Source organism: Meriones unguiculatus, chromosome 14 (genome assembly GCF_030254825.1).
Source record: "Meriones unguiculatus strain TT.TT164.6M chromosome 14, Bangor_MerUng_6.1, whole genome shotgun sequence".
Lineage (NCBI taxonomy): Eukaryota > Metazoa > Chordata > Mammalia > Rodentia > Muridae > Meriones > Meriones unguiculatus.
The window spans coordinates 7,625,879-7,697,621 of NC_083361.1; the positions used below are offsets into that span (position 1 = coordinate 7,625,879).

General features: G+C 47.0%; 1 protein-coding gene and 1 long non-coding RNA gene across 2 annotated transcripts; one reads left to right on the top strand and one right to left on the bottom strand.

Moving 5' to 3' along the window:
- Nucleotides 1–2,152: 2,152 nt before the first annotated feature.
- Znf507 (zinc finger protein 507) lies at nt 2,153–32,087 on the bottom strand. Its single transcript, XM_021651519.2, has 7 exons — nt 31,949–32,087; nt 30,574–30,662; nt 23,267–25,371; nt 21,638–21,752; nt 17,234–17,348; nt 6,967–7,101; nt 2,153–6,857 (listed from the first exon to the last, which is right to left on the bottom strand). Exons 3-7 carry the CDS (start codon nt 25,367–25,369, stop codon nt 6,491–6,493), a joined length of 2,835 nt encoding a protein of 944 aa, XP_021507194.1. The 5' UTR covers nt 25,370–25,371; nt 30,574–30,662; nt 31,949–32,087; the 3' UTR covers nt 2,153–6,490.
- On the top strand, nt 32,002–58,781 carry LOC132647137 (uncharacterized). Its single transcript, XR_009585423.1, has 3 exons — nt 32,002–32,136; nt 53,617–56,354; nt 56,555–58,781. It is a non-coding gene; the product is annotated as an uncharacterized LOC132647137 (long non-coding RNA).
- Nucleotides 58,782–71,743: the final 12,962 nt, after the last annotated feature.

Genomic DNA, 71,743 nt, shown 5'->3' on the forward strand with positions numbered 1-71,743 from the left:
CTGCTCTCTGTCAGTGGGCCACCGGCTCAGATCCACTGGCTTCCTTTGCAATAGCTGAACCTGAGCACGCAAGGATTCCTTACTTACTGATCTGTGTAAATAAAACTATCTACTTAATATGAAGAGTCCGTGCCTCTGCGGGTTACTGGAGAGATGTCATATACTCAATTTTGCAAACTGTTACAGAATGGCACCGTTGCTATCTGGATTCAGTAACCCAGCTGGTACAGATTTGGTTAAGCGGGACACGAAAAGACCACATCTGAGGACTTCATTATGTGGCCTAACATTCCATTATGTCATTTATAATAGATGTCTAAAATCAGACTTTTAAATCTCAGTGCCTCCTGTAATCTTTAGCAAGGTAAATAGTTCAAAGTGATTACCTGTCATCGGAAAAACCTTAAGCTGGCATAATTCTACCTGTATTTTCTGAATCAAGAGATAAACCTAGAGAGTAAACATATTAAGGTACTGCCCAGAGAATGGGCCTACAGTCCCTAACAGCGTGTAAACCGAGGTCTGCTGCTCACGCTGAAGCCCAAGATCCACACCCTCTTTACCAGAGCAAGCGTTGCTTAGCGATGACTGAGAACACTAGTGAGGGCGGGAGAGGTGGCTCAGTGGTGAAGAACTGTCCCCTGCGCTTCCAGGGCACCCACCAGTGCTGCTCACAACCACCTGCAACTCCAGCTCTAGGAAATCTAACGCCCCCTTCTGGCCTCTGCGGGCACTGTAGCCACGTGGCAGAGACACACTCATGAATAAAAACAAATCCTTAAAATTGTAACAACAGCAACGATGACAAAAAACCCTTCAGACAGCAGACTCGTCTGAGGCCTCACTGAGCCAGAGGTGTTCCTCACTTTACATTTGCTGTTGGTTGATCTGAAGGAAAGCTCTGTGACTTTTCTTTAGACCGTTTGCCGGCAAGCCAAAGCCATGGAAGGCCCTCACCACCCAGTGAGCCCGGCTGCACAGTTCCGCATGCTCGTAGCTGCCACCCGTGTCAGGCTCCAGCCAGCGGTCAGCCTGCCCTCGTGACTTTACTGAGCTCACCTTGCAGCAGCCCGGCCACAGCAGGCTCCGTGAGCGAGTCAGTAGTGATGGGCCCACAGCACTGGATGAAGCCTGGAGGGCAATGCAGACATGGGGAGGTGACAAACTTTAGAGCAGCACAAATCGTGTGACTCGACGTACCCATCACCAAAGTGTGAAGCTTTGGAAGAGGCAGATGGACCACGAGATGGCTTTGTGGGTGAGGGCGTGCACTATGGCAATGTGGGCGACCTGAGTTTGGCCTCAGGAAAGGGTGTACAGGTGGAAGAAGAGAAGCCACTCCGAAGTTTTGTTCTGGCTTGCACAGACGCACTGTGCCACACACTCAGGTCTCACTCACACAGGACAGCTTCAATGGAAGAAACTCAGCCCAGCTCTGACCACCACTGTGAAGTAGCTTTCTTGGTAACTGTTTCACTCTGTTAGCTATGGAGCCCAGAGCTCAGTTGCTGTCTAAGACAGTAAATAATGTGGGCTTTGCGGGTCATCCTATCTGTCACTCAAACAAACACGGCTGTCCTTTCAGAGAGTAAGTTGATAAAAACAAGCTCAAAAAAGGGAAATGATGATGTGGCTGAGATTCAATGAAACTATTGATGAAAGCAAGTGGCAGGCTGGATTTGACATGGAGGCCGGTTTGCCAATCTCGCATGTATACCAGCACTACCTAAGGAAAACATAATGCAAACCATGTATGCGATTAAAAACTTTCTAGTAACCACATTAATGTGTGTTATGATTTAGAAATAAGGTGGCCAAAAAGGCGTGTCAGGTTTGGCTGTGAGCTTTGGGAAGTGACTGTAGCATTAGGGCTCCAACAAGCCAGGCATAGATTTGTCATTTGATGCCACAGTGGGTGGGGTCTGGCTGGAGGGAGCAGCTCCTGGCTCTGCCCTGGGTAAGTCTATCCTGTCTCTCACCTTTGCTTCCTGGGTCACATAATCCCAAAATGATGTCCTACTTCACTGTAGTGTGACAGCAAGAGACATGATCTTGGGGAGAAACCCCTGAAACCATGAGCCAAGTTAACCTAAGAAGGTTTTTTTTTTAAAGGCATTCTACTATAGCAACGAAAAGCTGTAACAAAGTGAAATTACTTTAACGTGTTTTATTGAACTCAATATACCCAAAATATTTTAACACAGTTAACATATAAAACTGCTGAGATAACTTTACATTTCTTTGTACTAAATCATTTCAACTGTTGTGTTTCCCACTTCGAACACAAATCCCATCTCAACTGCTCATGGTCACATGGCTATGGCTGTCACAGGGGACCCTGTGATCTGGATCTAAGTTCGCCAGGCTGTGAGTTCCACAACTAACTTGCATGGCACAGTGTTGAGATCTGGTCCTTGAGAGGTAAGAGACTGGACCACATCACCCTACAGGGACCAGTACAAGGGGTTACAACTATCGAGGAGAAATGCTTGGTTTTAGTCACTTCTGGCTGGGAGGGCCAGGGATTCTAGGGTACAAACTGCTGCCGTCAGGTGACAGCACCCTGACCTCTGCGGTGAATCCAGGGTCAAAGGATTATTTGGTAATAGATCACAAGAGGATCAAAGTATAAACCCAACCTTGTAGTCACCAGCCTTCAGAAGAGTTTTCTGTAAGGGAGCTAGCACCCACATAGCAGCACTGAAAACACTGCCATGGCTGCTGTGCAAGATAAAGAACTGTTTCATAAGGAAGAAGCCCAGAGCCTAACCATAAAGCCTAATCAGCTCTTGGGACACTTTCAATGATTTAAATGCAAGTTTCTAACTCAATAAACCCAATGGATGTGTGCTGCTAATAAAACTTAGAAACAAGTGTTTTTAACAAAAAAGTTTATTACCAAAATACAGTATTTAAGTCAATACATGACAAACTCCTATAAAGCAAAATAAATTATTCTAATTTTGCAGTTCTTCTGAAGGTTGAGGTGCCAGAGAGCTTTCTGCGCTCTTCTGAAGAGGTGGCCTGTTCTACCACAAAACAACTCTAGAGTGTTGGCTTTAAGGCTTGTAGCTGGATGCGCAATATAATGTGACCAAATGCCAATCATTTTAATGATACAGTATCAGAATCAGCTGTTGCTTTTTACGTGGTGTTCCAGAAGTTTCTCAACTTTGGCGACAGAAGCATGGCCATAGTGTTACACAATACTTAGTTCTTTTTAAAAAAAGACACATCTTTATGCCCATGAATGTCAAACTCAAGTTTCTATTAAATATATTTATAGCCTATTACTTTGAGCACCTCGCTGTACAATTTAATAAAGGATTAAATAAGTGTTTATGAAACTGAGAAACAGAGAAGCCTGTTGGTCTCTGTCAAGCCATGTACGCTGTGGAGATGTGATGTAAACACGATGCTCTCATTTGTTTTGTGAGGAAGGAAAGAGTAATTACAAAGCCACCAACGCTAACCTTAGACAGGACTGAAGGGTTCAGGGCAAAAGCTTCAGCTGGTATCATTGCGCTGTGTGGTTTAGCCACAGAGAAACTGAACAAGCATGTGGCTGTTAACAGGCCAGTGAGGGCAGCTGCCAGATCCCTATGCTCAACAGCAAAGGATAAAACGATAAGGTCCTAAAACAGTATTTAGAAGGCTCACGGCCACCACCTCTCTGCCTCATGTTTACTGAATCCAGTAACTGTTTTTAAAGCAGTATTTCCCAGTTGATCTTAGCAGCGCAGGCGGTCAGAGCAGAAGACAGAAGAGGGTTGCCCGCGCCCAGGCTCTCAGCAGTGGTCAGCGCGCTGCTCTGACTGCTGCCCGACTGTGTAAGCATCTCCCCAGCAATGACAAACCACACATACATGCCTCTGCTACTGCCTTTGGGTTAATTTTTTCCCATAGGGTACGGGAGTTTAGACTCATGATTGTAATCCTGTGCTCTCAAGAGACTAGGAAGCATTTCTGAGGAGCCACACTGCTGGAATGGTGGGATACTTTAGGTTATTATTATTTTTTAAACGATTCTGGAAAATTAAAGCCACAGAAAATTCACTGAAGGCTACTACTGTTTAGACTAACAGCAAAATGAACAGAGCTGGTGTGCACAACAGCAGAGGGTAATAAAAATGGAAACATGGAAATTATTTGTATTTGGCATTAAATATAAATGTTTTAATTGTGAAAATATGAGAAAATTTATCTAAATCCATACAGAGTAAATTTAGGGGAATCTATTTAGCATCTATAGATTCACTTTCTTTTTTAAATCTATGTATCTGAAATGAATTAACTTTCACAAATAAATTAAGCCTAGCTTGGCCAGGTGCAGGGGCATGCCTTTAGTCTCAGCACTTAGAGGAGGCCGAGGCAAGCGGGGTTTAGGACCAGCCTGTTCTTCATAGTGAGTTCCAAGTCAGCCAGGGCTATACAGAAAGACACTCCCCTCCCACCCCCCCCAAAAAAAAGGAAAAAAAAGAGAGGGGGGGGCTTCCCAAAACCAAAGAATGGCAAAATTTTAGTCAATTTTCTTTAAATAGTGTCATAAAAATGAGTGACGGACAAAGACAAAACCAATGGGACTGTGTTTCCACATGCCTGGCCCCATACAACAGCCCCAATGCCATGGGAAAGCTAGGAACTCATTTTCTGGACCACAGAACTTTGGGAACAAAAGCTGTAAGGCTTGTCAACACCCACGGACTCTCTCCTTCCATGAGCTGCGCCTAGACTCTGGGTGTGTGAAGATCACCTACATTAGCGGCACTGCAGATCTGCTTTAAGGGAACAGTTAAGTGATCAGAGCTATAAAAACACCACCCTGTTCGCCTCACCCTTTGAAATAATGGTACAAAGCATACAACTAATGAGGTCACATCTGTGTGATATATACTTTAGCACAAATGTACTGAGCTAGATTTCAGTATGTTTTCTTGCACACTAAACAAACGGATTCTTTTAGAAATATACTAGCCACTTGCCAAGTGGTGTTTCTGACAAGAAATCGCTTTTGTTGTGTTTTTTTTATTGTGGCTAGACACACAGTGGTGCTCAACTGCTAAGCCACATACCAGATCTCCAAATTTCTCATTAAAATTCCGCTGTTTAAGAGACTTTATTTTCTTTTAGTGTTTTGCCTGAATTCTGTCTGTGTACCACATGCGTGCTTGGTGCCTGAGGAGGCCAGAGGATACCAGACCCCAGAAATGGAGTTACAGATGGCTGTGAGCCACCATGTGTTTACTGGGAATCAAACGTGGGTCCTGTAGAAGAACGGTCAGTGCTCAAAACTGCTGAGCCATCTCTCTAGTCTTTTTTGAAATTATTTTGTTTAGTTTTGTTTAGAGCCAGGAGTTCAATTTGAAGCCTTGGCTAGCCTGGAACTTGTTATGTAGACCAGGCTAGCCTCAAATTCAGAAATCCACCTACTTCTACCTCCTGAATACACGAACCACCTGTCTCTGATTAAAAAATAGAATGAAGTTGTACTGTATTTTAGTCACCTGGGTTGTTCTGTTAAATGTAACTAAACTCCTAAACTCTGAGGGAAAGTCTCAATAGCTTTGCTAGTTTTGAGACACCTGACTTTCAGCCCTCACTTTCCTCACTTCTTTAATCTCACAAGGCCCAGTTCTGTTAGCCCCAGCTGGCCTCAAACCTGCTATCTCCGCTCAGAAGCACAGGTGTGGATTACAGCCTGTGCCACCACACCCAGCCTCCCCAAAGATTCTTACCTTGGCACTCAAACTATTGCTTAGGCTATGTGATGCAGTGCCAGGCTCTGTCTGTCCTCTGCTGCTTGAGTAGGCTGTCAGGTAACTGCTGGTGGTGGTGGTCGAGGTATGTGTGGCTGTTTAAATGTGGAGGAGTAGGCCTGGCTTGTTCACACTGACCTCTAAAAGGACCCATTTCTGTGATCCTGAGCTTTCATCTGGGAGTTGTGGGGAGTCACTATCAATTTGAAAGAATAATTTACTTCTCGAGTATTTATAATCCAGAGTGAATTGGTTATCTCTTCCTTCTTTCTCAGGGAGTCAAGGACCTACCCTATACTGAGTCTGCGATAAATTCCTATCAACACAGGGAAAAGATTTATGAAGCCCATCCCACAGCCCCACAGCCCTACTGCTCTCGAGAGAGCGGAAATCTCCGTGCTGCTTATTTCACAGCGCTCTAGCCGCTGGCAACAGCATAAACTAACCTTTTCCATATGCTGCTTTCCCCACGAGCCCCAGCCACTGCAGTGCTAGCCAGTGCAGCTCTGGGGGCCTTCTCAACTCATCTATTTGCAGATTCTGAACTAAGTAAGCTTTTAGTCAAACGCTTGACACTAAGAAGGGACGACAGAGGCTCACACAGGGTCACAGCTCAGTATCGTCACTCAAGCACCGAAGTACCAGCCATGCCGCCTGCCGCCTTGGTTTCCGTGAGCTAGTGATGGCACTGAGGCTGACCTGCGGTTCAGAGGGTCCCTCCCTGACCGTCGCGGCTAGCTGGCGTTCAGGGCTGTGCTGTGGTCCTTGTTCAGGATGATGCTGACGATCTCCCCCTCGTGCTCCTTCATGTGGTCGAGGAGGCTTTCCTTGCTGGTTGACTCGAAGCCGCAGATGCAGCAGCAGAAGAGCAACACGCAGTACTCGGTGCCCGGTGCCGTCAGGTTGCAGCTCCTTCCAGAGATGTCAGAGCTGCTGCCTGTGGGGCCCGGTTTCTCAAACTCACTGACATCTATGACTTCACCAGATGGCTGAGAAGGCAGGTCTGAGGACGATGCCAAGTTTTCTGGACTGCCTGTGGTAGGGTCAGTTCTCTCTTCACTGCTGGTTACGAGCGTTTTCCCAGGAGATTTCCCCAGAACTCTTATGAAAACAAAACATATCAGACTTTCAGGGGGTTGCGCTGTAGGGCTAGGAGATGGTCCCTACCTTGCTCTATATCTAGCAATGAAGTGAGGCTGGGATGACGTACCTGCCGCTTTGTGAGATTGCATCGTTGATGGCCTTGTTAACCTGCTCGTAGTTGTAGTTCTGGTCACTTGCATGTTTCCACATGTGTGACTTCAAGGAAGGGGGGTGACTGCACACATACCCACATAAGGAGCACCTGGAAGACAAGTACCAGGGAAGTCACAACCATTTTCACACTCACAGCTCACTCACTCATTGCCTCTGCCTCCCCAGTGCTGGGATTAAAGCTGTGTGCCACCACCTGGCTTATTCTGAATTCCTTAACCACAGAATTGTGCTTATCAAGAACTGGGAGCCAGAGAGATGCCTGGCAGCTAAGAGCACTGGCTGCTCTTATGGAGGACCCAGGATGGATTCCCATCACCCACACGGTGGCTCATAATCACCTTTCATTCCAGCTACAGGGCACCCGATGCCTATTTGGGCATACCCAGTGACCTTCATGAGCACTGCTTACATGTGGTTCATAAAAGTACATGCAGGCAAAACAGTCTTACACATCAATTAAATAAATCTATAGGGGGGGGGAACCTGAATTGGAGGGATGGTTCAGTCAGTAAGGTGCCTTCCACAAATGAATGAGCCACCACGTGGGCGCTAGAAACAGACCCCTGCTCCTCTGGAAGAGCAGCCGTGCTTTTAACTGCCGAGTCATCCCTCCAGACTCAAACTGTCTGAAGTAATCTAATATGTGGCATTACTGTGACTTGTCACAACTCTGAACAGTTGACGAGGTGCTCAGAGTTTGTCTAATTTCTGCTTAGAGTCAGAGAAATATACAGCCCTGCGCATCCCACTGCAGTGCTGTTCTGAGGAGCACCACTGTCATCCAGGTCCTCTGTGCTCTGCCCATTCACCCATGCCTCCTGCACCAACTCCAGGCAACCACCAACCCATCTTGTTTTCTGAGACAGGGTCTCTCACTGGCCCCGAGCTCACCAAGGACGGCCGCTAGGCTGGTTGGCCAGCTAGCTCTAGCCCCAGGAATCCACCAGTCTCTGCCCCACCAGTACCAGGATTACAAACACCACCATGTCATTTTAGCTTTCCTTCTGTGAGCGCTGGAGATGGAGCTCGATCATCAAGCCTGTGCAGAAGCTTCCTGGCTGAGCTATCTCACCAGCTTGCTTCCAGCTTTTGCTATTATGAATAAAGTTACTACAGACAACTGTATGCAGGTTTTCTGGGACAAAAGTTTTTATTATGTAGGAAAACATCTGTTTCTGATTTCCAGCTTGTGCTGTACAACTATGCTCTATTTGGAAACCACAAATATACTCACTGACATGCCTAACAAAACAGGCCAGGCAACTCTTGCCATGAGCCAGGGCACAGGCATGAATTAACTCTTATCCTAACTGATTCCAGCCTGCCTTTAAGACAGCAAGTGGCACTTTTTTCATTGCATGTCCTAAGGACTAAGTATAAGGCCAAGGGTCACTGACCTTCAAAAACACCAGTTCATCAAGAGCAATAAAAATATAATGTACTCTCCTAACCTGGCAACCTCTGGTAAACTGGGCTCAACCCCTGGAACTTGTAAGCTGGAAGGAGAAGTCAACTTTAGAAAGCTGTCCTGACCTCCACACTCATGGGGACTCAGGCTCCCATACACACATCTCACTCGCACACTCATAATAAATTTAAAAACCAGAATGAGTCACTGTCATGGTTTATTTTTAAAACACTTATTTATTTATTGGGGGCGGGAGGACTGGGAGAGAGGGAGAGAAGGGAGAGAGAGGAGGAGAGGGAGCTTGGAAGAAAGGATACGAAATGCAGGCAGGTATGCATCTGCTGTGGCCCGGGACACAGAACAAAGTGTGAGAGTTTGCTGTTTCCCATCATGTGGATTCTGGGGATCAGAGTCAGGTTATCAGCTTTACCTACCGTTATGTCTGAAGCCTGAGCTGCCTCTGCTGACAGCACTGCTGTGTGTACCAAAAGCAGGGCCATGGGTGGAGTGCAAGGGTTCCAACCTGGCCCGAGTTCTGGCAAACTCTCTGCTTCTTGGTTCACCGAGGTACGAACAAGCCAACTCCCGTTCCTGCCTTCATGGTCAAAAGCCACTCCTGTCACGATGCCATCACCCTACCCAATGAGAGCCAGCTAGTCCCTCTTCCCTAAGTTGGTTCTACCAGGTGTTTCATCACAGCAATGAGAAGAATAATGAACGAACACAATCACTGTCACAGCACTACCTGATTAAATCACTGTGCTCGCCTTCAGAGCCTTAGTGTTATCTTTTTCACCAACAAGTGCTACCTTCCAAGGTCACGTGCCCTGCTAAGCCAGATGGTGACACACTGACCCTACTTCAAACTGATGAAAATCCATCAAGTTCTAGCGAAGGGAGAAAGGACAAAGTGTGTTTTAACAGAGACTAACAGACCACATCTACTCAGCACGAGGGCAGCAATATCCTACCTCCATCTAGGGCAACATCCACTGAGATAACAGGGCGCAAGCACCCAGAGAGCAGTGGCCTGGGCACATTCACCCTGGCTTCAGCTGTCACCAATCTACTCTGCTCCTTTATTGAGCCATGGGCACATTAACTGTGCACATCTGTCCAGGCAAATAAATGAGAAGACAAGCAACATTCTAATAGTCGACAGCTAGCTGTGGGTCTCCTCTTCCCTTGGGGGCTGTTGGCCACCAGCCCACCAGGGCAGGAGGAGCAGAGGCAGGTGCACGCCTCAGAAGGCCATAAGCATGACACTATAGCATCCAGGACCAGCTGCAGGGTGGCAGAGCAACTTTACTCCAAGGGTGAGGAGAATATATAAGAAAAGGGAGACAGCCAGGAGGTCCTCTGACAGGTGCCCGCAATACACTTCATTTGCATTAAACAGCATGGTCCTACAGCCTGTCATTATTATATAGGAGAGGAGAACATTCTGCAGGAAGCTGTGTCAGAGGCTACCTCTAAGATACGCTCAGGGACATCCTCCAAATAAGGATAGGCAGATAGTAGGAAGCCCTGCTGGGGGAGGTCATGGAGGCTACAATCTTCAGCAGGAAGACCCTCCAATAGCTGGCCAGTCCTGACAACCTGTCAATACTCCACAACTGGCTCAAAGGCCTGGAATGAAATACCTGACCCGTTTCCATGCTGATTGTAACATCCCACCCACAGCTTTACACAACACCATTTCTTCCTGATGTAAGAACACAATGTTAGCATCAAAAGAAAGCCAATGTGGAGACCTAGGGCTTCTCCTGTCTTGGCTAAAAATAAGTAAGAATTATTTTACAGGCTTGTCATTACTTGATCACTAGTACAGAAATTAACAGAGTTCTAGAACCCCAGGCGGGACAGGCGCTGGTTGAAAAGTATTTCCCTGGCCTGGGGCCTTCCTTGCTTGGCCACCAAAATCTAGCTAAGTAAACAACTGTTGTGAGAGGGCCAGGTGGAGGACAGAAGCTGCATGTCTTCTGGTTTATTGGTGAGGCTTGAGTATGCTTTTAATGTGCAACTGAGTTTGTGTTATTATATACAATTCATTTTCTATGCATTTGTGGGTGTTTTTTTAGATAGGATCTTTCTATGTTGCTCTGGAATTCACTATGCAGATCAGACTAGCCTGAACTCACAGAGATTGGCCTGAGTGCTGGCTTAAAGCAATGTACCACTTTCTTGGTTTTTAGATGTATTTATTTTGTTGTTCTGTGTGTACGGGTGCACCAGTGCATGCTTGGGGTCCACAGAAGTCAGAAGAGGGCACAGAATCCTCTGGGGTTGGGCTCAGAGATAGCTGCGAGCCACCACATGTATGCTGGAGGTGGAGCTGTGTCCTCTCCAACAGCAGCAAAATCTCGTAACTGCTGAGTCCTGCCTCCAGCCCTCATTTTCTATGCTTTTAAGAAATAAGACCTGGAAAATGGTGATTCAAGTTACACAATAAGCCTGAGATGTCCTTAAAGGCTCTTTCCAGTTTGGGAACATGTTCAGATTAAAATTTCTGATAAACAGAGTTCTTTAAAACCAAACCATGCCTCTAAAATGTGAGCTCTCCTCTACGCTGATTCATGACTCAACATCTCTAGATTAAAGCAGACATACATCTAACTGTGGTGGTGGTGACAGACTGTGGCTTTCAAGTCACGAAAGGCAGCAGTCAGCACTCCACAGCCACAGGTGGAAGACATTTGGAAACACAACTTCATCTGCACTCAGTCTGCACATATCTCCCTCTGCTTTCCTCTAAACAATACACACTTAAGCAGCACTCACACTGTATGAGGTATTATAGTCTAGAGTTGACAGCCTCGTGAAAAAGCACGTGCACAGGCTGTGTGTAAACACTATGTCATGTGATATGAGGGATTTGATCTGCAGACTCGGGCACCTGTGCATGTATTCCAGCTGAGGTGCAGCCAACACAGTACCACCCACAGACTGGTAAGGGAATTTTGGGCAACTCAACCCCCAGCTGTCTGCTCCCCTCCAGTTCTGAACCTTCCTTGAAGAGGTTCCAGACCTGGCACATGGATTGCGCCCTTTCCCCATTCCTGACGCAGAGTCTCTGAGCATAGGGCTACTGTCTCACACTACCGGTATGGAGTGGCCTGGCAAGAAGCCTCCAGGGCACAGCATGGGCAGGCAGGCACACAGGAGCAAGGGTTCAAGCTGCGCCTCGTGTGTGGCTTGGGGAAAGCACTTCATGTATCCCAACCTACCACCTGCCTATGATAGCTGATACAAGACTGCTCATTTGGAGACCTCAGCACATGGCCTGGCCCAGGGCTCTCAAACACACCACTCATTGCTACTAACATGGACTACAGTGCCTGCCCCTGCCCCCACGGCCACTCTGTTATTTCCACTGCCAGAAACCTGGAAGGCTTTGTTTCTTTTTCCTTCCCATTGATGTTTTTAAGGCTTATTTATTCTAGTTATTATGCTGTATTTTAACTTCTGTACCATTACCACCTGGATTCCTGAGAAAAATCAAAGCCACTTTCACAGTTACATACACAAGCCCTAGATACAAATGAACAAACCTGTCCATATGAAAACTAGAAATTTCTGTACAATACAGAACTATCAGGGAAGCCACTATCCAAGACAGGGTGTCAGCAAAGGACTCCCATGCAGAATAAAGATGAAGCCCTGCACATGACCGATGACAGGCAAACAACCCACTATAGTAATGGGCAGCAGCTCACACCAGGGACCAGAGCACAGGCCACACCTGGACGACAGCGCCCAGCACTCGGGAGGGCAGGAGCTCACATTACCAACCCTGACAGCTGCTGACATTTGCCCATGCTAAACCGTCTCCACTTAAGGTCCAGAAATCCTATTCCTATGTATCGCTCCACCAGAAATGGAGATGAGCTTGTTTCTTACATGCACCCCAAACAAGCAAAATAATGTCCTAGATGGAATTATTCATAACAATGTAGAAAATCTGCTAACAATCCCAATGTCTATCAATAACAGAATGAATAAATAACTGTTTTTGGTAGCTCCAGGGATCAAACCCAGGGTTTTGCGCACATAGGGAAGCACCCTACCTCTGAGCTACCCATACTTCCAGCCATGAATTATGGTCGTATAGTAGAATGTAATATAGAAATAAAATTTATTAGTATTCACACACAGAGTAAAGAGTAAAATGACATAAAAGTCTACGTACCATATGGTTCTACTTCTATTAAGTTCAAAACACACAAAACTAATTTCTGATGCTACCAGTCAAGACGGTGCTTGTGAGAAAGGGGTTGAGGTGCTTAATAACAGGAAGACCAAGAAGGGCATGCTGTCAAAAGCTGGAGAAGAATCTGTGATTATTTATCAAGTGTGAACTTAGGATTTGGTTAGTTTCCAGGATGTAAGTATGTTACCTTCAATTACGAAGTTGATTTAAGACATTTGGAAGAGAGGAGAGAGGGGGAGGGGGAAGCAGGAAAGGAGGAGGGAGGAAGGGAGAAGGAGGGGAGGAGAGTAGACAGATAAGAAACTTAATCAAAAGGGCTAGAGAGATGGTTCATGGTTAAAAGCACTGGCTTTTAACCTCCACAGGACCTGAGTCCATCTCAGCACCCATGTGGCTACTTTAGCCTTCTGTAATTCTAGCCCCAGAGGGTCTGACTTCTCTTGTGGATTCCACAGATCCTGAACATGTAGTGTACAGAAATACATGCAGGCAAAACACCTAAGTATACATCAGAAACAACGGAAGGAGGAAAGAAGGAAGGAAGGAAATAAAGGAACCTAACAAGAACACTTAGTGTTTAGACCTTGTAAGGTTCCTGCTGTGAGCAAACTGGTGTTTATTGGAAAAATCTATCTTTTTTTTTTTTTTGATGGGGTAGTATACAAGTTAGCATATATATATCTGTGCAGTTAGTAATATTAACATGCATTTATTTTTAATAAAAATTGTACTGTTAAGCCAGAGCCATTTTACAAATGAGCTACACTGAGGCATAGCCATCAGTCAAGCATCTACTATGTTACATAGGGGAGGGGGCTCAGAATTCAGCCGAAACCCTGTTAAGTGGTAGGGTTCAGATGGAAGCCCTGGACTGACTGTCAGTACAGGCAGAGCTCTCACACAGGACAGTACCTGCCAGGGCACGCAGACAGGCTGGAATGGACTGGCAAACGGCTGAGAAAAACAAAGAGCAAGCAAAGAAGAGGTTGCCACTGCAGAAAAGCCTTTCCACCAGAGGCCACTCAGACACATGAAGAACCTCTGGTGCATTTGTACAAAGACCATCTCTCTGGACAAAAAAGCATTCTTGCTCTATGAGGATTTATTATATTGTTCTTAAAAAAGAAAACAAAATAATGACTGAAAATGTGCACAAGGTGGACTCTGAGGAGAGGCCCAAACACTGTAATTTTAACAGCAATAAAGAGAACTAGACTTTTTATGAACCAAGTCAGAAAGGACTACTGTGATCCTCAGATAAAAACCAGATACCAAGAAAATGTGTGCACCAGCTCAGTGAACTGTAGACCTACACCAATGGAGACAGAGTGCTGGCAGAGTGTTCCAGTACGTAAACCCATGCAGCAGGACAAGGCAAGCACTGAAACAAAGAACCGATGGCTCAAAGGACTGATGGCAAGGCAGGAAGCAAGGCAATTATGCTAGACGTGGTGGTGCATACCTTTAACCGCAGTACTCGGGGAGGCAGAGGCAGGCGGATCTCTATGATTTGAGGCCAGCCTGGTCTACAAAGAGTCGAGGTCAGCCAAGGCTGCATAGAGCAATCCTGTCTCGAAAAACCACCAAACAAAACAAAAACAAACAAAAAACAGAAAGAAAGAAAGAAAGAAAGAAAGAAAGAAAGAAAGAAAAGGTGGCACTGATGCGACATAAAACTGTGACTTTCCTCTAAGTAGCTGATGCACACAGAGCACCCTGAAGATGCTGACAGCAGTACCTTTGAGCCTGATCTACTCAGGAGAAAGCTTCCTCTACAGTCAGAGCTGAACTGCCTCGGAACTGTGTGTCCTGGAGTATCTGTGTCTGTATAATGAGACTTAAATCTAAACAAAACCTACCTACGTTTCATATACACCTTATATGCATGGCTGAGAGTGCTTTTGTACAGTATTTTTTTGAGTGTCCCTGCTTTGGCTGAGATGTAGTATATGAATACTCTACTTGTTCCAACATGCTGTGACTCAGTGAGTTTTAGGTCTTGCCCAGTCCTGTGGATCAGGTCCTAGAACCTGTGTCTGAGCCTGTAAGTTTATCCATATGCCCCATGATGACAAAGATGGTGTTTTTTCTGTTGGGAATACAGCCCAAGAACCTAGCAAAGGACCTGCGACATAGCATTTGCAGCATGTTTCTCAAAAAGTCAATGTACCTAATTCTGGACCCAGAGATGTTTCCTGCCCAAATCGTGTATTTGGTAGGCCTACTATTACATTCAACAGTAAAGATACTGAGGCTTAAAGGCAACACCTACTGCTGCCAGGAAAGCCAGCCCTGTGTCTACCATGCTCTTCCAGGTAGGGCCATGTGTGACCACTCCCTTAGAATGTACAGCCCTAAGGATCAGTAAAGGATAGCAATGACTATCAATAATGAATGGTCATCATGTTCTGATAAAAATCCCTCTCTATCTTGAAAATTGTTACTAAGGCAAAGCTGAAAGCCTCCCAGAGCTGCAATAGCAGTGGATGCCTGCGAGCCTGAGGCTAGCATCACTCACATGGACAGACAGACACGAGCACTGATACATGCACACAGATGCGTGCAAGAGTGACAAGCACATTACGTTTTAGAACCACATTAAAAATTACTGAATGTGAATGGGAGTTTTGTCTACAGGTATGTCTGTTCACCACGTGTGTGCCTGTTCCTCAATGAGGGTTCTAGATTTCTCAGAACTGGAGTTACTGATGGTTCCGAGCTGCCACATGGGTGCTATGTGGCACTTGGGTCCTGTGGAAGAGCAGGCAGAGTTAACCACTGAGCTAACGCCCCAGGCTAAGAAACCTGATTTATGAGGTAACCGTCTGTCGGGTTTCATTTTGATCTCAGTCTCTTAAGCTGGGTCATGATCCATATGGGGCCGGGTTACTGTGGCAGCAGCAAAGCATTTCCAAACATACGATAATTAAATATTAATCCAAGCATGTAAGGAACCTGAGATGCTCCTGTCAGGTGTCAGTGCAGTCTTCTCTCCCAACACACCATGAGCACACTTTGCCCTGGTGGAGTCAGGAGTGCAACGAATGCCGCCTGATGCCCCTCAGCTGAGACCCAAGACCGTGATGTTATCAATTACAGTGTTTTTTACTGTACCCGCAAAGCTTTCTGTGCTTGTAGACATACATAGCTTAATTAAGGAAATAATTACTTTTTTCTTTTTAAGACATGCTAGCCTCAAACTCCACATGGAACTGGGGATGACCTTGGCTTCTGATCCACCTGCCTCTCACTTCCCAGTGCTCTGTCCATGCCAGCACACCCAGTTTATACAACACTAATGACTGATGACAGGACTTCACACTGGCAAGGGAAGCACGCAACAAACTGAGCTACTTTCCCAGCCCCGGCGTGTAATTATCAAGTCCATGTATCTTTAGATTGTGCTGCACTGGGAAGCTTGATTTAAAAAATTGCTGCCTGTAACTCAGTATGACTTGAGTTACATTAAAAATTAAAAAAAAAAAAAAAATCCTGAATTTTGGCTTGGGATCAGGGCAGAATTTACCAAAGTTCCAGAAGTGGCCCCAAACATACTTGTGCTACTTTGCACTAGGTTTTCATGTGAAATGATGGTCTCAGCTTTGAGGATTACAGAATAGAAATATTGGTTAATTCTGAAAAACAATGAAGATGATCTCTATTTTTTAATTTTAATTGTTCGACCAAGGTATGGTTTTTTATGTAAAAAAACTAAGTACATATATCTATCTCATTAACCTTGCTTCCGTCTTTAGTACTTGGTAAAATATACAAATACCAAATAATGTTTAACATAAGTTTCCTTCTGATTATCAGTAAATGTTTGATTTGTATACCTATCTTATATACCTACATACCTGGAGCATGTGTAAAAATTTCTCAGGTAAAAGGGTCATAATTAGAAAAAGTTAAAACCATGATTTGGATTAATGGAGCAACCTGTCCAGACTCTTGTGTATCATACCTAAAATCCAAGAACAGTTATACTGGGGAAAAGCTGCTTTGCTAAGGGACTCTTATGCCTGTGGATAGTGCCTTGCCTGGCTCTGAAAATGCTCACACTTTTACTCTAAACATCACTTTACAACACCCCCATTCCCCCTGGAGGCAAAGTTTACTAAACAGTGGTCACTGCTCAGCAGCTGATTCTGTCTGGCCAAGAACACACCTTATTTTCTCTAAATGCATGTCAGACAGAAGTTGCTTTGTGACAAACCTCTATCAAACGACACTGTCCACACCACAGAAAACCAACTTCATAGCTATATTTATAGCCTTCATGCCTTGGCTGGGCTGTGCAAGTATCCAGCCCTTACAGGGTGGGAACAAGCTCCGTAGCTCTGGACACTGCTATAATAATTTACGCCAAGGGAAACAAGAGCATAAGACTGGTGGACACAGGAAACTTTCTAGTACTCCTACAACCCCCAAATGTCTGTTGTACTAAACTCATGTTTCACGTTTCTCAACAAACTAAAATGAGATTTAAGAAACCAGCATGTAACCATTTTTAACATGTGTTTCAACCACACATTTCCAACTATTTCTTTATCATAAAATATTCTAACACAAGCATTAGAATTCTAGAGTCATCATGCTTACCTGTATGGCTTATCTGAGTTATGGACTCGTCTGTGGTTTCTGACTCCGACATATGTTGTACTTGTGTAATCGCACGCATCACACCTATACTGTTTCTGGGTTGAAGACTTGCTCCCTTCAAGGAAAGAGGTTTAGAGGCATGATTTGGTAAGACGTACACAGAAGCATTTATAACCCATCATGAATCATGAATGAGTAATTATGACATAATGTACCAACATTTTTAAATTGTAAATTTAATATAAAGATAGCTTTTTATTTTTTAATAATTTTTATTTTATTTAAATTTATTTACTTTATATCTCAAGGATGGCCCTTCCTTCCTTTCCTCCCACCTCCCCCAGGGAAAAGGGGAGTCCCCTTCCCAACACATCAAGTCATATCAAGACTGAGCGTATCCTCATCCACTGAGACTAGGCAAAGCCGCCTTGCCAGAGGGAAGTGATCCAAAAGCAGGCAATACAGTCCATGTTAGAAACAGCCACTCCCCACACACACACTTGCCAGGTGACCCACATGAAGACCAAGCTGCCCATTGGCCACATATGTGCAGGGGGCCTAGGTTCAGACCATCCATGCTCCTTAGTTGATGTCTCAGTCTCTGTAAGACCCCATGGGTCTGGGTTAGTTGTCTCTCTTGGTCTTCTCGTGGGGTTCCTGTTCCCAACGTACCAATATCTTAATCAAAGCTCTCTCATAGTATAATTAACACCTTTTAAGCGGCTCCCTAGACTTTCTAACACCTAGACTGTCAGCAAGCATGAGCTGAACTTCGTATCACCTAACCTGTAAACATGGGCAGGTTGGGCTGGTTCTGTGTAACCATGTTCCAGGTTCTGCAGTAGAATGAACTTGGCTCCAGTGGTTGTGCTGACTGTTAATTTAGCAGCTAAACTAATCAAGACACACTGTGAACTTGAAAGGTTTTATCATAATCAATAATGGTCACAGTATCTTAAAGAAACATTTATTTGCCAACAAGCTAAAATAATTTAGCATATCATGTATGGCCAGAAACTGGAGAGATGGCTCAGTGGTCAAAAGGACTGGCTGGTTTTGCAGAGAACCCAGGTTTAGTTCCAAGCACCTCCTTGGTGCTTTCAACTGTCTGTTACTCATCCATGACCTGAGTTCCAGGGGATCCAGTATCTTTTTCTGGCTTCTGTGAGCACTGTACTAACATAGTACACATATGCAACATGGAGGAAAACAGTGATCCACATAAGACAAAAAGAAGTATGCCCATCAGCCATACATAGTGAGCTACATACAAAAAGTTTGAGGTTTTTACCCTATGGGCTGGTTTGCTACTAAATGTCGTATCAATTAAACTACAGAGAAAAAGCAACTGCCAATTCTGAAGCGGCCTGTAATTCAGCACAGCCACACCTCGGAGGCTGATATTTTGGGAACAAAGGCTGTGAATACACAGCTTCCTTCATGTACAGCAAACCTGGATTTAGCGACCCAGGCTCTATTACTAGCTCATTCCCTGAATGAGCAGTTCACACACGACAACATAGGCCAGAGGACTCCATCCTGAGCACTGCTTCCCGAAGACAGCTTGTGCTTTGTGTACTGATACCCCAAGCGTCCTCACCCTAACTGTGCTACTTTCAGACCGCAGGTAAGCATGGAAGCGCAAGGATTAGGCAGAGCGGGAAGAGCTGTGTGATCTCGGCAGGAAGCAAGCCTAGGTGGGAAGGAGTGCACACAGTGTCAAAGTAAAACCATAGAAGAAAAGAAAACCCACGCTGCAATTTCAACAAAGATATTCTTAAGTTAAATTTAAGCTTTCTAAAATTGAAATTTTCTTTGGCTAATAACTACTGCCAGGCAGAACAAAATGTCCCAATTTCCTGGTATAAATCTATAACATTAATACACTAATCATAATTACAATCTAAGTATTGCTCTTAATTGGTAGGTTAAAAACTTGGACTTGATTATAAATGGCATTGTTCCAAATATAGTTTAAAAAAACTGAAAAAATTGAAGTGTGAAATATTGGATAATGGTTTTTTGTGAGAAATATTACAGATCAATGACAACTAATAAAACTGACAGATGGAAAAGCCTAATATAGCACAAAATGAGAGCCCGTGCTACTTCAAGCAAATGTTTCCAATAGAATCAAGACTGGATTTAAAGTTCAGCGACTTGGGCCTAATCTCTGCTCTGCTACTGCTCTGAGAATGCGCACACCGTGCCAGGTCTCGAGGCCTCGCTTACCTTCTCTATAGAATGGGAAGCAGCGGCCACATCCACATGGCTGAAGAAGCCTGTGTTCTTCCTGCTCATGTCTAGGCACAGTCTCTGCAGTGCTGGCATTAAGCCCAGGGCTGCACAAATGATAGGTCTCTAAGAAAGAATAACTTAAACTTCCTAAGAGGCACTGTCCGCTACTCCGGAGGTGCCATGCCAGGATATTTGCCGACGTTGTACCCACTAGCCCAGTTTTGACTTCCTCAAGGGCACAGACACCCTTCACTGTCCTCCTACCACCTGTACTCCCAAGAGACCCGGCTCAAGACAGGCATGCCATGCCTTCTGCCTGAACGAGTTAGTTCTGTGTTCTGGAAGCACGCTGAATGGTGTCTGTGCCACAGCTATAGCACAGACCGGAGTGCGCTCATGCGCCTCCCAGCTTGTTTAATAAGAGTACAGATGGTTAAGAGAACTGTTAAGAAAACATGAATCACAACCACGCCAAATTAATCACGGGCCCATCCAGGTGTGAGTGTGCAGGAACACACTGGCTATGCCTGCTACACTACCATGACACAACAGCAAACACAGCCAAGTGGGGGTCAAAACTAAAAACATGGTAAGGGCTGGGACGAAGCTTGGTCGAAGAGTGCTCACTCGGCATGCACATACTCCCTGCACCAAAAAAAACCCTCCAGTAACAACAAAGAGAACGAGACCCCTAAACCAAATGAAAACAAGATGATCATGGTATGCACTTTGAACTCTACACATCTTCAACCCCAAGGAGCGAGCATATAAATCACATAGAAAAGCTGTGCAGAGCAGAGTAAGGTGCGGACACTGTGATTTTGGAGTGGCCATGCTCATGATGACACACTAAATCTAACAACACTGGGTGGTTTAAGCCCTTGCTTTCTCCACTGCTGCTGGAAAAAATGGTCCCAGCACCAGAGTCAACTGCAGGTGGCGCTACTGAGTCGCATGCACTTTATTCCCCCATTAGGATTTACGGGCCAATCATGTCTAATGCTTAATGTCTCCTTTAGAAAGGATATGGAAACATAATGAATTAAAATAAAAAGAGGCATTTAGGGCTATTCTGTAGAAAGGAAACAAAACTGTTTTCGCTCAGCCATCCACCTCGGAAGCAGATGCCATGTCGTAAACTCCTTTTGTTCGGGATGGTTTTACAGGGATGGCATCTGTTTGACAAGGGGATTCTGGTGCTACAGTGGTGTCAAAATCAGTTCTTTCAGAAACATTCTGGAATCAGTTATGCTTTCTGGGGTATAATTTAATGAGACATTATAGTAAAACATTTTACTCTGCAGTTGTTTCTAACTTTAATTCTTAGGAAATCTAAAAAGGAAAGTCACCCCAATATGTTTTATTTCCCATAAACACTATGTACCACACTGGAGACATTTAAAGCATATCAATTTACGTGAACCAAAGCCAGGAAGCACAGCTTATTACACTCGATCCCTCATTTTCTGGATGTGGCACCCGCCTTTTCATGGAACTCTAATTAAATCTTTTGATTCTAATATTCCTATTACCAGACACTCGGCCGACTAGTACCTAACTAGTACATAAAAGTTTCCTGTGTGTGTTTAAATAATGCAGATGAAGTCTGGAAATCATACTTGGAGAAGAATAAGATCACAGCAGGAGCCTCAGTTAAAGTTTGAGGTGGGGGTTGCCATCTACAAAAGCTTTGCCTCCTCCAAAGGCCATTTGGTGCTGGAGAGGGGCGGAGGCTTGCTTTCCACGCTCGCGCCCACATGCTGGCCCATTCCTTCCAAGGGTCTCTGCTGAGCCTGGCTCTTACAGACCCTGCAAATTTCAACCATAACATCTACTTGCCTGGTCACAACTGAGCCCTTACTGAATTCAGTACTTCTGACCCAGAACTAGGTATAACTTACTCTGGTCAGTTCTTGGAACTCCCTTAGAACAAAGGGAAGATTCACTCCCCCCACAGCATGAACCAGAGGAGAATGTGCACAGTGTTCCAACACAAGCTAGGGCGTTTTCACCTCATAAGCTCGTCAGTGCAGCCTGTACTTAACAGGCACAAGTGAGGATGACCGTGTGTGTGAACACGATCAAAGCACACTACATGCATTTACAATGTCCTGATGAAAGCCACCATCATGTACAGTTAATAGACGCTAATGAAAATGCAGATACCTTCCTGAACACACTTTCCACCAGCGGCATCACGGGAAATTCTTGGCTCATTCGAAGACACTGACAAGGTGTTGGGCAGGCAGTGCTGCTCTCTCTCATGATTCCTTAGTTGGCTCTAAAAAATATAAAATAAAATAAAGAAAGAAAATTAACCCATTACTTTCAGCAAATACAACTGCATGCTTACCAAGAGGCTATGTAAGGGGCTGACTGCTTTTGGAACCTTTGGCCTAGAATGTTTTACCAATTAGGTTCCAGGGTGTCCCCCCCACCAAAACAATCACGACATGGACCCCATCTATTTGCCCAACTGCGGCCAAATCCTTAATTTATTGTTTGCTTTTTAAAAAATTAGTATCTTAAAGCTAAATCTACTAAAAATTAGTATCTTAAAGTTTTATCTGTGAAATCATAGAAAGACAGACACTGGGTGATTGCAATCTCATCAAAAAGTCTAGTCTCTTTTCATGTTCTCTGAATGGAGGCCCCTGTTTCTGAGGTAAACATGCCTTAAACAGGCCTGGTTCTCACATGGTGAGCAGTAAGAGATGAAGGAGCAGACATTTAGGGGACAACTGACATACCTGCAAACAAGCTTAACCAGCAAGCACAGGCCTTGTGACTTGCCTGAAAGCAGCTAGACAGGTTAAGGAGCTAATGCCACCCTAGATCGGGAGGTCAGAGGTAGCAAAGGAAACTGTGGGTACTTTTGGAACTTGCTACTGGGGCCTCTCTGGATGTGCTCCTTGGAATTTCCTGAGTGTAATCTGAGTGCCAATGAAACCTAGATGTGAGGTTTTGTTCCTTTTTAAAAAAATCAGCATCTGGACACCAAGCATAAGTGATCTATGCAACAGTCTTATGCTCCACTTGGCCAGTAAAGCTTCATTTTCAACACTTGTCACACTGAGGGAGATATAACAACCCCAGGTTTGAACAGGTACCCTTTATATTTTATACTGGCCACTGCCTCAATGTGTAAGATAAACATCTATTTTGAATACCCATGAAAGTACAATCAATGACTATGTGTGGGGACACAGCCCTGTAATCTCAGCACACAGGAGGAAGCCTGAAAAAGACTTCAAATTCTGCTTGGGACATTTGGCAAGAATCTCTCAAAACCAGGGCCAGGAGCACACTTGCCGACAGGTGTGAGGTCCTAAGGCTGACCCCCAGCACAGTCCCTCCAACTGTCCCACAAGAGCAAACAATGGCTTCATTTCTATTGTGTTGCCTCTCATGAATCTTTTCTGCGGCAACACAAATCACCCTTTGCTGGTTGTGTAGCAGCTGATGTGACTGCAGGAAGTAATTATTTTTGTGCTGATCCTTTGTCAGTTGTGTGCCTGTCCGTCTAGTCCACGTTCCTTTATAAACGAAAACCAGCACCAAAAATACATACATGTGAAAATGCAAAAGTGACAGGTGCTGAGGCTACAAAGGAGGTGGGCAGAGAAGGGTCTGCAGAGCAACTATTAAGACTTACTTTTCAGACCTAATTTCAATGTCGGGTGTCTCTGGGCAAACTACCAAGCTCCCCTGGAACTCATTTTCACCTGAGAGAGAAAACGAGATGGCTGGGCTACAGCCATCAAGTCCCTGCCAACCCTGGAGCCCACCGCTCACCTTGTAATGGAAAGACTCTTTGCACTGCTTACACTGGTGTATTCTGGTCTTACAGTGGTTGATCATGTGGCTTTCCAAGTCTTTGCTGTTCTCGGCTATGTGCTCACAGATAGGACACTGGTAAGGCTGCCTCTGTCGATGGACACGCAGGTGCTGCTTGATGTAGCCCCTGTTGCCACTCGAGTAGTGGCACAGGCGGCATCGGTAGGGCCGCTCAGCATCTGGGATGTACTCCACCACACTGGACCCCAACAAACTCCCATCACTGTTGGGCTGGCACTGGGCATTGTCCTGCAACTCTTTCAAAATGTCATCATCTGTTGCATTTTGGTCTGTCCTTTCTCTCAGTTTTTCTATTACGGTAAGAAGGGACATACTGATGCCTGTCTTAACTTGACCGTCTGACAATTCCTGCCTTCCCTCTGGGAGCGCTACCACAGTGGAATTGCTTTGGTTAAAACTTGTTACTCCATCTGAAGAGTTCTTAAGAGGAGACATGATTTTTTTGGAGTATGCTGCCAAGGGCCCACTGACCTGCCTTTGTCCAGTGTCTGGATCTAAAAGGTTTATGTCCCCATAATGCCCAAGGCTGGCTCTCGTTAGTTCAGCAGCTCTTATCGGCATGGTGACAAGGGCTTCTGCAGCTAAGGAGTGCAGCCTGAGAGACTCCGAATTTGTCCTTCTCCGCCCTGGCGGCGCATTCTCATCAGTAGCCAGGCCCTTGCTCAGCTCAGTGTCCTTCTTCTCTGCACTGCTCCAGCCGATGATCACCCCCCCAATGTCAACAGTACACTTATCAGCATGGTAGATATCTCCTGGTCCTCCACACCCTGTCTGGGCTTCAGCAGGACTCAGGTCCTTGCCCTCTTCCATTTCAGCATTCATGAGGAAATGTTTTGGCGGGAGGGTTTCCTCAGCACTTGGCAACCGTTCCACAATGACATTCACGTGACCTTTTTTATTTGGGCTACTGCTAATGATTTTCTGTGCCGATGAGAGCAAACTATCAGCAAACAGATTCTCCTCGGAATCAGACATCACCTCCAGCATTTCCTCCTCGTTAGGCTCCAAGGTGACTGACTGGCTTAGGTGTACTCCCTCCTCTGTGCTCTGGTCTAAAGGAGATGAAGATGAGGGTGGCTCAGAGCTGCAAATCTGTACTTGTACAGATGGCCCATTGTGGATGCTTAGCTCACTGTCCCCAATAGCAATGACAACTGCATCGACCCCACCAGGTGCAGCAGACACAGAGGAAGCCAGAAGGCCGAGGGGCTCGTGTTCATTCTCAAAGATTGGATAGGAGCAGTTAACTTCCCCTGCATGTTTCCAAGCATGTGTCTTTAACATCCGCTGCTGGCCGCAGGTGTAGCTGCAGAACAAACACCGGTACATGCCATACTGCTCATAGGCATACCACTTCCTCCTGCCTGCCTCGGCCACAGCCGCACTTTGGACAGCATGGGTCTGTGGACTGCCCATGCTCACTGGGATGTCTACCACCGTCTCACCCTTTCTTTCAATGGCTCCCACATGGGAGCTAGACTGGGCATGACTGTTGGCACTGTTTTCGTGCTCATTCACCACATGAGCTTCGAGCTCCTCCTGGCTTCTGGAGGTGACGTGGCACTCTGAGCACATTAGCATCACATCGTTCTGCTGCCCGTGCTGTTTGATGTGCTCTTTCAACACAGAAAAGGATGATGACAGGAACTTACAAAGGCTACACTGGTAGGACATAGCCTTTCCATCAGCTGAGGCAAGAGAGTCTGGAGTGGAATTTGCTTGTGACATCTGAGCTTTCCTAACCTCAGCAGCAGGGGACTCTGCTGCTTTAGCTGGAATCTCACAGTTCTCTGGGGTTTCAAGAGACTGCGGCATCACACTTGGACGTGGGCGCTTTTTCCCAATCAGAAGACATTTTTGTGACTTTTCATGCCCTACTATCTTGCTTAACTTCTGGATAACATGGACCAATGGATCCGCTCTGGCTTTTCTTTGTTCGTCAACTTCCGAGGAAGGACTGAGGACTCCTTCAGCAGTTAACACAGACTCCTGCTCTCCAATCTCTGACACCAACATGGCAATGCTGCTGCTTTCTTCCATATCTGGGGACAGCGCACAGCAGAGAGCATGGGTTATGGGGTAATCACAGACATAAATGCAGAAAACCAATGTCAACTCTGGTGCCTGAAATGTTGAAATATTTTCTGAGTTGGGAGGTCTCTATCAAGGCACCTGATTGTTCCCAAATATAGACTTAAACAGCTCAAAATTCCATTTTGAAATACAATCTGCTGGAGACAAGTGAAGGAGACCTTGTTCTCTGGGAATGACTTTAACACTTCATCCTGCATCCCTACCCTGCCCAGCCTCTCTAGATTCTAGAACTAAAGGAGACATAGATTCTTTGTTTAAAGAAACAGCTATCCGCAGGACCTGCCGGGTCACCTCAAGCTACTGGCAAGCATCAGTGTGTGAAGCCAACATGATTTGATACAACTCTGGATAAACTATTTCTTATGCCAGATTTTAACTGTAGATAACAAAAATCACACTTTTCTGCTCAAACTTTGAAATTCTGAAAATATATTCATGTTCCACTATAAAGGGCACTGAATTTTGGGAAGTACTATGCAAATGAAACTAAAGAAGGGCAATGATCCACTTCCTCCTTTCCTTCCCTTTGGTTTATGGTCCACCAGATAAACCACAAACTATGTTGTGGCTTTTGAGAGGTCACATCAGTGGTCAACTGTTCCTCATTCCCATACACATCTCTCTCCTGAGCAGGGAATGGGGTCAGAGAAGGAAAACACTGCCACTACGATCTGGGTCAGCCCCAGAGAGAGGGTCAGTAAGGGGTTATCTTAGGTTTTGATAATGGAGCAAGGCACGGAAGTGTGTAATCACAACCTTCGAAGAAAGCATCCTCCCTCCAGGCTTCTGAATATTCTTTATGCTTCCTGGCAGCCCTTTCACTTCAGACATTTCCTTTGACTTAAAGTGAGATTATTTTGTTGACTTGGATCACATTTTTAAGTTTAGGCTCTTTTCCAGCAACAAGTTTTGTTTTTCCACATTTTAGGTACATTCTGGAACCTTACTCACAACATTCCATAAATGCCAACTAGATTTTCAGCGCCACAAGCTATAGACCAAAATCTAGGCATCATTCTTAAACTCCAATAACAGGCTTTGCACTCTTCTCCCCACACAACTGAAACTTGCACGAGGCCCTTGAGCTCCCAGCAAGGATCAAACCTCAACCCTCGGGCAGGCTCCATCCTAGCCAGGACCACACCCAATCCGTCAGGCAGGTCTTATGAACTCCTCACCTGCACTTGGCCTTGTCCCTTTCAGTTTCTGGCCACACTGTTGCCTTTCCTCTTATGTCCCACTCTTTCCAGCACACATTTTCTTTATCTAGGTCCATGTCAGGCAAAAATGCAAGTGTTTTATTCTTGGCTAACACCAGCTTTTCTTCTTCGGGCAGGCAGTCTGTAACAACCACCTCATGGAAGGGAATATTCCAGAGCCATAAAAACAGGCATCCCAGCTCTAAAAACCTCTCTATGAACATCTGTGTCTTTTTGTTGTCCTCAGAAAGAACAAGCCTTTTCAGATTTTTACAACAAACTTTTAGTTGCTACAGAAGAGACTGGTAGAGGACAATTCTCTTTCTCGGGGCAAAAACAACAACAAACCAAACCAACCAAACAAACCAACCCTTTCTGTGGATCTTAGAAACATCTTACGGTCTTATGATTCCAGTTAGGGGCTGGAGAGATGGCTCAGTGGATAAAGTGCTGCATGCATGAGGGCCTGAGTCTGCACACCCAGCACTCACGTAAAGGTTAGGCACTGCACAGCAGCACACATGGTAAAGCCCAGCAATGGGACAGGGAGCCAGGTGGATCCTGGAGATTTGGCTGCTGAGCTCCTTTACAGAAAACTGAGCCCCAAGCTCAGCAAGAACTCACTTTAAAAGATTAGGTGGAAAGCAAGAGGAAGATACTTGACATGGACATCTGACTGCACTCTTGCAAGTGTATGCACAGACCAGCTCCAAACAAAACAAGACCCAGTGTTTTTGCCAAAGGGAGCTGTGGCTCTTCATGTGACTGCTGATTTCCTGGTGGGGCCGTAACTGAGAGAATTTTGTTGTCAGTTCAACTGTTAAGGATATACTAGTTACACAGTAAGAGTAAGAGAGTTCACACACTCTTTCAGTTTCTTGTCCAGATACACCTCTATACCACTGTAACAGCAAGGCCTCCCTTACTCTGTGTGTGGCAACCATGCAGGCTAACTGATGACCTGGAGGAGGCCAGCTGAGGTTTGCTTAGCAGACCTTCCACCTAGTGTTACAGAGGGTCCTCCTGCTTCCTTTCTTCTACTCAGTGATCCAATGGAAGGAAGACAGAGAAGTGCAAACTGTTCCCCACGGCCAGACAGTTCAGTGTGTTCCTTAAAAGGAAGGTGAAGTCAAGAGGAGGAGTTCATCTTAGCTAAAGAAAAAGACAAATACAAAAGAATTTGACACAACACTCATTTTCAGAGCTGTGTGTGCTCAGGCATTAACAGCTAATGGCAACTTGCAGCAGATGCTCCAATTTCCCCAGAACGTTTATGTAAGTATCTCATTTTAGAGGCTGCATACGTTTGGGGATAAGTACAGTAAGGCAGCTATCAAACCGATATGACAACATAAAACGCATCAACAGACACCTGAAAAAACCAGTTTAAGTCTGCAGGCAAAACCAACAAAAAAGCAAAAACTCATTAAAAGGAAAGTCTGTTAAATAAAAGGTCACAAGTAGCCATAGTAAAATACACAAGAGGTCAGTAGAGCCAATCCTTCAATTTCAACCTTTTCCTTAGACCATTTATGCAGCCCATGTGTATTATAAACATAGTACATGTAAATATTTATATATACATTATTTATGTCAGGTGAGCTAAAGTTCATTTGAATTAGAGGTGAAAAGAGTCAATATACAATACTAGTGACCCAAACCAAACCACAGATCATGCTAATGTGAACACCATCTTTGGACTTAAGAGACCAATGCAAACACAGCTCAAAGAAATGACGATGGGCGTGGAGGTGGGTGGGGCTGGGGAAGGTGCTGACAGGCAGAACAGGACTGCTAGTGAAGGTGGGCATGACTGCCTGCTCATGCACTACTGCAAACGCCTGCAAAATAGAAATTCCTCCAAACATCACCTTGTGCAAGGCACAAGGCACAAGGGAGGCCAGGAGCATTCTCCACTCAGCCACTCACAGGGAGGAAACGACAAGCACACTGAGAGGCTGGGGACACTAAGCAGCGGCTTTCCTGGTACCAGTGTGGTAACAGCAAGGCTAAGAGCGCATGGCCTAGTCCTGCGAAAAGGCTCTTCTGGGCAGAGGCATATATCCACTGGTCCCTAGCATCTAGGGCCATGGCAGACATCACCACATGGGCTCTCTGGGTCCACGTACCATCTTCTCTATGGACTCTCTGTCTAAGGACTGATTTTATCACTATGCTTCCTGGTCCTCTGGCTGGGTACTGCCAATGGAGAGCCATGAGGATCAGAGGGACACAGGTGACAAAGAGCAGGACGGTCAATGTTCTGGTTCCCCACTAAAAGATCACCCTGGATTGGTTGCTCCTTAACAGAAGGCCAGTTCTTCCCAGACAGCTGCCCTTCACAAACCTATTTCTTGAGTTGGTACTTCCCTTCTCCTGATGCTCCTACTATCTCCATCACCCCTCTAGAAGCCCAATACCCATATTAATATTACCTTTGTAAACACAACCTCCCTGAGTTACCCTGATTTGGGAAGGTTGCTGTTCACTTCCCCACTGTTAATACAAGTAAGAGCGACAAGAAAGGTTGTGAGATGAGGAAGCCTGCTCTAATATGAACATCTTCCCACAAGCAGGAATAGGCATGCTCCCCAAGGTGAAGGTTCACGGGACACAAGTCTAGAAGCTGGGTCAAGTTGGCGCTTTTTGTTTGGAAGCACTGGATATATTAGATCAAAAGATCAAGTCAGAACAAGTTAATAAACTGCTCTCCCAAACCAGAGATGTTCTACGATCTTTCTCACCGAGTTTCTCACATTTGTTCCTGACAACAGTAATCCACAGGAAAAAGCTTGTAATTATTAATGTCTTTCCCAAGAAAAGTGAACAAGTTCAGTTGTCTTTATTTTCTTGTAATTTGCTATTTGGTGTATTTGTGTATCTAATTAGTTCTTTTTAGTTATAGCAGTATGATTACAAGTAGAACTGAGTGAAAAAAATTCATGTGGGCTTGGAGAAAAGGCTGTAATTTTCTGGGTCTATGTAAAGACAGAGTAAGATGATATAAAGAACATTCTCTTTCAGACTAAGGATTTGTTTTTTTCCCCAACTAAGCAAATTAAACAAAAACCCCACACCCAAACCCAAGAAGTGATAGCTACTGAATTCCGTGCTCTTTCAGAGTCTCTAAAATTTAATCTATCTGAGTTGTTTCAGCCAAAAAACGGTCAGGTCCCTCCCTCCTCTGAAGTGCCCTCAGCTGTGTGACCTAGGCAAGTTACTACCCGTTTTAGAGCCTTCTGATGTGAAATGTGAGAGTAAAGCTAGATAGACTTTTAGAGCATGGAGTTACAAACCGTCTCTTAAAAGTAACCTAAAAGCTACTTTTACTTTAGACCTTACTAAGGTCAGCTATAATTTCTTTAAAATCCTCTCAGCTCAATGTAATAATAGCTACTAAGAGAAAACCAAAGTATAAATATTAAAGTATATGGCTCTCATAGTCTAAAGTTTCTTACTTGGCACCTTGCCTGAGATAATATATTGACTTAGCAGCCAGAATTAAGACACAGCTTAACTAACAACAAGAAGTATTCAGCCTCGTTGCAATTTACACCCATGCTAAACACAGTGCTGAAGAGCATTTGTCCTTGAGCTGCAAACCCATAGGAGGGCCTGCATCCACTTCCTGTAATATTCCTATGACACCCAGTATCCAGTCCCTCTTTGGAGATGAGGTGTAGAGTACCAGATCTGAGGCTCAGAGATGTGAAGCAGTATCTGCTTTAAGAACTGGGATCCAAGCCAATCCTAGTTTAAAGCCATGCTTTCCCTAGAGTAACAGTTTCCCTTTCCATCCTCAAGGTGAACAAAGCGTCCACAGGGAGAGGGGGAACAACACATTAATCTGTTACTCATGGGCAGCAGCAAACAGCTTCCTCTGCTCAGAATTCTCTGGATGATGGTGCCAACATATAAATAAGGAAGCTCACTGAGGTGTGAGTGACTTACCCAAGGTTACATGGCTGTTAGTGGCAGAGCCAATCTTTCCAATCAGTTCCTGAAATCAATAGTCTTCTGGATCAATAGTCACAATCCCGCTGTGGCCAAGAAGGAAAGTAAACATCATCAAACACTTATCTTCCTTGGTGGGTGAAACAAACAAACTCTGGCAGTGAGGTGAAGAAACTTCCAATACTTAACATTAGAAAGAAATTTCAAAAGGCTGTTCATGCAATGTAATTCTGTGAGGCAGATTTACATAATTTACTTAACAAGTAGAAGACTTCACAGCAGCTAAAACAAATGAGTCTGGAAAACTTCTAACAATTGTATATTTTAAACTATCCCTCCCTCCCTTAAGTAATTCACTCAGCAAACTACTGGTTTTACTGACATAATTTTCTAACCAATACGGAATAATAAATGACATATTGCTATTTTAACTTTAACCGAAATTACAGCCTAAGGGGTGATTATGTAAATTAGTCAAACACAGTGGGCAGAATGGTACCATGAAAAGATATGACAGCGTGGCTTGACCTATATTATTTTCCAATGCTGTTTCCTGCCCTGAACCTCCATTTCTCTGCTACCTTTTCCCATAGCTGCTTTAAAGTATGCTGATTCGGTTTCCGAAGAAAGCAACTTAGCGATTGTAAGTTAAGTAAAATTAGTACACGGCTGGGGCGTCCTCCGGAGTTAATTTTCAAACGAGTTACCGTGGTAAAGAAATGAAGGGTCAAGCTTTCTTTTTAATCAATACAGCAATCCATACACGGAATCAGACCCGTACAGTAGAAAGTACAAACTGAGAAAAGGTGACAAATACAGTAATTGCCTTGAGCGATGTTAGACTGAGAGCAAATTCCAGTCCACTGTAGTCAGCAACCTAAAAAAACGCCGCCTCGGGTTGGGGGTTGGAGGCTGCCTGGGCCTAATTAATCAGCCAGGCCTCGCACTCCAAACAAACGATCGGGGTGTCCCAGGTCTGTACAGGTGGGCACTTTCCCCAGTGGGCTCGGCGATCTCGGGAAATATCAGTCATCCCAGAGGACGTGCAAGTGTGCGAGGCCAGGGCTGCTAGTTTTCTTTTGCCCTGGCTGCGTGGTTAAAGGGCCGGGGATTAGAGAAACTTAAGCTCCGTCCCGGCTGGCCTAAGCGATTTCACGTCTCCAGAAGGAGAAGCCGCCTCGGCGGGGCCTGAGGAGCAGCGGGACCCCCACCCCGGGAGGCCCGGCGGAGGAACGACGGTGCACACAGGGCCCTGGCGCTCGGGTGCGTGGCAGCGCCGCGGGCGTCACCGGCGAGGAGGAAGCGGGCGTCACCGGCGAGGCCGCACATGGCCGGCAGCGCTCGAGCGGAGGGCTGGCCCGGGGCGCGGTACCTGCGGTCGGGCGGCGGGCTGCCGCTCCTGCGAGCCTCCTTTGGCCGGCCGGGACCGCGCCGTCCCCTCGCCCTCGTCCGCCTCGCTCCCGGCTCTTTTCCCTCTCTTTTCCCCGCTTGGCCCCCTCCTCAGCCGTGGCTCCAAGATGGCGGCTCCGAGACGGATCACGTGAGCGGCGGGCAGGTCAGGTGAGCCTGGAGGCGCGCGGTGGGGGCGGAGCTTGCGGCGGGGGCGGAGACAGCGCAGGCCCCGCCCTCTGGCGGACAGGGCTGTGGCACCCGGGTGCTGTCCTCGCTGGTGGTAGGCCTAGAACTCGGCGAATATCCGCTGTGGCCTCAACGTGCTGGGCGTTCTTCACCTCCTCCTTTACCCCATCGTTCTTTTCACCTCTGTGCGTGTGACTCTGGCTGACCTGTTCTTTTTTAAAAAAGTGTAATGGGGGCTGGAGAGACGGATCGGCGGTTTAGAGCACTTGTTGGTCTTGTAAGGACCCACGTTTGGTTCCCGGCGCCCGTACAGTGGTTCACAACCGTGCGTAACCCCGGTTCCAGGGAATCCGAAGCTCTTACCCTCTTCTGACCTCCACAGACACCAGACACACACATGGTGCACAGATACACAGTAAACCACTCACCCACACAAAATAAATCTAAATGTTTTAAGATTTCTGTTATTTACTTATTTATTTATTGTGTTTGTGGAGACTCCGTGGTGGTCAGAGGAACACTTTCCAGAATCTGTGGTGTCCTTCCATGATATGGGTCCTGATACCGAACTCAGGCCTTCAGGCTTGGCTGCAAGCACCTTTACACATTGAACCGTATCTTTACCCCTCTTTTATTTTTTTGAGTTTTTTTCTTTCTTTTTTTTGAGACAGGTAGCTCAGTCTAGCTTCTAATTCATGATGTAGCCCAGCCAGATCTTGAAGTTATGATCCTCCTGCCTCAGCCGTCCAGAGTAGCTGGGAGAGTAGATGGACTGTCCGCACCGGATCAGACTCTAATTGGAACTAGTTTTTGAGGCATTGTTTGTGGGAAATGTAGAGGTCCTTACCACATGCAACTCAGGTGTCTGATGGGAGGGCAGTGCTGGCTCTGAGAAATCTCTTTGCTCCAAAATACTTTCTCTTTTAAAAAAAGGTTTAAAAATTTAAAACTTACTGCATTTATTTATTCGTGTGTGAGTGTGCCACAGCCTGTGTGCAGAAGCCAGAGGACAATTTTCTGGAGTTGGTTCTCTTCTTCTAACACATAGGTCCCAGGGACTGAACCCAAGGATTGTCAGCTTTGGCTGAAAGTTCTTTTACATGTGGTGCCACCTTGAGATCCTTGAAAGATTTTCAGTTTCCAAGGTCTGACCTGGTGAAGTTGACCACGTGACTGTGATGGGCTATCGTGTTTGTCATTTGGGTCTATTTCATGCAGTATATACTCTGCTGTAACAAACCCTGTTGGCTCCTGGGCTAATGCCGTGAAAAACAAGCAGAGAGAAGCAATCTCACTCAACTTTCAGCCCAGGAATAAGCAGGCAGTTAGGAGATCGCAGAAGGACAGAGCCAGCTGTTGCTGCCTGGGCTCAGTGGGTGGGCGTGGTCGGGAGGAAGGAAAGAGGATTCTGGTGATAGCATCAGACTTGACTCCTTAGGTGAGGGATGTTTCGGATGTTTCCTGATATATTTAGAAACCGCTTCAAAGAATTTGGGTTTGAGTTGTCAGTTACCAAATAAGAGAAAGACCAAAAAGTAAACACAAAAAATAGTGATGCACACTAGTGTTTAGATATGGTTGCCATTTTATTTACTGCACCTCTAGATAAAAATCTACAGCTGGAGGTTTCAGAGATGGCCAAGTGGTTAAGCGTGCCCGTGACACAAAAATTTCAGCAACTACATATGTGTGTGTATGCGCGTAGATATATACACACATAAATGTATAAAAGATATGCTCATGAACACGTGTATCCATCTGCGTACACACAAACACACACTTACTTTTGTAGTGCTGGGGCTGGAATCTAGGACTTTGTGCCCTGCTAGCCAAGTGGTCTTCTCCTGAGCTGTGTCCCCAGGCTTCCTTTTCACTTTTTAATTTTTAGATAGGGTCTCCCAGAGTTACCCAGGCTAGCCTTGAAGCCGGTTCCGCTTAATATGACTTTTTCTAAAACAATAATAATAATAATAACAATTCTGCAGAAAGATTGTGGCAAGAACCAGGCACCGTTCCACTGAACTTAAGGATGCCTCAATAAGCTCCCAGCACTTTGCGCCTTGCACCTGCCACATGATGCTTTTCTCACGATTTAATTAACCAGCCGTAGCAAGATCGCCTGTTCCAGATAGGAAACTTGCTTACTCAATTTTCTAGCTCTTGTTCGGGGAGATCTCATCCCTGTTATCAGAGATGACCCTGACAAACAAGCCCCCATCTTCGCGCACCGTTATTCTGCCCTGGGGGCCTTAAGCAGGTCATAAGTTAAAGGGCTCCCTTCCACAAGCACCGTGGGTCTGCAGTGTCTAGAGTGACCGCAGAGTCTGGTACACCTTAAACCAGCCCACTGGGAACACAAATGGAAACAGTGCAAGTCGGTAACTGGCAAGAAACTGAGTGAGGCACCGCAGTAGCTGAACTCCGAGGAAGTCTCTTTCTGGGTGGGTGAGGTAGCCGAAAGGTGCAGGCTGCCCACCCTGAAGACCTGAACTGTGCAGTGGAAGGACAGAGAACCCATTCCTGGAAGTTCTTCTCTGACCTTTACGCATGTACCATGACAGGTGTGTAATCTCTCTCTCTCTCTCTCTCTCTCTCACACACACACACACACACACACACACACACACAAAAGCATGCACATAGACACACACACACACACATGCAGTATATAAACAAAAGTCCTTCAAGCTATGATGGTTCTGAAGGACATTTTGTCTTTGGGAAAATAAGATTAGATTAGCTTTTTTGGAGAGGGATTAACCATGTAAGTCTTTTGAACAGCGCAGGGGATTGAATGAGGCAAGTTGCCTGTATTAAAAAAATACAGTAATTAAGATTTTATTTTCTTTTTCAGTCAGTGTCTGGCCAGGAACCACAGACTTTCCACTATAACCTCTCAAGTGCTGGGATCACAGACATTTGCCACTATGTCTGGCTGGTACTAATATAATCTTTTGCATTGTGACCATATATATATATATATATATATATTCTCAAAAATGGAAGATTGGTTCTGAAGAGATGTCTCTTGGTCAAGGGTACTTGCTGCTCTTCTAGAGGACCCAGGTTTGGTTCCCAGCACCCGTATGGTGGCTCATGATTGAATGTAAGTCTAGTTCTGAGGATTTGGTGCTCTTTTTAGCTTCTGAGAGCACCCGGCATGTCTGAGGTTCTCTTACATACATGCAGGCAAAATTCAAGCATATAAAAAAAATAAGTCAATCGCTAAAAATTGTTTTTAAAAAGAAAAGCTCATCGGAACCTCAGCTAATCAGGAGTCAGAGGCGGAGAGGATCATAATGCTTTCAAAGTCAGCCTGTCTCAAACAGTAAAAGAAGGGTTCAGATGGTAACTCTGGGGTAGAGCCCTTGCCTGCCATCCCCACGCTGGAAACAAAGAAAAGAGAGAGGGAGAGAGAGTCAGCAGTAGGGCCAGGAGGGAGAAGGACACAGTGTGGTCAGCAGTCACCGCTGGCTTTGCTCTTTCTCGTCTGGAGCACAGAGCAGGTGGGCTCCGTCTTTCTGACATTTTCCACCTCTCTTGTAAAGCCAGAAGTTCAATTTATCCTTTTTCTAAGCTTCAGATGTCTAGTCTGTGGAGGTTCAGAGTTTAATTACAGGAGGTCCTCTGGGTTCAAAATGGAACTTCATCATTAAGAGTAATGGCAAGTCTTGACTTTATTAATGAATTAAAAGTTTGCTCCATGTAAGTCAGAAGGAATGTACAATGAAAAGACATGATATATTATCATATATCTAGCTGTCAGTAATAAATTAACATTAGCTCTGGATTCTGTACACTTTGCATCCTGAATATATACCTAGAAATACCTCATAATTATAGTTCAGATCTCGAGACTATTGTAAATTACCCACCTGTCATTCATTCTCTGTGAGAGGCGCCGACCCTTGTTACTTCTGCAGTATGCTAGCATCTGACGTCACTCGTGCTGGAGCCAGGAAGCTGGCTCGGTGGGTGTTTTCTCTGCAAGTGCAAGGACCTGAGTTTGAATCCCCAGAACCCACAAAAAGCTGGACACCTAGTGTGAGTGTCTGCAATTCCCAGAACTCCTAGGAAAGCATGGGGACTAAAACAAGGGGAACTTTAGAATCTCACAGGCCAAGAGACCCTGTCTCAGACTAGGTGGAAGGCAGTGGCCCCTGTACCTGTATCCACATTAATGTTTACACACATAAGACACATACACATGGCATACATACATCAGTGTACAAAACACAAACAAATAAAAGTCATAAAATCTCTAGTGATGGGAGGCACCATAGGCACGCCCTTTTGTCCCTTTCTGCTTCTCTCTCTCTCTCTTTTTTTTTTTTTTTGAGACAGGATCTCCATGTTGCCCAAGCTGACCTTGAACTTTTTGATCCTCCTTCTTGTCTCTCCTGAGCTGGGATGAATGACAGGTGCATACCAGCATGTCTGACATTAATCTTTCTCTCTCTCTCTCTCTCTCTCTCTCTCTCTCTTTTAAGATTTACTTATTGTATTTCATGTGTGTATGTGTGTGTTTTTTCTGCTTGTGTGCCTATGTACCACATGCATGCCTGGTGCCTACAGAGGCCAGAGGCCAGAGGTCAGAGGTCTCTGATCCTCTGGAACTGGAGTTACAGATGGTTGTGAGCCTCCAGGTAGGTACTGGTGCTCTGCAAGAGCAGCCAGTGCTCTTGACCGCTGAGCCATCTCTCCAGCCCCTTAACTTATCTCCTATGAGGTTCTAAATAAAGCAAAAGAATGTGCGGCAATCATCTACGGCCAGGAAGACTGGGAGAAAGCAGAGAGGCCTATTTGTGACATCTGGTGTTTGCTCTGGCTGACGTGGGTCTGGCTTAATTTTCAGCTCAGCTGTCTCGATGATGCTAATTCATTTAGAAAAATTTCCCTGGAGAGGCCGTGCCATGGAGGCTGAGGTGGAATTTAGTCTAGATGGCTCCTTGCTGGAGGTTCTGTCCCAAGAAGCTGGGTATAAGGACATTAATTCAGGGTGAGAGCAGCCTCGCTGGACAATGCCCTGGGTTCTATTTCTAGTATGGGGTGGGGGGAAGAAAAAATTAGTTGCTGAGTATGGTGAAACACACTCTTGTAAGACCAGTACCAGGAGCTCCAGGCCAGCTTGGGTTAAAAAAAAAAAAAAAAATTCTATGGTAGTGACATCTAGTGGCCGATCTTGGCTGTGCAGTCATGCCACCAGGCACTCCAGGGGGAAGTGAGCCATTTCCCTTGTCCAGCTAGCCCAACCCAGGGTGTGACCTTGGGTCAGTCTAAGAGTTCCTTTCTGGTAGCGATTCCCCGAAAGCATGATGGTGTGTGGTAGGCATCCAGGAAACCGCAGCAGTAAGCTGGGGGTAGAGGAGGAGGGGGAGGCTTTTGAGGGGAGCAGAAGGCTGCATGTGCCATAGACTTGGGCTGCAGCAAAAGGAGGCGCAGGCAGCAGGACTGCACGCTTCAGCCAGACTGTCTCTCCACCTCAATGCAGACTGGTTATTGGCAATTTTTTAAGGAATTTTCAGTCGACTCTGTCAATAAAGCCACTCTCTTTTCTGCCAGGGGAATGAAAATGAGATTTTGAGGTCTGCAAAAGGACTGTCTCTTTTTGCCACTTTATCTGAGTAGGAGCCAGGTAGGAGCCCAGCTGAGCGGGGGTGGGAGCTATTTGCCATGCCCCCAATCCTGGTGACAGGTAATAGTACCTGCTTCTCTTGAGAGTTGTAATCGGATACTGCTAAATTCTTCTCGGAGACGGGGTGCTTTCCTTAGAGCAGAGACCTTTATTGATGAGAGCAGCAGAGGAAGAAAATGAAAAGCGGGAGATGAAGAGAGACGCTAACGGGAGAGGTAACTGCCTACCATTCCAAGGAAGTCTAGCTGAGGGGTAATCCTGGACTTCAAAAATATGTCATTTGTTATTTTGACAGCTCCTCTTGACGTGATAGACCAGGAGGAGCCAGCAGCAGCGGCAGCCACTGCCAGTGTGGAGTTCTGATTTTTGCTTCTTTCAGTGATCAGGAAAGCTGCTCTGGTGGAGGATGCTAGGATTCCTAGCTCTTAGAAAAAGCCGAAGCAGAGGATCGTAAGTTCAAGGCCAGCCTGGGCCCCTGGGCTACACACTGTCTCAAGATAGAGAAGACATCATCAAACGGATAACCAAACCACGTGGTACAGGCCTATAACCTCAGGTGCTAAGAGAGCTGAGGCAGGAGGGCCCTGCAGTTATCTTGAGCTGAGCATGGCATATTCAGTACCAGGCATGTGGATGGCTTTGGGCTTTTCTGGGGAGGTGATCAGGCCCCTGTGACATTCATCTCCTTCAGCTCCTGTCTCAAAGTCACCTGTAGGGATTGCCTTGTGATCAGCTCTTGGTAATAAGAAGCCTCAAAAATAGAACATCATCTCAGGGGCCAGAGAGATGGCTCAGCTGCTAAGGGCACCGGCTGCTCTTTCAGAGGACCACGGTTAGAGTCTCACCACCCCCGTGGCAGGTAATTCCATCTAATTCCATGTCACCTGTAACTCCAGCCCCAGGGGACTGCCTGCCTTCTTCTGGCCTCCATGGACATGGCATGTATGTGGAGTACAGACGATTTACATGCTGGGGTAAAACACCCATACACACAACAGAAGATTAAAAACGTGGGTCATCAGGGTGCACGCGAAGACAGGGGACCAGCATGGATGCAGGTGCAGTAAGCTGCAGAAAAAGTGCTGGCTACCGGAGAGCCCTCTGCCTGGTATGCAGGGCGTGGTGCAGGACAGTGAAGCGGCTGGAAAGGCATCTTGAAGCTGTGGCTGAACCAGGTGGAAAGCTTCTCCTGAGGGCTTTGCAGGCGGAGGCTCTGAGCCTGGGGCTTCGTCACACATTTGTACACGAGCCGTTCTGTCATTAGTCACGGGTGCCGATGCCGCCTCAGCCCTGGTGGGAATGAGCTCCCATTAGGTTCCAGGAGCCTACCAGTCTTGTTTATTGATACTTTCTCTGGCTGAGGACAGGGTCTTGAATGTAGGTACAGTCAGCAATCGAAAGAAACGGTGATTTCACTTAGCACACCCGTTCCTAGGCATGGATTTACCAAGAGCTGGGTATGGCGGTGCCTGCCTGTTAGGCTAGCAGTTGGGGGACTGAGGCAGGAGAATTGCAGAGTTTGAGGGCAGCCTAGGTTACCTAGTGAGGGCCTCTCACAATGAACTAACACACTCCAAAGAAAGTATTCGGGGAAGGGCTTGGCTTAGGAGAGAGAACAAAGGTGACATCCAGCTAGGGACGGAGGTGTCGCTCTTACTGAAGGCTTGGGAGTTGTAAGAGTCTAGCCCGTGAAATGGGTTTTACCCTTAGTTTCGAATCTTCTAGCACCTGCCAGCTGTGCCTTCTTTTATCATATCATGGGGACTGTGATGCTCAAACTGTTGATAAAACATTTAAAGCGGGACTGGAGAGGTGGCTCAGCAATTAAGAGCACTGGCTGCTTTTCCAGACAACTGGGGTTCAATTCCTAGTACCCACATGGCAGCTCATTACTGTCTATAACTCTTCTTCCATGGGACCAGAAACCCTCTCCTGGTCTCCTTGGGTGCTGCATGACATGTTGTTCCTCCATCTGGGCAGGCAGAATACCCAACACCCTAAAACAGTTTAAAGGATGTGGTGTATATGAGGTCCCGATGTGACATATTGATGGGGAGTGATCAGTAAGTAGTATACTTGGGAAAGATTCAGAGACGTGTGACCAGAAATGAAAGGCCACCGTAAGGGAGCTTCTGAGCTTTCGGAAGCTGGTTGGAAACAGGGAGTGGAGCTGAAAGATGGCCGGCCCTCTGCTCCTTCAGCATGTCCTTGCTGGGCTTCGTTAGTGCACACCACTGACAGACAATCGCAGACATCAAAGGACACACAGAGGAGGAGGTGGGTGTGGTCATGCGGCCACTCTGTCTTCAGCTTAGAGTTGGGGTGTGAGCCTTGGAGCGAAGTCATGGGCTCGGCCTATTTTTCCTAAGCATGGATTTCATCAGCGACCGAACCCCTCCTCCACCCCGCACCCTGCAATTTAGATACATTTTGGTTATGAAGTCCAGAAACCTTTGGACTTGGCTCTGACATGTTGAAAGTGAACAGAATTTACATGATTTAAGGGGCTCACCCAGCTCCACAGATCTAAACGTTTGACGGCTCCAAATTTGATATTTCAGCGGCAACAATGACATCTAGGGGCTGGTTTCTGCAGGTCTCGCCCGCCCGGGATGTTTGCTCTCTGTTTGGAAGAGTGAGCACACTCCCGCATGTACGGCACCGAGGATGTTGGCACAGAGTGCAGGAACTTGGTCTGTGGCCAGGGTGACACTCAGGGATCAAGGGAAGGAAAGTGGCAGTGGCCTCAACTGCCACCTAAGCACATGACTCACCTCCTACAGGGATAGCAGGCTCCACAATTTCTCATTTCCCTTTGACCTGTAAGTCAACACAGCACCCTTTGTATCCTGTTTGATCCAAGTACACGCTGCCAGATGGACAGGAGGAGACTCAGGTTCTAGACCCGACCCCTCCCCCCCTCCCCCGTGTGTGTGTGTGTGTGTGTGTGTGTGTGTGTGTGTGTGTGTGTGTGTGCACGTCCATCCTACTGTTTAGGTGCGAGTAAGGGAGGCCTGAGAGGCCATATACATAGGTCCAGTCCATGGAAAAACAGCTTATTTAAAGTGTCCCAAACATGGACTAGGGAGATGGCTCAGTGCTTAAGAGCACTGGCTGCTCTTCCGGAGGTCTCGGGTTAATTCCCGGCACCCACATGGTAGCTCACAACTGTCTGCAACTACAGTTCTAGGGGATCTGACTCCCCTCCTCTCCTCTGGCCTCCATGTACACTGTACACATAGAGAACATAAGTAGGAGAAACACTCATACACATAAAGGGAAAATAAGTAATATCGCAAAAAATTAAAAGGGTTCCAAACATGCATATTAGCAAGGAATAAAGTATTCATGAAAGCATCTGTGAGAATGCTGGAAAATGCACAAATATTCAGATGCTGTTTAAGGTTCCTCTCAGCAGGGGGAATTGTGTGATTTCTGTGCAGATTAAAATTAGCACCCTGCTATACTGATGCATAGTAATATTGGCGTCGGCATAAGAGGCACGGCTACCGTGTTGTCTCTCTGTGTGCTGCTCGAATGGGGCAGTGTGAAATGCAGTCCGGCTCCTCGGGCGACCGAACTGAACCTGGGTGTGAACATGCTGTGTCTCTCTCAGGATGTGTTTCCTGAACGCCACTTTTTCTGATTCCTTCATCTTGAAATTATGTGTGTGCCTGGGTGGGGGCATGTGTGTGTGTGTGTGTGTGTGTGTGTGTGTGTGAGTGCAGGTGTCTGTGGAGGCCAGAAGAGGGCGTCAGAGTCTCACCCGGCCCTGGAGTTACAGGCTGTCTGACGTGGGTGCTGGGAAATGAAGGTCCTCTGCAAGAGCTGTAAGTGTTCTTGTGAGCCATCTCTCCAGCTCCCTTTTTCTGAATGCTTTAAGAGGACCATGGAATCCTTTTCATTTTTAACCCTTGCTCTTGGCTTTCCTTTGTGATCTTCTTAATCTATTTTCCAGTTTCCTGCTATGGCCCATGGAATGTATGGATCTCACACCCAGCAAGCTGCTGCTTTAACCTATGCAATATATGTGTTAGCCTATTTTAAGCTCTCTGTTTCTGTCACAGACATGGGAGATCAACTCAAGGTTTGCTTTCCTGGTTCATGGTCACCTGGCCCTGTTGCTTTGGTCCCATGGCCGAATAGGACGTCATGGCAGGAACATGGGACAGGGTGCCTTGTGGTGACTGAGAAGTGGAAAGAAACAAGACAGGGGGCTTGTACCTATCTTGAGGACATGCTGATACCCCACTTCTTCCCACTGTCTCCCACCCCAGTTCTTAAAGTCTCCACTGCTTCCCCCATAGCACTAAGGTACTATGACCAAACCTTTGCTAAGTGGCCTGAGAATCTCCAAATGGCATCCTTCAAGGTCCAGCCTCAGCTCCATCACATCTGCCATCCTCACGGAAGTATTTTGCCTTTCCAGCTGCTTCGTGCTCCCCCCCGCCCAGTGTGCTCCTCTCAGTCTTTGGGTCTTGACAAAAAAACAAAAAACAAAAACAAAAAACAAAACAAAACAAAACAAAAAACAAAAACAATTTTTCAGAGGAGCCTTCCCTGACCTCTCTGGCCAGGTCCAGTTCCTCACTCTTCATGTCTTAGGCCTCATAGCTATAGTGTGTGTGTGACTTGTTAGATCAGTGTCAACTCCCTTTCACACACTGCCAATCTGAAGTTTTGGTTCATCGCATTGAGAGCAGCCCTCACTAAGACAGTGGGCCTCAGTGTTGTGTTTGGAAGATTACAGTTTCTTGAGTCGCTACATCCATCAAAGGTCCTCCTGCCCGTTAACACCAAGGGGCACTTGATACAGCCCCTTAGCATCTGTGAGATGTTCGTGTCTGTTACTTGAGTAATCTTGTAGTCCAGCCCCTCAGCAGGTAGTTCAAGAAGTGAGGTTTGCCTTCCCACAGCTTTGGATGGGAAAGCCACTTCCAGCCCTCTGTTGAGAGACTCTCAGCCTCACCAGGTTCACTGTAAGTGTCATCCTGATGCTTTGTCTGCAAAGAAGAAATTATCAAGTGATAGCCTCACTTGGTGTGTATTTGTGTGTCTCTGGGAATGCCACATGAGTGCAGTGCCTGAGGAGGAGAGGAGGGTGTCAGATCCCCTGGTTCCAGTGTTAAAGGTGGTGGCATGGGTCCTGGGAAGAAGCTCAGTTCATGCTCTTAACCTTTGGGCTCTGTCTGGACTCTCTCTTTATCCCCCAAATTGTATCTTTTCATATATTTAAAAAGTTTTTTTTTTTTTTTTTTTTTTTTTTTTTTTTTTTTGAGGCAGGGTTTCTCTGTGTAGGCATGGCTGTCGTGGACTCACTTTGTAGGCCAGGCCGGGCTTGAACACACAGAGATCTGCCTGCCTGTGCCTCCCTGAGTGCTGGGATTACAGGCATGTGCTACCACACCCAGCTTTAAAAAGTATTTTTATTAGATTTCTTCGTTTTTATTTTATGTGAGTGCACATTGCATGTATATTCACCATGGGCTTGAATACACGAGCCTTCTGCCTCAGGACCTCCTGAGTGCTGAGGCGTCAGTGTATGCCACCATACTTGGCCTTCAACAAATACTCACGTGTGTGTGTGTGTGTGTGTGTGTGTGTGTGTAGGTCAGAGGGCAACTGTCTGGAACAACTTCACTTCTTCCATTTTGGGGGATCTGGGAATTGAAGCCAGACCACCAGGGCCCTCATACTAACACTTCTGCCCACCGAGCCAGTCATTGGCCCTTAATAACTGTTTCTTGAGTGTGGACTGTGCAGTGGGCTCTGGGCCTGGCCCTCACAGTCCAGCAGCGGAAAGAACAGAGTGAATGTCTGTGCTCATGGACCCAAGAATCTTAGCAGGGTGATAGACAGGAGGCCAGAGAGCAGACGGAGCAATGCATAGTACAGCTTCAGTGCACTGTGGCATGTGCATGCCTACTTTCTTACACACACACACACACACACACACACACACACACACACGCACACACGCACACACGAATAAGTGAGTATTTGTGGAAAGCCAGAAGGGCTAAGTGTGGGGGCTCACACCTTTAAGTACTTGAGAGGCAGGGGCAGGCAGAGCTCTGTGAGGTTGGGGCCCGCCTGTCTACGTAATGACTGCTGGGATAGCCAGGGCTACACAGAGAGACCCTGTAAAGTCTAGGGGGAAGTGTCCTGGCCTGCCTCACCAGAAGGACGATATCCAGTGATAAGTTTTCTAGGCTGGGGATGAGCAGCCGACAGGGCCCGGGCTGAGTGTGCTGGGGAAAAGGGCCACCGTGGATTAGAAAGTGGGAGGTGTCTTATGGCGTCGGTGGGTTCCAGAGTGTGGGTCTGCTCTCGCCTCCCTTGCCATTGTAGGGACTACATGTAACTCTCAAGCGCCTGCTATCTTTTTCAGCGGGGGCCATGTCAAGCCCCTTTGTCTCCTCCCCACCCCCATCAGCTGCACCTTCAGGACTGGGAATCTGGGGCAGGCTCTGTGAGACCAGCAGAGAAGCCCAGGAGCAAATGGGATTTTAAAGTTGTTAGGGCATTTTGGCATTCAGTCCCCCACGATGAGCAAAGTGTCTTGTCTGGTAATTGCAATTAATGGCCCTGCTATTCAAGCATATCCGTCAATAAATCTCCTCTAATAACCGATTGGGCACAGTCGTTGCCATAGTTATGTCTCTAAATTGAGCCCAGGGTAGTTGGCCACGGCACTGACCTTACTGGGGTCAGGTCTGCTTCCTGACTGTGTGACTCCATATCCCAGGAATTAAAGCCACCCTTCCAAATGGCTGGCTTCCAGCCAGATGAAAGACAGTCTGAGCTCCCCAGCTTAACTGCCTGGAGATTTCCTGTAAATCTCTTAAATGTGGAATACAAATCTTTGAAACCCTGGCATACCAGTGACGGTTGTAGGATTGTCCAATCCACTTTGCCACTGTGCTGGGAGCACTGGAAGGGGGACCTCACATCAGATGGACGACAGCCAGTGGTAACATGGCGAATGTCCTGTCGGGGGCTTGCTAACCAGGCCAGTCTCTCACTGTCAAGTGTCCTTGGTCCTTTCCTTCCGGAGAATTCCTGCCCCATCCATAGGCAGTGTCTTAACTGTCCCTTTCGGCTCTCCCATGGGTGATCATTCTACAGCCATGCTTGCTTGCTGTGCTCAGGGCTCAGCTCTCTGAGGCTCCAGCCATGGCTTTAGAGACTGGGCTTGCCCTTCCGCACCTCTCTTGACGTACCTTCTATCTTCAGCAAGGCTCGGATGTCCAGAATGCCCTTTCAGAGCCGATTTTGGATGGCCTGCTTGAGTGGGAGTATTTTTAAATATATTCACTGGTATGCTGGGGATGACAGATAGTTATGACGAAGGAGAAGGGTGGATGGGGAGGCAAAAATGCTTTTGCAATAGTCTCTTAATTCATGCGTATGTAAAAATCCTAGAAAGGAAGAAAGTGGGAAAGTAAATCAGGACAAAGAAAGGAGGAAGAGAAGGAAGAAAAAGGAAGGAAGGGGGAAGGCAGACAATGGACATTAGTTTTCTCTTTAGCTGGGTGCAGGCTTGATTTCAACTTTGGAAATTTTCTCCATTGCTCTCCATGTTTGCTCTTCTAGTCGTTCTTCATTGTTAATTTTAGGATTTACATCCTAGAGTAAGAGCTATCTGTCCGTCCAGCGCCACTGGAGCACATAGTTTCACCTGGGTTCAGGAGGCCTGTTTTGGCCCAGTTTCTGCACCGCCTTCCTTTCTGGAAGTGTCCCTAACAGGGTGTTCTAGTTTCTCCTTTGTTGCTGTGATCAAGTGCTCTGACAACAGCGCCTCAGGCAAGGCAAACATTTGTCCCAGCTCACAGGTTACGGTCCATCGCTGAGTGAAGTTAGAACAGGCGTGCAAACAGGAATTTGAAGGCAGACCTTCTTGCTGTTCCAGTCAGCATGACCTCCTGTCAAGCAACTCATTTCACAAGGAAATACACCGGGGATCAAAGAGAACGCTGCTTGCTGACTTGCAGGGGATCATGGTTAGCTAGCTTTCTTTCATAGCCTGGATGCACCTGGCTAGGGCACAATGCTAAACACGGTGGGATGGGCCCACTAAATCAATGAAAAATCAAGACATGCCCCCACAGGCAAGGCCCCAGGCTGCTCTGCTCTGGGTGATGCTTCAGTTGAGACTCTTCTCAGGTGGCCCTAGGCTGTATCAAGTTGGCAGTTAAGGCTAGCTCAGGCACAGGGTGTAGCAGGGCTTAGCTTGTTCACCTTCTCTGGAGGGTGAAGACAAGTAACAGACTTCACCATGGGAGAAAAACCTCAAGAGGTATCTCTCTAAGGCAAAGAAAACACTTTAATAAAAAAATATTTAACTATTTTATGTGTATGTGTGTGTTTGTCTGAGTCTGTACCTGTGTATCATATGCATGCAGGTGCCCATGAAGGCCAGAAGAGGGCATCAGAGTGTCTGATGCTGGAGTTGTAGGTTAGCAGCCCAAAGTGAAGGCTGGGAACCAAACTTGGGACTATTGCCAAACTACTGGGCCATCTCTCCAGCCACTAGTCTGCTTCTAACTTTTAAAGACTTACCTTCATTTTATTTTTAGCGTTTGTGCATTTGTGTGTGTGTGTGTGTGTGTGTGTGTGTGTGTGTGTATGTACGTAAGAGTGCAGTACTTGTGTAGTCCAGAAGAGGGCATCGGATCCCCCTGGAGTTGGAGTTACAGATGGTTGTGAGTCACCTAACCTAGGTGATGGAAACCAAATTTGGGTCCTCTGCAAGAGCAAAACATGCTCTTAACCAATGATCCATCTCTCCAGCCTCTGCTTCTGGCTTTCCAAATAACCTCCAAGCGTAGTGAAAGTGACATGGCTCTTTTAAAAAGCACGCTGGGTTGGTGCAGGGGTAACTCCTAACTGTTTGGATTGTAGTATTTTGAATTAGTAACCAAAGAGAACCGGTTGGTGTGTGGGAGAGCTGGGTAGCAGAAGCATATGTGCCTGTGACATGCTGCACCCCCCTCCCCCCGTGGCTTCTGGAAGTGTTCTGATGGGCGTGTGGCGCACTTTGAGTTCTTACATAATACCAAAGAGAGCCTTGGCTTCCCTGTTAATGATGTGCCATTGAAAGGAGTTCGAGGCGGATCAAGAGATGTTTCATAAAAGAGGAAAAGATGAAGGAAATCCAATCAAGGCATGAGGCCAGGAGCTGGAGCCAGCCTGCTTTTTCACCTCCCTCCTCCCTCCTTCCTCCTCTCCTCCTCTCTGGCTGGCCTCAGCTCCTCTGTAGAGGTCTCCAACACAGACATCTCATCCCCGTGGCCCTTGGTCCGTTTGTGAGACTGTATGTACTAGTTCCCTTTGTGTCGCTATGACCAAATTGCCCGACAGAAACAAAGAAAGAAAGATTTATTTTGGCTCATGGTTTCAGACATTTCTGCTCATGGTTGCTTGGCTCTTTGCACCTGAGCACAGTACCATGGCTTGGGGAGGTTGTGGCAGAGAATAACTGTTTGAATAAAGGCTGACTGGAAGAGAAAGGAGACGGTAAGGGAGAGGAGGGAGAGGGAGAGGGAAGGGAGGAAAAGGGAGAGAGTGACAAAGACAGAGAGAGGAGGAGAGAGAGGAGGAAAGGGAAAGGAAGGGGGCATGGGAGGGAGGATGGGAAGGGCAGGGGAGGGGGAGATCGATGAATAGACCTCCCAAGGGTCTGCCCTCCTCCACCTAGGCTCCACCCACATCCTGATAGTTCCAGAACCTCCCGAAATAGCCCTGCCAGCTAGGGACCAAAACTTTAGAAACGTGGGAGACATTTCAGAATCCATGCATAACAGCGTGTGTCTCTTCGCTCTCTCCCAAGTCTGTGGCATTTCATCTCTCTAGATTTCTCAACCTCCCCGGTGCATCCTCCTGCAGGCTGGCCGGCACTGATCAACGGGAGGATAAGTTCGAGAAGAAGCGGAGCGCAGACAACTCCGCAGACTACTTCGAGTTCCAGTAGAGGGCGGATGGCAGATGGGGCTGTTAATCTCCGCGCCGCTTCTTCACACTCTTTGTGCGTCCAGGGTGCAGGAAGCGTGTACCTGGCAAGCTCGGCCATGTACTGGCACCGGGATCAGGAGGGCTGGCTCTGAGCCTGCTAGGGGAGAAGACGATAGAGGCTCCGTAGGGGCGGGCAGAACACAAGGAATCAGACAAGTTGAAACTCGAACAGATGACTAGGAGGAAAATGGATGGCAAATGGGAGGAGACGGGAGGAAGCGGGGAGAACTGGGAAGGAACTCGGCTTCCTTCGCTGGATCGGAGGAGCAAGACCCTGCCCCCGGCCAGCAGTCATTCCTTCCCTCTGTCCCCGTGGCCGTCTCCTCCTCTCTCCGCACTTCCAAGCCTCCTTTGTCTTTTCTTCACAGTTATTGACTTTCATGATGAATTGCAATCCAATACAGTTTTCAAAGGGTTTTATTTTATTTACACATTTTTAGCCATTAATAAGCACATGCAGAAAGGGACACACTGACAATGAGGTCTCCCGTATACCTACTACCAGTCCATCTGATAATGATTTATTGTATTTTTTCCAAAGAGACTCTATGCAAATACACACACAGTGTTTTGCACATTGCTTCGCTGCTTTATTCAGCCATATGATTCGGGAAATGGTGCCATATTGGTACGTTCAGAGCTGCCTTGCTAACTGCGAAGACCGTGCAGAATCCCATCTTATGGCTTCACCATCCTTTGCAAGTCTTGTGCTGAAGGACACTCCCACGGTTGGCAATCCCTTGCTGTAGTGAGCTGCCCTGTAGACGTGTTTTGGGACATAAGTGCATTGTGCCGGAGGAATACATTGCTAGGACGGGGGCTCCTGCTTAGAAGGTATATGCGTTTTAAAAACTGGGGAAGAATATTGACACATTTTCTTCATTTCTAATTTGCGCGTCGCTAAGCCGTGTTGCCCAGAGCTGATCTCTGGCAGTCTTCTGACAAAACCTCAGTCCTAGGGCTGGAGAGACGGCTCACACTGCTTGTGCAGAGGGCGAGGGCTTGGATTTGGCTCCCAGCATCCCTTTTCAGGTGGCTCAAAGCCACCTGTCCCTCCAGCTTGGGGGGTGGGGAATCTGCTGCCCTTTTGTAGCTCCCAAGGGCACTTGCACTTGTTGCCCAAGCCCACAGAGACAAATACAAATAAATCATAAATTAAAAAAAAAAGAAAATAAAATAGCCTTTCGTGAGGAAGTTAGTGTGTCGTGATTTTCTTCGCTGGTATGAGGAGTTCTTCCAAAAAACAAACAAACAAACAACAAAAGCAAAAACACCAGATGGGAAGTATCAGTTTCACGGAGGTCACCAACTGGGAAAGACTGGAGAAAAGGGAAGAGCCAAGAAAGCTTAGTAAGAGAGAAACACACTCGGGCACCGTTTCTGTCCTTGAAGAAGCCGCTGCGCCTGGACTGAGCCGCACTGTGGCTATGCACAGTGTGCTCCCTTTGCCGTATCGACGCTTCTCAGCCCAGACTGGCGGCCGACAGCCTTCTTCTTCTCAGGACCTGGCACCCACAGTGCGCACTGGCATTACAGGAATATGCTTTCACTGGAGACTGCACCTCATAACCCATGGTCTCGTTGCGAAGAAAAAGTTTAGATTTACTGTAACAGGACTGCAAAGCAGTGTTTCCATCCATAACGCTCTTGGTTACTTATGTCCGTGTGTGTGTGTGTGTGTGTGTGTGTGTGTGTGTGTGTGTGTTCGGGCTGCACGGAGCCATCTCATTTCCAGCGAGGGACCTTGAGGTGGCAGCAACGTCACACTCAATTCTGCCATGCTCCGAGTCCGTTACAAAGTGAAAGTAGAAATCGCAATAAATCAGAATAATACTGATTGTTATAATTTTATTATCAGAGCATTAAGTCAATAAAACTTATCTAAAACATCGTTTGAATTGTATACGGTTTTTACTAGTTGGCCAGCATGCCCTAAAAGCGCATCTAAAACAACAAAAGGAAGAAATCAGTGATAAATTGTGAGAAAGCTGGGATTTGTCTCATGCCATAGTAAAACTAGATCTTCTTTTCGAATTGTAAAATATTCCTTTTGAAGACATTAATGTACCCACAATGCCTTACGTCTGCCTGACTGTGTTTAGTGTCCTATTGTCTGCTTATGTGTTTTCCAGCTCTTTATCTATCATTTATGGCTTTATATAGGAAGGGTCATCTCATGTATGACATTCCTTCAGGTCATTTTTTAAAATGAGAAATAATGAAATGTATTTATGAAATGAGTCAGAGAAATTTATTGAAAAATGAGTATAATAGAAACATGGAAAAAAAAAAACTTCTTACTAGCATATTCATCACTGGGAGTCAGAGCCCAAGCAGTGGAGCAGTTTTGTAAACGCAGGTGTAAGGTGATAGCATACTGCTTGCATCAGGCACGATACGTGATTACTGTGCATTTTTACCTCGTCAGTTGCTGTCAGATTATCGCCGTAGAATTACTTAAGATACAAGACACTAAAATGTTTACACCCATAGTTCTCCATTTTTCCTCTTTAATTTTAAGAGCTAGGTTGCTGGAATGTCATTTATGGGATGTTGGGAAGGTAAGTTGAGAATGTGCTCCTGGCTTAATTTTTTTGTTTTGTTTTTCAATCTCTCTGTGGTGCAGGCCGACTTTGAACTAACTCCCCATGCTGGAATTACAGGCATGTCCCGTTATGCCAAGCTCATAATTCCAGCGTGAGGTGTTCAGATGCTATGGTAGACAGACACGGGACTAGATTTGGACTAGAGGTTGCATGGCTGGGGTTCTGTGGACTCAGAGCCCCTTTTCCCCTTGAACTCAACACACCTTGTTTGTACAGTATGTTGGGATGAGAGAGGGAGAGAGAAAGAGAGAACTTCCTGAGTTCATGTTCAGTTATGTGTGTCATGTACATTCAGGATCAAACCACTCTAGAGATATCCACCTCCCCCCCCAAGTGTGCCTCACCAGCCTCTTAGATGATTCTAAATCTAGTCAAGTTGACAGTGAGGATCTTACCATGACACAAGCAAGGCCCAGAGAACTTGCCTTCACTATGGACAACCCCAGGGTCTGTCGTGTTAGAAGCTGCTTGGTCCGTGTTTCCCTAACCGCCCTTCTGACTGACGGCCTTTTGCTCCCGGGGAACTGTCATAAATAGATATGTCATAGGCGATCCCAAACAGGATTCGATTAGGTGCTCGCATTTGGTCTGAGTGCAATTGATACAAAGATGGGAATAATGTAGGGTTAAATGTAAATAACTGAGAAATGCCTTTTGGTCACAGCAGCCGGCACTGCAAATCTCAAATAAGCTGGTTATTAGATGAAATACCTACTCCACTCTTGCAAAGGAGTATTGATTCAATTTGGGTGACAGTGTCAGTGTGAGGGGATTGACTGGCTATGTTGAGAAGTATTTGAATCAAACGGTCTAACAAGACAAATTCTTTGAATTGCGCTTACAGCAGAGTGTGCATATGGATTTCAGAGGGGACCTGCGCTGTCGCTGCAGCTTCATGAGCTGAAGGTACCGAGAGAGAGAGAGAGAGAGAGAGAGAGAGAGAGAGAGAGAGAGAGGCAGAGGGACAGAGGTAACGAGAAATTGGAAGCAGGTTCCCTAAGATGGCAGTTTCTTGTTCCCAGAACACATTCAAAGGAGTGATGGTGGGAAGAGGCAGGGGTGAATATCTAAGCAGAACCAATAGGGAAACGGGGAAGGCTCAGGGGCCTACGAAACATCTAACTCAGAGTCTGCTGTTATCTTTTAAAAATTCTCACGTATGTGGGTGTCTTCTCCAAATATAAGTCTGTGTGTTATATCCGTGCCTGGTACCCAGGATGGTCAGAAGAGGGCATTGGATCCCCTGGAACTGGATTTACAGCTGGTTGGGAGCCACCATGTGGTGCTGGGAACTGAACCTGGGTCCTCTGCAAGAGCAGCTAGTGCTCTTAACCACTGAGCATCCCTCCAGCCCCAACAAATTAATTTTTTAAAGTTATTTTGAATTGTGTGTGTGTGTGTGTGTGTGTGTGTGTGTGTGTGTGTGTGCGGGTATGTGCATGCACCTGAAGAGGCCTGAGGAGTCGGATCCCCCTGGAGCTGGAGTTACAGGTGGTTGTTAGCCACCTGATGTTGGTGGTGGGAATCAAACTCAGATCCTCTGCAAGAGCAGCCAGTGCTCTTCACCTCTGAGCCACTTCTCCAGCGCAAGGCTGCGTTACTAAGAGGTAGGACCTAGTTGGAGGCAGGCAGGGAGGGAGCTTAGAAGGTTGTGGCCTGGTCCTCTTCCCAAACCTCTCTCTCTGGTCTGCGGTGATGTGGGTGGCCTCTGCTATGTGGGTAGAGCCATTTTCTCCAAGATAGACTCAAATCACCAGGCCAGATACACCTCCCCTCTCTTCTATTGGTTATTTCTGGTGTTTTAGTTACAGTGATACGAAGTAACAAATAGAAGCCGTTAAGGAAATGGCATTCAAAAATTGACTGTATATGCTACAAATGTTAAGAGATTAGATGATAAAGTCCTCTGTGCTGCAACTTTCCCATCAGCAAATGTTGGCTGAAACCCAGTGAGCGCTGTGAAAGTACCCTGAAGTCCGCACAAGACGCCCCAAGACACAGTTCTCAGGATAAAGGAGATGTATTTGCCCCAGGGGAGACAAAAAGCAGGAAATAAGAGACAAAGACAAGAGATAGAGGACATGGGAGAAGGGCAAAGGAGCAAGGGAGAGGGGAAGGACTTTTGCCCAGGAGGGACAAAGGACTGCCTCTGGACAGAGAGCAGATAGATCCGGCTCATAGGAAAATGGCAGTTTATGAATCCCTGTGTTAGGATGAGTTGGTTAATTTTGATTGGGCATGTTAATTAGGGCAGCCAAAGGGGGAGTGTTGATTGCTGGACTTTGCTTTGCTGACTTTGGTGGTCAGTCTTAAGAGGAGGAAGTGGCCAAATAAGGAAATAGACCTTGGTGGCTAGTTTTAGGGACATAATTGAATGGTTTATCAAGGTGTAGAAGACTGGGGGAGAAGGGTAAAAGGCAAAACCTGTCAGCACCATGTTTGTCACGCTGGGGCCTGCGAGAGCCCTTGGCCTTCCAGCTTCTGGGCTCAGCCCAGGGGACAGTGCCTGGGGGACTGACTACCCTAGGAACAGACACTGTTGGGATCCATCATCGGCGTCAGGTCGAATCAAGCTCTCAGCTCTTGCGTGAGCTTCCAGAACTTCCATGACAGTATCCAACTGCTCATGGTCATCTTTCTGGTTTCAGTAGTTGAAAGGGACCATGAGGCTTGTCAGAAAATCAATGGATAATTGGGCTTCCATTTCACACACACACACACACACACACACACACACACACACACACACACACAGCATGTACGTTGAAATACATACCCCCTCGAATACGTGCTCCTCTGTGGGCGCATTTATTTTCATGACCTCTCCATGCTAAGAAAGCCTTTCTCTTTCACTGTAAGTCAAAGTCACTTGCTGACATCCCATCCAAGCCCTGGATAATTGGCATTTCAGTTTCACGTGTTGACGGAGAACAGCTTTCACTGTCTCATGGCCACAGCCTTGAGGGGTGGTGGTGGAGCTGATTAGCTCTGTGTAGTTCGCCATGGAGTAGAGGCTGAGGAAGATGAGGGATTTCAGTTCTGCAGAGCTGGAGCCTCTCTCTGCCTTCCTTCTGACTTGTGGGAAGGGTTTGCAGCAGCCATCCCTGCCCCTGGCCCTCCTCTGCTTGAGGGCTTCCAGCCTCCTACGCTTCCAACCTCCTACGCTTCCAACATCAAAGCTAAAAAGACCTTTTCCTTTCTCTTTAGGGTCTCTCTTGTTCCTGCCACTGATGCTCCAGGTTGTCTGGTCCGTGAGCTTCCAGGTAATTCTCATTTCCACTTCCCACTCGCCTTAGGAGTGCTGGGGTTACGATGCGTTGTATCTCATTTTTCGTGGGTTCTGGGAGCATTTGTGTTTGCCGAGGACGAAGGTGAGTGAGGTTGTATTTTGTGTTAGTGCCTTTTCCCCTGTTGTGACCAGGATATGGTAAGAGGCTAAGGCTGAGGTTGGCTCACAGTTTCCAAGGTCTGAGTCCATAGTAACTTGGTCGCATTTTCTTAAGCAGTGTATTGTGGTGGTGGGGACACTGGACGAATAGCTCATCTTAGAGCGGAGAAGAAGCAGAGAGAGAGAAGGATGCAGGAGAGAACCAGGGGAAGAGACAGCCGTAAGCATACGCCTACACTGACCTACATCCTGAACTCAGCCCCACCTCCTGCCCCCTACCACCTCCACTGTATTAGAAGCCCACCGCTGGACAATCCATTGCTGTAGGTCAGAGCCCTCATGGTCCAGCTGTCTCTGGAAATGGCGTCATAGTGTCACCCGGATCAAGCTGCAACCACGGTTAACTATATCACAGATGACTTTGTTTCTAAATTCTTACCCATTGGAGCTCATTTGCTCTGGACTAGAGTCCTGCTTACTAGTGAATAAAGTAATTCCAAATGACAGTTTAAAGAAAAAAAAAAAAAAAAAAAAAAAGAGTTCAAAGAGAAGCACAGGCATGGCTGGACAGTGCCTCCCCCGGAAGATGCGAGTTATTGGGTGAACTATGGCACGAGGGCACGGGACACCTCCACAGGAGGCACTGGTCCAGGAGGCCCCAGGGGTCTCCAAGACAACCAGGCTCTTACCATTGTTCTTAGCTACCCAATGCAACTCCCCTTTTGCTGGGTTCAAAATGTCAAGACAACAGCCTAATTGGAATCTTTTTTTCCCTCCCTTCCTCTTTCTTTCTGTCCTTCCCGTCCCATTCCCATCCCTCTCTCCCCTCCCCTTTCCTTCCCTCCCTTCCCTTGTATTCTGGTAGGGTCTTATGTTAGCCAGGCTGGCCTTAAATTGTGATCCTCCTGCCTCAGCCTCTTGACACATCATCAGAATCATGGGAGTGCATCGTCATGCCCACCTCTGAACTCACTGTCTTTATCCTCACCACCAACATCACTTTCTTTTTTTCTTTAAGAGAAGCAAAATCCCATGCAGGGTTCTGGCTGCCCACCCAGAAGTCTTACCCACCAGGTTAACAGGCTGAAGAGTTTGATTCAAAACAAATTGCCAAGCTGGCACCGAGCAGTGTGAAATCCAACTGGCTGGAAACTGTGTCTCATTAGACAGAGGCCATGCGCACAGCAAACCCAAAGCACTTGGAACTAGTCAGTGTGATTCCCTTGCAGGAGGCAAAGACGTGCTATTCACTGTTAGGCAGCCAGTCGCTTCTGCTAATCTGTTTGCAGTTTCTCTCTCTCAACGCTCCTGCCTTCTCAAGAACTCTTATCCCCTCCTAGCGCCTTCAGTTTGCTTTGGCCCACTCACATCCAGCACACACAGTGAGGTCCTCACCAAGGGACACTCTTGTCTCCATCTGCTTAGCTTCAAGACTCATGGGGTTGAGTTTGAGTTTGGATCCCCAACCCAACAGTTAGGTTAAGACCTTGTCTAACCTTTGCAGATGAGAGGAGGGGAAAAAATTGTTTTGGCAGCCAAAGAGCCTGCCTTTGCTTGAGTCTTCACGAAGTGGATGTTTACATTTATGCTAACATTTCTTTCTAACCTCTGCTTGGCATTTGTTCTGCTGAAGAAGTAGGTTAAAAAATTCATATGCAAACAAAATCCAAAATATTTTTTCATGTTGTAGAGTCAAGTGTTAACCACCCACTCACTTCTCATGTGAGTTAGCTCCTTGACTTCTAAAAACAAAAACAGCAGAACAAACAGAAATACCTAAGAATGGTAAAAAAAAAAAGGGGGGGGGAGGGCTTATTTATTTTCCTTCCACCTATATGAGTATTTTGTGTGTGTGCATGTATGTGTACCACAGGCATGCAGTGCCTAAGGAGTCCAGAAGAGGGCGTCAGATCCTGCAGTTATACATAGCCTTGGGCTGCCATGTGGGGTGCTGGAAACTGAACCTGGATCTTCTGCCTGAGCAGCCAGTGCACTTAACCTTTGAGCCATTCCCTCCAGACCCTAAAAAAGGGTTTATTGTTAACCTTCAAGCTCATCACTCATCTCCACCAAGTTGTGCACGATCTCCCCCAAACACCACAAACTCCCGATTTCTTTTTTTCACACCCGTTTCAGATGCTGCCTCTCCACAGGTTTGTACCCCATCATCCAGAGCCCTAGCCTTGCCAGCACTTCCTAAGAATTCAATCCTGTTCTGGTCCTCCTCGCATTTCCAACTTTTCTCTTTTCTTTCTTTCTTAGCGCTGGGGATTAAAGGAATGAACCACCAAGTAAGAAGCAAGATTTATTAATTATTTTTGTCTCATGTGTCTGAGCGTTTTGTCGGCATGGACGTGGTGCACGGATGGTTGCTGCCTGTGGAGGCCAGAGAAGGCGCTGGATTCCCTGGAACTGCAATTGGGGAAGACTGCGAGCCACCTGATGTGGGTGCTTGGTACCCCCAACCCCAGCCCTCTGCAAAAGAGCAGGAAGTGCTCTGAACTTCCGAGTCAGCCCTCCAGTCCACACCTCCAAGCTTTTGTAGTCCTGCTATCTGGTAAGTTTACAGCATGATTATCTACCCTCCCTAGCTGTTGAGTCCTGGAACTGTTCTGGACTGTTCTGAGCAGGGCAGGGTTCCGGCTCCCAGGCCAGAGGGATGACTGTGAATGAACACTCCGCCACCCCTACCCCACCCTCACCTCACCCCCACCCTGAAGCCATGCTGTCCTCTGTCTGTGATGTCTTCCTCTGCAGCCGTCTCCTGACTGAGTCTCTGCCCACTTGGAAGTTGTTGCCTGTGCAGCCCTCCCCGCTCCCCTGTGTGTGGCTTCATTTTTCCACCATCTTGGAGTTGTGTATCTTGCTGCTCTGTCACAGAAGTCATTCCACACAAAGCCATCTGTGATTGTCCCCCAATATCCGAGGCACAATGGTGTCCAATTTTAATATCTCGCTGCTCGTGTGCAGCGGCGATCTGTTCCTGGATGACAGTGAATCAGTGGAGAGATATGGCAAAGGCACCGGAGGGATCTCGGCCTCCCGGATGGCCCCTGCAACATCAAAAGAGGCCTCTGCTGGGAAATCACCATGCTTATTTTTGGAGGACTGGTTCTGCCTTGACGCTGTGTGTCCCAGTAGCTACAGAAAGCAATGCAGGAAGGGCAAATCGGGTGGGAACATGAGCCCTGGAAGAGCCAGCCCCATGCGGCAGGGCTGCCCAGTGCAACCCATAGACAGTCTATGGCTTTGTACCTCATGAGGGCATCTGAAAACCGGGGGAGTGTTTCTTCATCGCAGAAGATGCATTCATTATGGCAAAAGAAGACTGTCACAAACACACGACTGCTGATTCCATCATGGCACCTTGTTGTGTGACACTGTCCCTGGGGAGATGAGAAGGAACATCTACTCCTCCCAAATCGGGAACGGATGACAGACCAAAGTTAGGACACCACCAGAGTCTGACTAGCTAGGTGACCACAATGAACTCCACTGGGGTTACTTACAGGAGCAGAAATGATTCACAGACAGCAGCATCACCGACACCCACCCCAGCGTGGGTGACAGACAGCTTGCAAAGCTGGAAACCTGGAGCTCACTGCACAGCCTGCAGGCAGCTTGGTAGGTTGGAGAGCTTCCTCGGTCGCTCTTCAGGTGGCTCAGCTGGTGGGAGAGTCCTTACTGCTTATGTGTGCCTGGGGAGGGAGGTGCTTACTGTACCTGGTCAGTTTCAGGGACTTCCTGAAGCCTTTGAATTGTTTTCTTCCTGAGTTTATGGAACTCCCCACGCAGGACTGAGTGTTTCACCACTCCCCCACCTAGAACACTCTCAGTCTTAATGAGCTTCCTTCTAAGATGGAATGTTTTATCTGGGAGGAAAATGCTGCACAGCATACCAGCCGGGGACAGGAGACCAGAAACCACCAACCCCCTGGACAGACAAACTTGTATGTAAATCAGCTTCCTTCCCCAGACTCCCAAGGCCTGAGAGATTTTTATGAACTAATGACTAGAAAGGGAAGGTGGAGATTGTTCTGCCAGATAAAAACCAAGCTGGGGAACGGCTTCAAGGAACTCAGGGATGGAGAACACTAAAATAATGAAAACCAATAGTGCATCCGAAGTGATCTTACAGTTCAATCTGAGCAGGGCGCCGTGCGCGGAGTGGGTGAGAAATTTCATCGTACTGTGGCAGCAAGCACACTTTATGGCACCACAAGGCTCTCTTGCTAATCACTGCCGCCTCGCGCTGCGCCGTGTGGAACACCAGCACACAGTTCAAGCCCTAGAGTCCTAGGGCTGGAACAGCGCGGACTCCGCTGGGAAGGAAGTTCACGGGCGCCTCAGGAACTCCGCTGTAGAGCTGGGGCTGCACACGAGTGCAATCTCTGCCCTTATCCTCTGCCTCCTGGCTCCGAGTGTCCTGTGTGTGTTTGGCTCACATGACAACTTAGACATTGCTCTCCGACGGTCCTAAAGTCCTTCCCCACAAAACCTTAATGGTTGCTGTGATGGCAAAAGGGGTCTGTGACATAATAATAATAGAAAAAACTTCAAGTCCCAGGTGTGGTGGTGCACACTTGTGATATTGGCACCTGGGAGACTGAAGCAGGGGGCCGTGAGTTCAAGTTTAGCCTGGACGACGTGTCAAGTTCAAGATCAGACTGGGCCAAATTGTAAGATCCAGTCTCCCTCACTTTCCCAGAAGGGGAAAAACAAAGCAAAACAATTTGTTTAGTCTTAGTCAGAACCCCCAAATCTTTCTAGTTTTCCGAGTGATAGGATTATTTACAACCAGCTATATCTGAGTTTATGTTACCAAGGTGACCTGAGGCTGTACCTCTGAAGGGCTGGTTACCAGAAAGACCAAATAATTAGAGGGGCAGAATGTTCACCCAGCTGACCTCTGGAAAGACATGGAGTTCTCGGGATCCAATTACAGACCCTTTTACATTAAAGGAGTTTTGGACCACTGTCTGAAGTAGGAGCCTGAAGTCTCTCTGCTCAGCGTCAGAAATGGGGTGATGTATGGAGACAAATGGGTTGCTGCGGAAAATCCACACAAACAAGGTCAGGAGTGTTGTAGGTAATAGCATAAAGACCTTGCAGCACCCTCTACAAATGTTTCCAGCTTCTAGGGACTACTGTCATTCCTCCCCAGTGGCCTCCTAAATGATACCCAGATGTTCACCCAGGTCGTCATCACATCTGGATGCAGAAATCTTTTTCTTTTCTGCCACACATAGCTCGGGTGTTCCCTCCATCCTCTGTTCACACACACAGAAGACAGCGCCCTCCAGGAAGCACGCCATTCATCAGAGGGAGCTTGCTCACCTCTGTCACGTAACGGGCTCCTAGAGTGTCACCCCACATCACATGAAGCTTATCAAAGGCTTCCTCTAAGCACAGTTTTTATGTTGTCTTTTAAAGATAGTGTTTTGCTAAATAATATATTCCAGGCTAGTCCAGATGTCACTATCCTCCTGCCTCAGCTTCCTGAGTGCTGCAGTTAAAGCTGTGTGCCGCCATACCCAGAATGAAGTGGTTCCCCTCTACCCCCTCCAGCATGAACTCCCTTCCTCCCTTCCTTTTCTAGTGATGCTGGGGACTGAGCCCTGGGCCTTGTGCATGCTCAGGAAAGGCTGGCTATGCCACTGACCTACAGACATCTCTTCTTCCATGATGTAGGCTTTTCAGGGGCTTCTCACAGGCTTTTCAGTCCCTGCTCTGGGAAAGTGTCTGGCCACCTTCCATCAGCCCAGATCCAGAGCAGCACAGGCAACATCCTCGCTGTCTGAATGATGGGGTGTGTGCAGCCCACCAGGGGGTTCCGGAGCCCTCTCAGTTCACCCGCACTCCAGGGGAAGCTCCTGCCCCTCACCCCTGCCAAGGCGGAGTCTCCAGAAAGCATTGTTTTTTTTTGCAGCAAGTCTTAGATAATACAGCAGGGGAGGGTGCTGGCCGGTGAGCTGGGGAGGGAGGACCAATCTTCACTTCTGTCATAAGAGGGTGGGGCCTGGATGGGCTCATCTGCAGCTGAAGGTTCATCACGTGGGCATGCAGGGGCATGCAGGTGGGCACAGAGATCAGAGGAGGGGAGGTGAGGCACTAGCTACGAGGCTCCAGTAGCGTCGCCATGGAGTCAGGAGTCACCCGTTGTCTCCTCTGGCTGAGCACGTGGGGGAGCACGCTTAGCAAAGGGGTTCCTGTCGCTCTCAGTCCGGTCCTCTCCTGCCTTCTCGCTGCCCATGTTCTTTCTGTCCCTTCCCCTTGACTCCAGATGCTCTCCACTAGCCTTTTCCATAACTCGAAGCTGTACTCCTTTCTTACCTGCCTCTTACCTGTGCTTCTGCGTTAGTATTTGTGTGTGTGTGTGTGTGTGTGTGTGTGTGTGTGTCTGTATGTGTGTCGGGGCGTGCTGGCTTGAACGTGGGGCCTAATGCATGCAGAAGCTCCACTGAGCTGCATTCCAGCCCCCAATCCCTGCTTCCACAGCAGCAGGGCGGCCCTGCAGGAGGAGACTGAATTTTCTTGCTTAGTGGGTTGGCTGCTGCTGCTCCGCCCCCTCCACATGCCAGGCTTCCTTGGGGGTGGAAAGTTTGGCATACATATTGTCTTTAACCCCCACAACAAACGAAAGGACTGGTGGCTGTTGTCCGGAGTTTAACGATTAGGAATCAGTTGTTCAAAGTCATTTGATATTAATGGTGGAACCAGAGTCGCTATCGCCATGAGTTTTCGTGCTTGGGTGCCTGATGTTAGAGCCTGCAGGAGACACATTATTATCCCCAACTTACTCTTTCTCATCTACCTATTACCTAGCTACTCTCCATCTGCCCACCTATCTGTCTATAACCTACCTACGACTGATCTATCAATCAGCCACCTGTTCATCATCATTATCATTTTTGAGACAGGATCTCACTTTAGCACAGGCTGAGCTTGAACTCACTGTGTGTCCGAGTTAGCCTTGAACCGGAGATCTTCCTGCCTCGGCCTCCTGAGTGCTGAGATTAAAAATGTGTGCCTCCACGCCAAGCAAAGAAATTTAAAAAAGGTCAGTCTCCCCTTCCCCCACACTCTTTAAGATGGAGCACGGATGGCCTTGGATCTGTGACCTTGCTCAGCCTTCCCAGACCTGGGATTGTAAGTGTACACCACCATGGCTGGCTCTGCCCCTTCTTTCTTACACGGATGACATATTCGTTGGAACCTGGTTCTTCCCCTGCGGTCCCCTGTTAAGGTTTAACCACACTCAGTGGGAAATGAGTCAGGTAAGAAATGCAGATCCTATGGCGGGGGAAGTGCCTGCTTTGGGGTCCTGGGCATCAGTGTGTCATCCTCCCATGGTGCTTCACTGCTTCTTCGTAGGTGCAGACACTGGGGCGCATGCTCAGTTCCTGGGGCACACGCTCATATCCTGGGGTGCAGTTTCAGATCCTAGAATGCCTGTTCAGTTCCTGGGGAGCATGCTCAGAGCCTGTGGTATATGCTCAGATCCTGGGGTGCATATCCATTTCCTGAGGTGCATGCTCAGATCCTGGGGTGCATGTTCAGATCCTGGGGTACATGATCAGATCCTGGAGGACAGGCTCATATCCTGGGGTACATGCTCATTTCCTGGAGTACGTGCTTAGATAGTGGGGTACATGCTCAGAACCTGGGGTGCAGGCTCATATCCTGTAGGCCAAACACACCCCTTTCTTCCACAACTTGGTTTTGGTCGATGTTTATCCCAGGAGCAGCGTAGCAAACTAGGACACATGCCTTGCATCATTTAAAGGTAAAGAGTTGATGGTGAAGACGGACGTGTGATGGCTGTGTGTGTTGGCATGTGTATTTGTGGATTATGTGTGGCTGAACGTGTGTTGACAATGTTGGAACGAGGCAGATTCCAAAGCAACAGCATTGATCTGAGTGTTTGCATCGCTGAGGCGAGGGAGGAAGTGGCTATTGCTGGGCGTCCAGCCAGCTCTGCTGTCCCGGGTTCACACTCCCCGACAGCCTGTGAAGGCAGCGCTTATGGTAGGGATCACGCGTCTCTGTGCTGGGGCTCAGTCTGTGAGGAATCAGAGGCCTGGATGAGTTGCTGGAGTCCTCCTGGCACATCTCTGAGCTGCGCGATGCTGCCAGATCACTGCCTCCCAGGCGAATGTGCGAGCGAGCGAGTGCTCGAACTCCACCCAGACGAGCTCAAAAAAAAAAAAAAAAAAAAAAATCCAAGGCAAATCTTGAGAGAATAAGGGAAAATGCTTTTTGTGAATTATTATTATTTTACCTTCTGGAAGCTAGCAGAAATTTCCGTTTGAACTAAACCTAGCAGGGTGCCCTGCTCTGTCTGCCGCACCTTCCTGGGGTCTGGGGCTTTTGGGCTGAGCTGCCTCAGTGTCAGCACCTGAGCACCCACTGGCCGGTGGGTGTTAGGAATGCCATTCATTTATACCATCCCAAATCCACCAGGAGCACAGGTACTGCCACATTAATACCCAGGAAAGCCAAGGCTGGTGTTTATAGCTCAAAATAAACAGTACAAAATCCCAGCATCTTACGATCTTTAAGCGAAACCGAGGCAGATAATTTATGGTCTTAGGTGGCTGTGTGAAGATGCAGAACCCAGCGGAGCCTCGCGAGGCTGTGGGCTGTTTCTCAGAAACCTCCAGCATCCGTGCAAGTTTATTAAGTGCGGGAACCAGCCAGCAAGTCTACTCAGTGTGGATATTTGATTATCAGCTTTTCACTTTCCTGCATTTGAACCAATGCAATGTTTTCTTACAGAGCTGAGGCACTGGGAGAGTCTGATGGAATCCCACAGGGAGAGGCACAATTAAAAATCTCATGCAACAGAGCATCCCTTTGTCCTTGCGATTAGCCAAACTGAGGACGTTCACCCTGGGCAAAATAGTGCTGATGTAGGTTCTCTTGAGTTTGGCTTTTTTATGTTCATAGAACCATATTTGTAGATTTAAAAAAAAAAAAAAACAACTTGTCTCCTCACAAGCTGTAGTATTTATTACCTCAGCATTACGAACAGTAAGGCATTGACTTTAGGATAACAACGATTGTTTTAGCAGCAATCTGCTCTGGTGGATACCCTGAGACTATTTCGTACTTATCAGTTTTATTTTTTTAAACCTCTAAGGCTATGTCTACATAATTCCCAAACATACTCTCATTTCAGTAGAAAAGTTTAAAAGAAGAGAAAAAGCAATTAATGAGCCACCTCGTAGTGCATAGATAGAAATATCTAGATAATCACGCTCATGTTTGATTTGGCTTGATTGATTAATTAATTAAACATTTATTGAGCCCGGGCAGTGCTCGCTGCTGCTTTGCTGTGTCTGATAGTCAGGGACCTGAAAGGTAATTTGCAAACGTTGGTCCTTCCTGCAAAGAGCCCTGGGAGAGGTGATCACAATGACCAATCACCCTCATCAGTCCAGGTGAGAAGGGCCTCTCTCTCACTTACCCTGGTTTTAAACTCTGTGCCCCTGAATGGCTGAGTGCTTGCTCATGGTAGTGCTGGGCCATCAGGTCTCTTTGTGTGCCTGCATGGGGAGGACACTAAACACGGACGTGTGTGGACGTGTGCTCATGAATAGCCATGTGCACATATGAAGACTGTGTAGATCCGGGGGCGGAAGTCCCGCTTCTATCACCGGTGAGATGTTGGTGGGTATCAAGCTATAGGATGCACATGCCCTCTGATGCAGCTATCCCGCTTTCAGGGAATCATCTTCAACAACCTAACCCAATGCCCTCGATGCTAATGCTTCTTACTTCATTGTTCACTCATCAGCTGTCTAACGGGCTTCTGCTGCATTCCAGGCACTGCTCAGGGGCCTCAAGAAAGGGCCACGAACAAGACAGATGAGCAGCTGGCATTCTGACATGGGAGGCAGATAATGGACATGAGGGGACAGGGCAGCTAGCCCCTTCTTGCAGGTGAGGTCAGTGTGAAGATGTAATCTTTGAAGAAGCCAGGCCCGCACCGGATATCCTAGTTTGCTTTCTATAGCTGCAGTAAACACTGTGACCGAAAGCAGCTTTGGAAGCATAAGGCTTCTTCTGTTTTAAGCTGGGCCGGGAACTCAGGCAGGTCCCTGGAAGCAGTAACCCAAGCGGAAGCCATGGAAGGATGCTGCTTCCTAGCTTCCTCTCCATGGCTTGCTCAGTTTGCCTTTTTACACACCTTAGGACCACCTGCCATCTACCACAGTGGGCTGGGCCCTTCCTCAGCAATCCCTAATCAAGAAAAGCTCCACAGATTTGCCCTGAGGCATCTAATGGAGGCAATCCCTCAACCGAGGTTTCTTCTCAGATGTCTAAGTTACTCTCCCATTGCTGTGAGGGGACACCACATGCAAGGCAACTTCCGGAGGAGTTTATTGGGCGCTGCCAGATTTGGAGGGTGAGCTCCTGGCCCTCACAGCGGGGCTCTCGGCAACAGGGGTGGTGCCGGGCAGCAGCCGTGAGCTTACAGCCTCGCCTGCAAGCAGGAGGCAGAGACAGCTGGCTGGGGATGGCACCCGCGTCCACTCTCCAGGAACACTCCTCTTGTCAAGGCCACACTCCCTAATTCTTCGCAACAGTTCCACCAGTTGGGGTTCAAGTACTTAAATATTATGAGCTTATGGGGACCATTCTCATTCAAATCATCACACACTGTGTGTCTAGGTTTTTATCATGTTGACAAAAACCAAACCAAACCAACCAGCCAAACAAACCAAAAACCCCCACGGAAAACCCCAGCCTGGGCAGCAGGCAACAAACACCGTCATTGCTTTGCTCTTGAACTTCCAAGCCTCCAGGACTATGAGAAGCGAGTGTCAGTCTTTCATAAGCTGCCCAGTTCATGCTGTTCTGCTATAAAATCCCGGGGTGGACTTATATGTCCACGGGGACATGTTTCGTTGCCGAGTGCCTGCGGTTTTCTGGCCACACCAGGACCGTTGACTCGGAGAACAGTGTTACTGTACCCATAACCCCCCTTCCACCAGGTATCACACCTCAGTGTGAGACCCAGGCTTCCCACCCCCGGCATCCACAGGCAGGTGGGATGGTACCCAGGGCACTCACCTGCTTCTTGCCCCACTGAGAACACTTGTGAGATCAGCAGAGCGGCATGGCTGGGAGAGGCTGTCTCGGGGTAGAGGGGTGGGGGCCTTGGGCTCAGGACTCAACTGCACAACCTGGCCTGTGGGCTCCATCAGGATGCCTTCCCGTGAGCTGTTTGGGGTGTCACACCTGCACACCCTTACTTCTGCTGACCTATGGATATCCCGATGCTCTACCTCTCCTCTCCTTTCCTGCGTTATGTCCAGATTACTTGAGGGTCCCTGGACAGTGGTGTGAACCTAGAAAATGGTTAGCAGCATGTGTATTAAGCCAGACTAGGGGAAGGCACACAGACATGAGAGTAGGGAAAAGAAAACACAAAGGAGGTTCTCAGCATCTGGCCTGGGGGAGAGGGCTCCAGAATCCACAGCTAGGATGACGGGTAAGGCTGTTTCCTGACGCTGTGCTGTAAAACCTGGGGGCAGGGGTGTTCGATTCCAGAGGAAAGAGGAAATGAGAGATGTCACAGAGTGTGAACCATCTAGGAAGCATTATCAAAGGGAAATAATTATTACTTGGTAATTGACCTTTAAGTAATGGGTAAATAACTGCATGTTAGAGCTACATGTGGATTCAAATGCCAACGTCCTTAATACCATAATGGCGTTTGCCTGTAGCATACAGGTGAAAGACAGGCAAATGAAAACAACTATAGATAGCTACAGAAGTTTGTTAATAGATACCCAATATCAAAAAAGTAATTTGGCTTTGCCTTTAATCCCAGAACCGGAGAGACAGAGGCAGGTAGGTAGGTCTCTATGAATCCCAGGCCAGCCTGCTCCCTACATAGTGAGCTCCAGGCCAGCCTGCTCCCTACATAGTGAGCTCCAGGCCAGCCTGCTCCATACATAGTGAGCTCCAGGCCATTCTGATCTACATCATGGACAGTAGCCTACGGCCAGGGCTACGCAGTGAGACCCCGTCTCAAAACATTGCAGTGTCAAAAGCATAGAATGCTGCAAGAAGGATTAAAGTGTGGAGGTTTTATTTCAGAGAGAGGAGAGAAGGGGCAGCAGAGCAGCCAAACAATTAGACAGCCGGCAAAGTGGCAGTCATCCCATCTAGCAATAATTTTAAATGAAAACGGATTAAATTTTCCAATCAGAAGACGTGAAGTGGCTGAATGGATAAATTAAAACGAATTCAAATCACAGTGAATTTTGTGTTACCCGTAAGAGACTCAAGTTAGCATTAAAGGCATACAGGGTCTGTAAGTAAGGGGTGGAGCTGGGAATTGTGGGTATACCTACCCTCCCAGCACTTGGGAGTCAAGGCAGGAGGAGCAGGAATTTGAGGCCAGGCTGAACCATATGGTAAGTTGTAGGACAGTCAATGCTACATAAGTTGAAACTATTGCAAGAGGCAAAGAAAAATATTGTGGTATAATAGAGGAGCCAATCCATCAAGACTATTGCAAATATATATCATACCCAACAACAGCATGCCTAAACGTATAAAGACACATGCCAACAGATCTGATGGGAGAAGTGGACAGCAACATGATAATAGTAACAGACTCTAGTGGCCAGTTCAGGAGCACCAGGAGGAAGAATCAATAAAAGCCACACACTAGGCCAAGTGGGCCTAACAGACATAGCTGGAACTCTGCATCCTGTGGCAACTGGATATACATGCTTCTGACACGGCGTCCTCTTCAGGATGTTTGGGCCACAAAAGAAGTCCTAATCAGTATAAGAGGATGGAAGGTATTTGAAATATCCTTTTTGATTACAATGGTGTATGGTATAACTGGGAATTAGTCTCAGAAACAAAGCTGGAACTTGTCTCAGTCAGTCACTGGTCTATTGCTGCGAAGAGACACCATGAGCAAGGCAACTCTTACAAAAGAGTTAATCGGGGGCCGCTTACAGTTTTAGAGGGTTAGTTTACAGACGTGATGGTGGGAGGCAGACAGGCATAGAGCTGAAAAAGTAGCTGAGAGCTCCTGATCCACCGGCAGCAGGCAGAGGAAGTGACACTGGGCCTGGCGTGGGCTTTTGAAGCCTCAAAGATGACACCCGCAATGACACACCTCCTCCAAGGAGCCCACAGCAACTCCAACGAGGCCACACCTCCTAATGCTAACTGTGGCTCAAGCATTCAAGTGCAGGAGCTTGTGGGAGCCATTCTCTTTCAGACTATCACATCTGGGAATGAAACAATGTGACCTTAAACACCTGTCTTAAGTCCACCCAAGGCAAAGTAGCATAAACTGGGCAGCTCTTTGTTTTGGAGGCTTTTAAGTCCAAGATAAAACTGATGGGTCTTTTGGTTGCCTGATGAGGTCCCTATTCTTCAAACTCTGAGCCCTCACCTGGAGGAAGCAGCCCGCCGGTTCGGTGGTCTCTATCAGGGCCCTCATGACTTAATCAGCTGCCTAGGGCCCATCTCCTGATAGCGTCTCCTTGGGGGGTAGAATTTCTAGGGGGTTTATGTCATAGGCCTTCAGACCTTAGGAACTAACAATGGTTTTAAAGGAGAATCAAAGGAGAAGGTAAGTACTCAAAGCAGGGCTGCAGAGGTTGCGGCACAGTTAGAAGCAGGTACTGGTCTTCTGGAGGACGGGAGCTCAGTTCCCAGCACCCACACCGGCCAGCTTACAACTGCCTGTAGCGAAACTCCAGAGAGACCTGATGTCTCTGGTCTCCTTGGACATCTGGCCTCCTTGGATATCTGTACACACACACACACACACACACACACAAGCTGATTTTGATTCCCAGGATCCAGATGGTGGGAGAAGAGAACTGACCCCTGCAAGTTGTTCTATGTCGTCCATATACATGCTGTGGCACACGTGTGCCCCTCCAGCAGGCACGTCTAAATGCATACATACACACACACATACATTAATGTGATTTGTTTTTAAAGATTTCAAACAACCCAACTTTATACTTCATGGAACTAGAAGATGGACACTAACCAAGGAATAAAGATTAAAGCAGAAATAAATGAAATGACATCTAGAAAAAAAAAAAGGCAACAGAAAAGATCAATGAAATAAAAAAAAAACAACAACTTGCTTTTGGAAAAAAAAATAAATCAAGTAGATTGCCATTAGCTGGACTGAGAGGGGAAAAGACTTAAATCAGAAGTGTGAAAGGAGACATTAAACAGATTCCACAGAAACACAGAGGATTACAGGAGAGCACTGTGGAAGACCTGTCATGCACAAAAACTGGGTAACTCACAGTTTTTCTAATTTGTACAGTGTACTAAGATTGAGTTATGAAGAAATGGAAAATATAAACAGAGAAATAACAAATAAGAAAACTGAATCAAAAGTATAACAAACAAAACCAAACAATCCCAATAAAGAAAAGCCCGGGACCAGATGGCTTTACTGGTGAATTCTACTGAAGAGGACAGAGCACTCAGATGCTTTTTATGAGGCCAGCATTAGCTTGTTCTCAAAGCCAGACAATGACACTGTAAGGAAGGAAAAGGACTGGCCAATATGTTCGAAATTAGATGCCAGAATCCTCCACGAAATCCCAGCAAACTGGACTTCAGAACACGTTCAAGCATATGCTGTGATCAAATGCATCTGGCCTCTGTAATGCAAGGATGGGTCAATACAGCAAGTCAATAAACAGGCCAGACCACATGGACAGAACAAAGGATGAAAACTCGGTCATTCTCTCAGTTGATACAGAAAATTCAAAACCGAAAACATTTGCTGAGGCTTAACACTCAGACACTTCTGTGCAGAAGGGATTCAGCACAGTAAACCATAACGAACTCATGGCTAATTATATCACGGCCAACAGGAGAAGTTGAAGTTGGTCATTAAAGGCAAGGAACGAGACAAGAATGCCTGCTCTGGCCACATCCGTTCTGGGCAGAATAATGGCACCTTAAAAAGCTGTAAAAGGCGCACACACAGGCAAGAAGAAACTGTTGGTGTTTGCAGATGTCGTGGTCTTACCTACCCATGACACCGCCCAAAACTATTAGAACTGGTAAATAAACATGCTACAATTACAGGGTAGAAAACAAACACACAGAAATTAGTTTCCCATATACTGTTGAATGACTACCCCTCCCCCCAAAGTTAAAAAGTCCCATTTACAACGAACAGCATCAAAATGAACAAAGTAAGGCCAGGAGGGATGTGACACGCCTTCAAACCCTGCCCTGGGGAGGCAGAGGCAAGAGGGTTTTAATGAGTACCAGGCCAGCCAGGAGTACATCGTGAGATTCTGTCTCCAAACAAACAGAAGTAAAAAGCAAGAGGCCTGCTTACAGCGCCGTGGGCGGGTCGAGGGCAGCTGAATGGCTGAGAATCCCACTCTCAGATGGGTGGTGCCTGGAGAACTGAGGTGGGTTGTGACCATCTTGTGGGCCTCCCTCCCACTCTCCACATCTGACCTAGGAACATGAAGTTCTCTTTATTTCGTCATCATGACTGCATGCCTGGGTCTTCCGTACGTCATCGCAGGTGCTCTGCTCCACGGTGGTGATGGTCACAGTAAGCCCAGAGGGAAAAGGTGTTCTGTGTAAATGTATGCCCAAAGGCAATGAGGCGACCCACACATAGAGATATGGGCACCCTCCCAGGCCCCATAAGCACTGCAGTGTTATTTACAATAGCAAAGATCTGAAGAAATCTGTGCGTCTGTCCACAGTTAAAATGATAGGTCTCTCTCTCTCTCTCCTCTCTCATCCTCTCTCTCCCTTTCTCTCTCTCCTTTCCTCTCTATCTTTTGTTCTACCCCTCTCTCCCTATACAAATGTACACGTGTATGTATGTCCATACAGAAAGACTAGATTTGATCCAGCCTTTATAAAGAAGGCTGCCATTCATCATGGTGAATCCAGGGGGCAGGGTAAGCCACACAAAGAAGAGTAAATACTGTATGATCTGACTGAAATCAGAGCCTAAAAATGTTAATTGTGTAGGAATGGAGAGAGTGCTATCAGGAGCTAGGGCTGGCATAAAGGGAGATTCTGGTCTAATGGTACAAAGTTTCATTTATGTTGGGTAGGTCCTGAAATCTGGTGGGCAGCATGTGCATCTCAGATCTGACACTGACTAAGGGAGCGGATTCCGAATGGTCCTTCTGTTTGTTCGAGACACTACACAGCCCTGGCTGTCTATGAACTCACTACGTAGACCACAACTCAGAGATTTGCTGGCTTTTGCCTCCCAAGTGCTGGGATTAAAAGCATGCACCACTATGCCTAGCCTTGTATTTTAACACACACACACACACACACACACACACACCTATACTGCATAAGGTGATAGATATGTTAATTAACTTGATTATGGTAATCACAAGCCTTCTGTATCAGGTTTCCACATCTTCAGATCCAACCGACTGTGGGTAGAAGGGAAAAAAAAGCATCTTGACTAGAAAAATATGTGAGCATTTTTTTCTTGCCATCCGCTGAATACAACATCCGTTGAGATTCCATGAGGCCTTGCGTTACACTGGTGACTTAAAGGATTCAGGAGGTTCATGTAAGTTATGTGAAAATACTTGAACATTGGCCTGCTTTTGGGAGTCCTGGAGCTAACCCCTACAGAACCAAGGGTCGAGTTCACACGTGTGGCAAGTCTTCACGTTGAATTCCTCAAATGCATGCTGTTTTTATTTGTTAGCTGTACTTTATAGATGCTGGGGGGAAAGGGGACCACAGGATTTTGGTGTGCTGTTGGGCGCTGGAGTCTGTGCCTGCCTCAGGCTGCTGCTTGGTAATTCTAAAGATCTGTGACAGGAGATTCACCTTCTCCAAAAACAGTGATGGCCCTGGGTGGTCACCTACAAAACCCAGCGCCATGCAAGGAGTTGAAGGATGTGTCTGCAGGTTGGTGCGAAGACAGCCCTGGTGTGACTCTCCCTAGCTCCAGGACCTGTGCGCATGTCCACAGGCGTCTCCCCCACCCCTGCCCCCAACCGAAGTTGCTGGTTCTGGTTTATAAGGAAGAATTTTAAGAAAATGAGGACCAGTGTTTCCCTTCCCCATTTTCAACCCTTAGGGGAAGCATCTGTCTTAGGACTCCGGACTCGTCCATCAAGAGAGGAAGGACAGCCTCTGGGGGTGGGTTATTCCCTCCCGGTAGCAGGAAAGAAAAGCACCTCTTCCCACCTCATGGGGCAGCCTTACAACAGAGCCAGATCGCGGTCTTGCGGAAGGGACAAGAGAGTCCCAGTGATGCAGCAAGCCTTTGTGCAGTGCCTGGCTGGGGCCAGTGTGTTTTGCCCTCCTAGTCCTTTGGTATTGTGCTCCATGCCCCACGCACATGACAGCAATGTATTTACTCATCAAGCCAAGCGAAAGACGAATGCGAGTGTGGGGGAGCAACCAACCCAGCCCCCAAATCACTGAAAGACCCCAGGAGAGGCAAGTTCTCTGTTTTGCAGATAATGAGAAACTAGGAAACTGAGCTAGGGGGATGGAGTGGTTAGGGGCACTTCAGTGCTGGGAACCAGACATGTGGATTCCATTCCCAGCACCCCCAGGGCACCTCACAACCATCCGAACTGTCCATGGGTCCAGTTCCAAGGGCTTCCCTGTCTTCTTACCTCTGTAGACAACAGGCACATATGTGTTGCACATACCAACATGCGGGCAAATACTCTCAAGAAAGAAAAAGAAAAGAAACTGTAGCTAGAGGAACATAAATCCTAGGTCATCTGAGGGGACTCAGTGGCACCCTTTCTCATATCATCCCATTTAGCTCTATTTGTCTTTGATTCAGAAAAAAAAATAATAAAATGCCAGATTGGTGGCCAATGCCTTCAGGCTGTCAGGACCCATTACAGGCCAAACTCAGAATCAGATTTCATCCATAAACTCAGAGTTAATGTCTAGACCAAG

Bases quoted from the DNA above. Each gene is read 5' to 3' on its own strand.
- Znf507 (XM_021651519.2), bottom strand. From the start codon at position 25,369: ATGGAAGAAAGCAGCAGCATTGCCATGTTGGTGTCAGAGATTGGAGAG. The intron at 21,753-23,266 runs GTGAGCGGTGGG...TATATTTTTTAG, and splicing joins AAGAGTCTTTCCATTACAAG to AGCCAACTAAGGAATCATGA. The intron at 17,349-21,637 runs GTATCTGCATTT...CTTTCCTTGAAG, and splicing joins TGGAAAGTGTGTTCAGGAAG to GGAGCAAGTCTTCAACCCAG.